Here is a 72,089-nt window from a genome sequence, read left to right on the forward strand (position 1 = left end):
AACATCAGTATTTCAACTAAACAGAAGGTTGATGACTCGGCTCAAGATTTAACTGATGCCATTATCAAAGCTGCTGATGAGCTAGCTCCCCCCTCCTTGAAATCTGCAGCTAGACAGAAGCCATCCGCCCCTTGGTTCTCTGCCGATCTGAGGTTGCTCAGACAAAAATGTAGACAGAAGGAACGTGGTTGGCGTAAATCTTGGGATTCAAAAGATAGAGAAGGTTACAAGAGTCTACTACGGGAGTATAGAAAGCGTATCATTAAGGAAAAACAGGACTATTTTTCCAATCTAACCTGTTCGTTAACATCCTCCAGAGAGCTTTTTAAAATTGTAGACTCCCTTTGCTCTCTTCAGGTTCCTGATCCAGTAGTTGCTTCCCAGGAGCTATGTGATGACATATCGAACTTTTTCTATAAAAAGATAGACGATATTTACATAGCCCTAAAGACGCAGAGGAATCTACTCAGTTTGGAGGATTCCGTACAAACCACACGTCTGGAGGCTTGGAATGTAGACTCCCCTCAGTCCCTTGAACACTTCCCGGCTCTTACGCTAGAAGATCTCAATAGCCTGCTGGATAAAACCAAATCTTCATCTCCCCTTGACTCATTGCCCCTCAAGGTACTTAAAAACTGCAGAGAGATCATTCTCCCCCCGATGCTTGAGGTAATGAATGGAGCCTTGGAACAGGGCATTTTTCCATCACTTTGGAAGAGAGCCATCGTAAAGCCGCTTCTGAAAAAGACCACCTTAGACCCGGGAGTGCTGAAAAATTTTAGACCCATCTCTCTGCTGCCGGCCCCTGCTAAGATGTTGGAGACCCACCTGAATTTCCATCTCTCGAACTTCCTCGACGCCTCCGGCTTCTTGGATGGGTCCCAACATGGCTTTAGAAAGCTACATAGCACGGAGTCTGCCTTGACAAAAGTCATGGATAACATCCGCAGAAAAGTAGATTTGGGTCTCTCCACCGTACTGGTGCTGCTTGATCTTTCTGCAGCTTTCGACACCCTGTCTCCCCTGACCTTAACATCTAGGTTAAGGGAGGCAGGGGTAGTCGGACCAGCGCTCAGTCTCCTGAACTCCTTTTTACAACATCGAGAGCAACGTGTCATGCTAGGTGAATACCTCTCCCCTGCCAAGTCTTTGCAATGTGGGGTGCCACAGGGGTCGGCATTGAGTCCGACCCTGTTCAACATCTACGTGGCCCCCCTTGCAAGACTTGTAAGATCTCAGGGGATGGAGGTAGTGTCGTATGCGGACGACACGCAGATCATGGTATCCCTGACCCACTCTGTCAGTGAAACTGCTTCTAACTTTAGGGCCTGCATGCAACTTGTTGCAGAGTGGATGGTCTCCAACTCCCTAAAGTTGAACGGGGACAAGACAGAGGTCCTGGTCTTTGGCAAGGACCAGGACATATGGTCAGATGACTGGTGGCCCCCTTCTTTAGGCAGCTGCCCTATACCTACCAAATCTGCTAGAAACCTAGGTGTCATCTTTGACACCCAGCTCTCCATGGAGCTACAGGTGAATAGAACGGTGGCGACCTGTTGGGGTGTCATCAAGACCCTGAAAAGGATTGTGCACTATTTGTCCCCACAGGCGCGGAAACAGGTGGTGATTGCCCTTGTTGGCTCAAGGCTCGATTACTGTAACTCAGTGTACGCCGGGGCCAACAAGGGCTTGCTCCAGCGTCTACAGGTCATACAGAACGCTGCAGCGCGGTTTGCTCTCGCTTTGCCCTGGTTGTCATCTATGACCCTAGCGAGGAAGAACCTCCACTGGCTCCCCATTCCGTCAAGGATCACTTTCAAACTTCTTTGCCTCACATATAAGGCTTTAACTGTAGGCTCGGCTGATGCCCTTGGTTCATTACTTACCAGATATGTTCCGAGCAGATGTTTACGATCCAGCGAGCAACACCAACTGGTAATCCCCAGAGCCAAGAAGGCCAGATGGGGGTCCAAAGCTTTTTCCATACTGGCACCTCTGATGTGGAATTCACTCCCCCTTGAAATCAAACGACTTCCCTCCCTTGATCTCTTTAGGAAGTCAGTGAAAACTTGGCTCTTTATTAAGGCATACCAGTAGGCTCTGTTTCTGTCTGCTAACAGCTTTACATTTTGGTGTAGGCGCCTTGACGCCCACTGGGCATAGCTGCGCGTTACAAATAAAATTTCATTCATTCATTCACAACATGGAGATACAGTTACAGCATTCTCATTAAGACTATTCAACACCACACCATCCTTGTGTAGACCACTGCCACCCAAACTGTTCCATTGCAACCTTTTGTCAGATTCCTGTGTACTTTGTCTACATAAAAGCTACCAACACAGACGTACCAGATACAACACCTCCGACGTTCCAGTAGGTTGCTACAATATTCTTGTCAGAAATCGTCAGATATAAATATGGTTACTGGTTACCAAACTATCACCATATTAGAATTAATCACAGAAAATCTCCACATAACGGGCCAGTATTTTGGTAAAAGATGTTTAGGTCACAATATTTATGTAAGAAATATTTTGCCATACAAACGAAGCTCCAACCTCTCCTTTACGTCATTTCTATTTTGTCCCAACTTCAACAAATGCGAAAAGAACAATTGGTGGACAGAATGCAGAACAATTTCCTATATTCACCCCAGTAAAGAGATCTGGGCCTATATCCATAATTTTTTTGCTCACAATGCGATTCCAGTTTAGACCCAGCCATAGGCAAATCAGTCTTGACCTTGCGCCCAATGGGAACAGTCCAGCCCGAACTGCCAGACCAGGTCATCCCTGGACTGGAAACAAGCATCCTAGGACCGGTTTCGGGCTTTTAGCCCTCATCAGCCAGGATAGCTTGACTCCAGTGGCATGGACAGCACGGGACCCACGTCTGTGCATACCCGTCCCATTCGGGGTGACAAATGCAAAAATAACAATTGATGGACAGATGTCATATATTCACCCCAGTACAGAGATCTGGGCCTAAATCCATCATTGTTTTTCTTACCATGCCATTCCAGTTTAGACCCAGGCCTCATCAGCCAGGATAGTGTCATGGTCAAGGGCTGCGGCTCCAAATAGCCGTTGGTTGTGGCAGACGCGCTTGTCACAAAGACTCTTCTACCCGCAAAGTCTGCAGTAAAATGCAGCATGTCATCCCTTCATCACGTTATTGGTGGGTTTGCCATAAAAGATGAACATCACGAAAAAGAAGCTTGTGTCACGTAAATTTGTCCCATGAAAATGACTTGTTGTGTTTTGAACTTATGTCCCTGAGAAAATACTTATGAACTATAGTTTCCGCCTTGGTGTTACTTGTCCATTTATGTATAGTTACTGCAATGTTTTAATCTCAGCAGCCGTTTTGTTCAAAGCTGCACTCAGACCACGCCCCCCCCTCCCCCCTCTCCCCCAGACGTTCTTTGCAGCTAATCTCTTAGCCTGGTCTGGTCCCTCCTATAAAAGGAAACCACAAACCAGATCCACGCGCTTGTTATTCTCCTGCCTTCCTGAACAGCGAAACCTGGTCTAGACTTCGTTCCGATGCAGAGACAAAACAGCTGACTGTTACGGATCAAGTCAAGAGAATAACGCGAGCAGCAGGGCCTCTTCCACTGAGACTCGGGTAAGAGCGCTCCAGTTCCTTCTTATCTTTTAAGATGAGAGCATCGGATAATTTTTGAACATATATCGTTCTGGGCCTGATTTTGAAACTTTGAATTTTGATGTGCATTGGACATCTTCTTGAACGTACACGATTTAGACACTTTGAGTTTTGATATTCATTGACATTTATCCTTAAGGAAAGTTCCTGAACTCTAATCGTTTTCAAGTTAATTGTGTGAAGGTTGCGAGGCTTTTCCCGCTTTCATCCCTATTCAACTAAATAAGAGAACAGCTTGAAATATGACGCTATAGTGGCAGAAACATAGGTAGGTCACAGTCCCCTTTCCTTTTCCTATGTAGATAAAACTTTTTTAGCCTATGTACAGAGTCTTACATGGTGTCAGGTCCTCTTTAACCCTGTGCATTTTCTTTGTGATTCTCTTTTGTAGTTCCAGCACTAACAACAAACCATCCAATTAAGTCATAGGGAAATACAGGTGAATATCTCAACTAAAGGCAGAATATGTTGTAGGAATGTCCAATTTGGTTATTTTGAATGCGCACCATGCCATTCTGGTTTAGACCCAGCCATATGCAAATCAGGCTTGACCCTGCGCCCAATGGGAACAGTCCAGCCCGAACTGCCAGGCCAGGTACTCCCTGGACTGTAAACAAGCATCCTAGGACCAGTTTCGGGCTTTCAGCCCTCATCAGCCAGGATAGCTTGACTCCAGTGGCATGGAGAGCACGGGACCCACGTCTGGGTATACCCGTCCCACTCGGGGTGACAAATGTAAAAAGAACAATTGATGGACAGAATGCAGAATAATGTCATACATTCACCCCAGTACAGAGATCTGGGCCTAAATCCATCATGTTTTTGCTCACCATGCTATTCCAGTTTAGACCCTGCTATATGCAAATCAGTCTTGACCTGTCCATCAATTGTTGTTTTTGCATTTGTCACCCCGAGTGGGACAGATATGCCCAAACGTGGGTACTGTGCTCTCTTTGACACTGGCGTCAAGCTATCCTGGCTGATGAGGGGTGAAACCCCGAAACCGTTTCTAGGATGCTTGTTTCCACTTCAGGGAGGACCTGGCCTAGCAGTTCGGCTGGACTATTCCCATTGGGCACAGGGTCAAGACTGATTTGCATATGGCTGGGTTCAAACTGGAATGGCATGGTGAGAAACAAAACGATGGATTTAGGACTAGATCTCTGTACTGGGGTGAATGTATGACATTCTCCATGCCACTGGAGTCAAACTATCCTGGCTGAAGAGGGGTGAAACTCCAAAACCGGTCCTAGTATGCTTGTTTCCAGTTCAGGGAGGACCTGGCCTGGCAGTTCGGGCTGGACTGTTCCCATTGGAAGCCAACAATGTACAGTGACACAGTCAGACAGCCCAAAGCCTGTTTACACGCAAGGACAGCCAACAATGTGTAGTGATATCCGGTCCAGCCAGCCCATAGCATGCTCACAGGCACTGACAGCCAACAATGTGCAGTAACACACAGTGTAGACAGGCCACAGCATACTTACATGCCCGGACAGCCAACAATGTGCTGTGACACACAGTCCAGATAGCCCACAGTGCACTCACATTCACAGACAGCCAACAATCTGTATTAACACACAGTATAGACAGCCCACAGTCTGCTCATGTGCACAGAGAGGCAAGAGTGTTTAGTTACACACAGGCCATAGAACTAGGAACCTTTTTTTAGGCTGAAGGGGTTGGGGAGGAAGATTGTGGGGTTATCCACATGTAAATAAGCTGTAAATTCTACTCAAGAATGGCCCTGTGTAGTGCAAGAGCTCAATGTTCTGCTGTCTGCGAGCTAACTCGCTGAGGTGCCGCTCTGACACACAGCCGCTTTTACGAGGGACGTGTTTCATTACGTGCCTCTAACATGTCAGGTCCTGAAAGGGCTAGTAGGCGCTATGGAATGAAGAGAGCTCTTCCCTGCATTAAACATTCCTGGATTTGCTGGTCTGTAGACTGAACGCTGCTCTACACCTTTTACCTAACTCTACTTTGAACATCAGGACAGTTCAATGCTTTTGAGAGCTAATTAGACACAAGGCCAACTTGATAATAAACACTAGCACTTTAAGTATGTGTGCAGAGCGATGAATCTCTAAAACAAGCATTTGCAATGCAATAGGACTCGTATTTACGAAATACCTATTGCATTGCAAATGGGAGTGTGGGTGGGCGGGGGCAGGGGGACGAGAAGACATAGACAGCGGGAGTGCAGGTGGGGGAGTGTGAGAAGGCAAGGACAACGGGAGTGCAGGGGAGGGGGAAGAAGGCACGGGCAACGGGGTGCGGGTGGGAGGGAGGTGAGAAGGCAAGGACAAGGGGATTGCGGGTGGAGGAGGGGGAAAATAGTGCTCTAAGTAACACAAACCGTACAGTGTGACACTCGTTGTAAAGGGGCCAATAGCCATGGGAGGGTACAAATGACGACATGGCCATAATAAGGGGGGATTAACAAGCCTCATAATCAATCAGAAGACAGAATTTACGAAGGACTAAGATAGAAGCCAATGAAAAATATGGGCGTAGAGTGAGGGCAGCTTGTCCCCATACTCTACTACTGCGTGCCTCGCAGAGCGAGCAGCCAGGGGTGCTGCCACTTAAGCTTGACCTAAAAAGGAGATGATATTGTGCCGGACCTTATTGAACCTTGCTTAGCTCCTGTCTTGTACTGGTTGTGTCTGAAACCGACTGAAGTGTTATGCAGATAAGACCAAAGTTCTCTTCTAAGGCCACAATTTACCTTCAGTTTGGCAGACATTTTAGCTTGAGCCCCGCCCCCTTTTTAGTCCTGCCATTGGGAGTGGGCAAGAGCATAGTGGTCAAGGTTGACAATATCGTGTCCTTCTAACATCAAGTCAATTCCATGGTAGGGTCCTGTTTTGGTCTCCTCCATACATTGAAAAAGTTTCTTTATTTTCTCTCTTCCAGCCAGGAAAACAGTTATTCACACTCATCACGCCCAGGCTGGAATATACAAGTGTTCCTTACGTTGGCCTGCATAACTACCTAATTAATAGACTTCAGGTGGTGCAAAACACAGCATCTCACCTCCTCCTCAATCTTCCTTTGAGAACTCAAATGTCCCCTCGTCTTCATTCTCTGCACTGGCTCCCGGTGAGGAAACGCATTTTGTTCAAAGCCCTCATGCCCACCCACAGAGCCCTTCTTTATAATGGTCCTAGTTACCTGGCATACTAAATTCGGTCATATCTTCGGGGCAGGAAACTTCCCTTCTCATGTGGGATTTTAGCTAAGTTACCCGAGAGATGCTGCTCCACAGCAGGCGGCTGCTCCTTCTCTTATGTGGGTCCCTCTGCCTGGAACAATCTCCCTCTTGACCTTTATTTAGTCGTATCTGAATCAATCTTCAAAAAGAGGTTACAAACATGGCTCTTCTCTCAAAGCTGAATGCTCTTACCTGTGAGTCTAGCGCTGGGACACTCTGAGGAGTAGCTGCACTCTAGAAATCCCGCTTCATCAACATCACATTTTCAATGGGTTTCAATGGATAAATTAAGCAGCATTACATTGAGAAATAGTAACAACTGGTGTTTAAAGCACTTAGAAACTGCGGAAATGTAATATGAAATACAATACAGAATAGTTCATTATTTTTATTATTATATATGTTGGTCCACTGGTTTGCACAAATGTATTAAAGCAATTCCAATGCAGCGGTGTTGTTTCAAACAGGAAGTTAAGAGTCTTTCTCTAATTGCGTTCATCCACTACTAGAACTGACGGTTGTGTGCCTTGTGAATTACTCCATGCATTTCCTTGATATTGACGACGAAAACAGAGGAAAATGAAGGCTCTGTTTTCAGCTCTCCATGGTGTCTGGGGAAATAGGCATGTATGTAAATCTTGGAATTGTTCTTTTCGGGTCATCAATCTATTATAAGAGTAAAAGACATAGGTATTTGTAACAAATAGCTATCCTACATAAACATCAATAAGTAGTGTACCAATTTGAATTAATTCTTGAATCGTTTCGGTACGTGCAGTTCATTGTGTTGTACAACTACATTTCCTGGGTTTGCGCAAATGATAAAAAAAACATATCTGTTCCTGTCACCCATTACCTTCAAGATGGCAGGCAGGGGGTTCCAATAGTTGAAGTCTTCACCTGTAATTGTCAGAATTTGGATGATGTGACCGGAATCCTGCCTAGTGGCAGGCCCACATTTGCAGCTTGGTGGAATCTATAGCCCTTTATGCAATCGGGCCAATTGTTTTATCAGTTGTGGTATTTCTTCATCTGCTGCCTCCAAAGACCTGTCAACTAATTGGTATCCTGGTGTGAAAGGATGATGGGCGGATGATGGGTAACTTGCAACATTTGCTGCCATCTTCGTGACCTTTCTGCATCAGCAAGGATGTGATTTAACATGCCTCCGGTGAAGTAGCAGATACTAATGCAAGAAGATAGTACAGCAAGTAGTACAGAGAATGCTAGACAAAAGATAAAATCTGTGGGTTGAGCTACTACTGCTTGCATCAGACTGTACAGTATGTATGCCACAATATAGTATTATACTATATTTTTCTCAAGAGCGGATATCTTGTGGCTGTTATAATGTGATGAATGGCAAATGATTGCTCTACTGAATATTGTATTGAAAAAGAGGTTAGCGCGTATACCAAACCTTGAAGTCTGAGTACTTTCTTTATTGTTTGATTATTTAAAATCTTACAATATTGCAAATACATAAAATATACTGTAGTGAATACAACCAATAAAATACCGTTACACCATAAAATTCATTAGATTTCATTAAACTACTTCATTTTAAAACTTAATCTCCTAATTTTGTTTTCACTATTAGTAGGAACCTTACAAAGGTAGCGTTCATACCTATATCATTCGATTGGAGACAACATTTCAGAGCATGCCTACATGTCCTTATGCCATGTACATTAAAAGCTAATTTAAGTAAAGATCTTCTTTCATTTTGGAGTCCAGGACAAACACATAAAAGGTGGACAATGTTCTCCCCTCCCTTTTTACAGAGTCTGCATAGTGTGCAACTTTCAGTATTTTTCCACGGAAGGAGGTGACAAAGTCCCGGGAGAATTCCAAACCTCGCTTTGAGAAGAACTTGTTTATTTTTTTCTGACCAGGGTGTTTCCAAGTATTCTTGTACCTTCTTTTTTTTGTATCCATGTATTATTGTCCAAGCATGTTTTCTTTTTGTCAGACTATCTTCGTCATTTACGAGGGATAGTTGGTTTGTAGTTCTCTTGATTATTTTTTTGAACGATGTGTTACTTATCGTGTTATTCTAGATTGTAATAACCGCAAACTCATCTATCGCTTCCTTAAGATAATTCCATGCAGTTGACTTTACATTATTATTTACTTCTTTCCATAATAACTGTGATATCTGATTATCATGATCATTTTTTATCCGATTCCAGGTTTTAATAAAAATGACGCTTTCTCGCATAGTATTGGTTGCTTAAACTGAACTCCAGTCTAATTTGTGCAGGCGAGGCATTAGTTGGGAGGTGGAATAATGATTTGTATGTTTTAGATAGAGCATTATTTAATATTTCAGTATCCTTTCCCATTAATGATTCACTGCCATATGTAATGGTTGGTAGCAGTCTTGCCCCTATAATCTTCAAAAGCGGCCCATATGTGAGGTTGCCAAGTGATTTCTGTAAGATTCTAAATGCTGCAATCAAGGTATTTGTCTTCATTTGAATATCCCTTTTTTGTGGCTGATAGTTACCCTTCTCATCAAAAAGTACACCCAAATACTTGTATACTGCAACTTGTTCCAGTTGGGTGTTCTCCATGTACCATTTATTTTTATGTCTTAGATTTATATTCTTGGTGACTACCATGATCTTGGTTTTAGTTTCACTTATCACCATCCCCTTTTCCTTTGCGTACATGAATGTTCGATTGATTAAACGCTGTAATCCAACTTTAGTGTGGCTTAAAAGGATGGCATCATCTGCATAGAGCAAATTAGAGATATGCTTACCAGCTAATTTCGGAGAGTGGGCGTTTAATTCATCCAGGTTCCCAGTTAAATCTGCCAAAAACAAATTGAAAAGGAGTGGGGCCAGTACACAAACTTGTTTTAGGCCTTCGGTTGCTGGGATTTCCTTCGATAGCGTTTGGCCATCCCCCATCCTCACCCTAACCCAGGTTTTACTATACAAGAGCTGAATCAGTTTCAGCAGGACCATTGGAATATTTTTTCTTGGAGATGTTTCCATAATAGGTTTCTTTGGACACAATCAAAGGCAGATTTAAAATCTACAAAACATAGATACAGGGGCTGTTTGACTCTGATTGACTTATCCATTAGAAGAGATAATGCCAAGATGTTTGTCGTTGTCCCCAGCCCTTTAATAAAGCCAGTTTGATTCAGTGACAGTATCTTATTTTCTATTGCCCATTCATTTAAATTAGTAAGCAAAATCCTAGCAAACAGCTTGGCATCTGTGTCTTGTAGGGTAATGAGCCTATAATTTCCAGAAGTGCCCAGTTTCCTTTTTTAAAGATTGCCATGATTTAGGACCCTCGCCATGACTCAGGGATAACGCCTTTCTGTATAATTTCTTTGAATAGCTTTTCTAAATATACTGCCCATAGATCTGGATTTTCTTTATAGAGAGTAAACGGGATACCATTCGGTCCTGGTGCCCCATCTTTCTGTTTTTTAATTAATTGTATTAGTTGATCTTTTGCTATTACAATAGGTACTTCCGTATCACAGTCATAACTGTCTGTAGGTTGTGTTTCAATTTTTGTCATTATTGTACCATTCTGGTTTAGACATTTTCTAAGAAATGTGACCCATTCTTGCTCAGTTAGTGAAGATGAAACCACCAATTTATTTGGTCGAACCAGTCCATTTATGATTTTCCAGAACTCTCTTGCATTTGTTTGTTTGCTTGCATGGAATACTTTTGCCCATAACAGTTGTTTTGCTTGATTTTTTTCATTCCATAATAATTTCTTCAAGTTTTGATTTAGAGATTTCAATTTGCCTAATATTTCCTCGTTAGCGGCGGATTTCTTGATTTGTTTTCTCATCATATTTCGAGCTCTTTTTAATTTCGTAATTGTATGTGGAAGGTTTATATATGTTTTCTTTTCCTTTCGTTTCTCATTTTCGTTCCTTCAATTCAATCGCATTTGAGGTTGGATTGGGGTTTAACCAGCTTCTTGGTAAAATATACCCACTGTTCTGTCTATCAAACCTTGAAGTCTGAAAGTGCTCATCTCAAAATATCTATATTCGATTTGCAAAAGCAATCATAAAAGTACAACAAGAACAGTAAAAAATAAAAAATCTATAAATTCATAAACCCAGCATTACAGTCTGCATCATAGATACTCCATAAAATACAATATCACAGAGGAGCATAATACACCCCTGCTACAAACCTAGATAAATAGCAATATACATTACTATTATCTACAAAATTACAAATATAATAAGGCTGGTCTTACTTTCTGAAAATTCAGAGGCAACTGTAGAGGTCAAATATACTAATGACACAGACCGGCCCAATCAGGACAAATTAGAGCAATATGTAAAGTGTCCAGTGTAGAGATCATGTCACATGTACAAACAGGGGGCGGTGGGGGCGTCTGATGGCTTATGCCTGTGAAGTCTGAAGGTGTTTATTTTGACCAAGGGATCTCTATGCACCCTGTGAGCATAAAGCTAAAAGCACACAAGCACAGAACACAAATGTATACATGTTTGTGACCCAGGCTTCGATGGAGATCAAGGGACCAAACCAAAGCAAAAGCCCATATAGGTCCAGAAACTGAAATTGTGGGATAGTACAACTTGTACTTCAAATTGAGGCAAGAATGTTAACTTTAATTGCTGAGTAAGTTATTGGAAAATTCTTTGCTCTGATAGTAGACATGGGAGTTGCGCTTTACAAGTAAAAATGAAGATAACTTGGTAGTATTGAATTGCGACAGAAAACAAAATAATTGTCTCCACTACTTTTGCTCAAATGTAATTCTAAATTCCACAATTCCACCCTTTTGCACTGTTCTCGTGTAATGTTCAAATCAATCATCAAAAGTTGGTTTACTTCTTGAGACACATCATCATCACTGGGGTATTTATGCAACTGATTTGCCATCTGCATCATCAACAATGTCTGGTAAAATAAGGGGGAAAGAAGGGGAAGCTATTTCCAGTAAAAAAGGATAATGGATTATGATGAAGGTACAGAACAGATAAATAAATGTAAAACTTCTCAAATTATCGCTAGCATCGTTCCTTCTAGTCCCCAAAACATGCCCTTTAACCGAGTCTGGATGCTCCATCCAACAAGACGAAAGACATCATTAATTTTGTGTAATTCCTTAGCAGTATCACAGATGTGATCTATCTTGTCATATGTACTCAGTGAGACATTTATAAAGGCGAATAGTATCGGACCCTACAATGGCATAAACTCCACCCATCACCTCCTGGGCAAAATCAAGAACCATGCCCTTCCCAGCCCTCCCAGCCCTCCCAGGGATGGCGGCCTGCTAAGCTAAGCATACGACCACGTCTGGGACTGCTTTTAAATAAAGCAGTTTAAAAAAAAATGCAGCCTGTTTTCCATGCATTTAAAAAAATAAGCAAATGAAACGTTTTTAGTTAATTTTTTAAGGGCACGCAGTGGTCCCATGGACCACTGCCTGCCCTTACAATTTTTTTTGCATGCATTTGCTAAAGGGAAGGGGTCCCCTGGGGACCTCTTCCCATTTGCGAATGCCTTACTATCTACTTGAAGTAGGTGGTAATTGCGAGTGTTTTGCGACCGCAATTGCAGTCGCAAAACATTTGTACATGGTTTTGAGACTTGCTATTTGGAAAGGAATGCCCCTTCAAAATAGCAAGTTGCAAAACCTATTTGGCGAGTCGCAAAAAAATTGTGACTCGCCACATAGGCTATGTACATGGCCCAATAGGTTTTTGCATATGCAAATGGGTTCACAAACCCTTTTGCGCATATAAAAAGGGGTTGTACATCTGGCCCTTGTTTTTTTATTTTGAAGGAATAGCCCCTCTGTCACATGTATTTCATTTGTTTTATAGCCTCTCTCATACCATTGTAGGATGTCAGAGCACTTTACATCACAAACATATGGAGACAATGAATGTAAATCAGTGTGTAGAAAATGTTACATAAGGTAAAGGGGACTACAAGGTGCAGTATTCACATGTCATTCATACTGGTAAGTATTTTTAAAGACTGCTTAGTCTGGGAAAGCACAAACTCCAGATTCAGAACATAACACAGTGGCTAGCACTGACTTTACATTAAAAATGTATTTCCACCCAAATAAATATTTTTAGCAGCATCAGGATAGTGAATGACTGGGAAAAACATAAGTTACTAACTGGCACCATGCAGTTTTCAAGCAGCTCTTTGATGACAGTTTATAGGCCCCTCTGCTAGATTATGATTGTCACTTATGAAGTGCACAGTAACAAAAGAATCTCTGTGACAAAAGCAGTAACCACGGACCTAAGCACATAAAATACTGCTTTTTAAAATGCATGTTATATGTTCTTTGCAGTAGGCACATTAACCCTCTGTGCTACATTAGTTAAGTCAAAGCGGCCACTGAACAAAACTCTCCTCTCTCCCCATCAGGTACATTAATCACTGGCATTATCTTGACACTTTTATTGTTGCTCAAAAGGTTGCTAATTATACTAGAAACTTTACTGAGCTTTTAAAACTGTGGCCTACAGACCCCCTGGGTATGTGTCACGGACCCCAGTTTGGGAAACACTGCTTTAGGACATATTGAGTCTACGTGGTATTGCTTGTAAAGGTGTAAAAAAATAGTTATCACTGTGCAAGGATCACCAATCATGAGGGTCAGCATCATGCAAGGTGCTGTTGACTTCGGGGTGCACATCAACCGGTCCCTCTAGACGGACCCACATGGTGCACTAGGCAACATGATTTGCTGGAAAGAAAGCCGGCCAGCCCCATGGAAGGAACAAGTGGCTGAGAGACTGCCACCTCCTTCACCAGAAGTGGCGTATGTTGGCAGGAGGAGAAGCTACATTTTGGTGATGGCAAGGCCAAAGAAAGTTGGAATCCTTAGTTCTTGCCTGCACTGATGAGGCATGGTTGTTTACTGGAGCAGGAGTTGGATTTGTAGGAGAACCAATGATCCCGGGTGGAGGCAGCTGCAGAGATGAAACCTGTCAGTAATTTGGTCCTCTTTCAGTGGCTGGTATGAATCCAGATTGGTATTCTTAGCAATTTACAGCAGTTTTATAGTAGGTGTGACTAGGAAGGACTGTGCTAAATTTGATTTGATTTTGATATTTAAATAGCGCAACTGTCACCCGAGGGCATCAAGGCACTAGAGAAAGACCGCAGGTAACACATCGACCAGAAGAGGCAAGGAAGAGCTTCAGCTCACGTGTGCCTGGAAACAGCCAGGTCTTAAGAGCTTTTCTAAACGGGCGCAGAAGAGGAATAGATCTAAGTGCCAGGGGCAGGGAATTCCAAAGCTTAGACGCTGCCACTGAAAAAGCCCTATCCCCCCACTTCCTCTTCTTGGTTTTAGGTACCCAAAGTTGCATTTGGTGAGAGGAGTGCAAAGTTCGTCCTGGGGAGTACCATTTGAACATGGTCTTGGGTCTCAGAGGATAGGGGGCATGCAGTGACTTGAGGACCATACAAAATGCTTTAAAACTGATGCGCTGTTCAATGGGAAGCCAGTGTAGGTGTTCTAGTCCCTTTTTGGCTGATTGTGTTTTGGGGATGTCCAAAATGAGTCATGAAGTCCATTCTGCATTACTTGGAGTTTATGTTGCAAGCCCTTACTGGTGGCCAGGTACAGAGCATTGCAATTGTCTAGTCTGGCCATTACCTGAGCCAGAGCTACCTGGATCCTGGCTGCACGCTGGATGAAAGGAAAGATTTTTTTTAACATTCCTATACGCCAGGAATATGTGGAGATGGTACGGTTCACTTGAGCCATAAAGCCAAGCTCTGTATCCATCCAGACTCCCAAATTCATGGCTTTTTCACTCGGGACAGGACAGCATCCCAAGGATTGAGGCCAGCAGTTACTATTCCATTTGGCCGTCCCTGATCCGAACATCATCACCTACATTTTATCCCCATTAAATTTAAGGAAATTAGCCGACATCCAGTTTGCCACTCCGAGCATGCAATCGTGGGCATTCTCTGACCATGAGCCCAGCCCCTTAAGGATGGTAACCAAAATTTGGGTATCATCTGCATATGACACCACCTCTAATCCAGAAGAGTGGATTACAGTAGCCAGGGGTACCACATACAGATTAAAGAGGGCGGGACTCAAGGAAGACCTCTGCAGGACTCCACACGGTAGTGAGTAGGATTCAGAGTGAAAAGAATTCAGTCTCACCCTTTGGGATCTCCCTGTCAGGAATGAGAACAGAAGGGCCAGGGCTTGATGGGATATACCAAGACGCCGGAGTCTGTCCAGCAGCAATATAGGAGAAATGGTATCAAATGCTGCTGTCAGATCCAGGAGAATTAGCGCCATTCCCTGCCCTTCCTCCACCTTACACCTGATATGATCCGAGGCTGAAACCAAGGCTGTTTCTGTACCGTGATGCCGTCTGATTCCAAACTGAGACTAATTATGGCTTGTTTTCAAGAATGAGGATAAATTCCAGATCGGATGATGATGTTCATTAATTTAGATGGGTTCTGCTATAGTGTCAGCCACTATATGTAAGATTGCCGGTGGGCATGCCTCCATAGGAGAGCTGGAATGCATTCTCCTCAGATACTGCACGAGAGTAGGGGGCGTCAGATCACAAAATATTGGAAAACCTCTGAATTTGCCATTAGACAACAATGGACCCTCTTTAGATGAGCTGTTTACTGTTGAATTTACAGTGGGCATATTGGAGTTAGCCTCCAACCCAGTATATATGTCCGTGACCTTATTCTGAAAAAAGGAAGCTAATTGATCACAAAAAATTTGTGATATATCCGGTTCTGCCAAAGATTGAGAGGAAGACAGCTGTTGTACCAGCTGAAACAATTCTTTGGTAGTTTTAGCATTGTCAATTACCTGTGTGCAATACAAAGATTTTTTTTTTGTAAGCGCAGCTTTATACTCCTTGACCCTGAATTTATAAATAGTTCTATCCTCATCCCTTTGGGTTCGTCTCCATGCCCGCTCAGCACGACGACAGCATTGTTTTGCATGCCTAAGTTTGTCATTGTACCAGGGACCTGAAGAGCGGCATTTTTTCTGAGTGTATATTTTACGAGGTGCCACTATATCCGCTGCTGATTTCAGCCATGCATCAAAGGCCTCGGCTCCTAGATTAGAGTCCTCATGAATAGTACAGGAAATTGTTTCTAAGGTGTTAATCAGAGTGGTAGCTGCCATACCTTTTCCAGTTTCTAAATGTGTTAGAACCTTGGGGGGATATCTGTTCTCTGCTTACTACTGGCGGCGAAAATTGAAATTGAACTGCACTGTGGTCTGACCAACAGATGGGTATTGTGTGTTGGAAGGTAATGCTTGAATCATTGGAAAAAATACCATCCAACTTGTGCCCTGCCTTATGAGTCGGAGCTGTTACTAATTGGGCAAAGCCCATACTCTCAAGTGTCTCTAGTAGAAATTGAAGTCTCCCAGGATAGTTTGTGCCTGGTCAGCTATGAGTGTCTCTAAGAGTTGCTTAATTTCTTGTAGAAAAGGCACCCGAGGACTGGGGGGTCTATAGATCAGTAACCCTCCGAACGTACAGGTGGGCGTAAGAATAAGTTTAAAATTAAGAGCCTCACAGGTGAGAGTCTTCTGCTCAGATTCGATTAGGCACTTATACTTGGATTTAAAAACAATAGCTAACCCCCACCTATGCTCCCTACCCTATCTAGCCTTTGAATACTGTAGTTATCCGGGATAGCGTTTGCCCAGGTTTCAGTTATAAACAGCAGCGGTGCGTCCATTGGGGCATAGGGGCGTAGCCCCACTAAGCCTGGTGGACGCACCTGCTGCGGACGGCACAACGAGCTCCATTTATTTGGGACTCCCAAATAAATATCAATATAAATGCTTTCAGCGGGGGTTCCGGCCGGGACACACCCGCTGGAATAGGGAGAGTGTGCAGGGGGTGGGGCCGGGTTGGCTGGCTGGCTGGCTGGCTGGCATTTAAACTTAAAGAAACGAGTTTCCGAGTCGGAGTTGCGCATTATGGGCAGAAACGTACCCGAGCATGCGCGTCAGCGTCATGTAGACGCTGAGACAGATGGAAGGGGCCGGGGGGGGGGGCGCGTTTAGCCGGCCCCGTCGTTTGGAAGGCGAGAGGGCGAGTGCTGTGTGTGCCCCCCTAGCCAATCCTGGCGCTTATGCAGCACCAGGATTGGCTGGTCATTCCGCGCCAAGGACAGGCAATCCATCATTGGATGCCGCGTGGGTGGCTCAGGCAGGCCGCTCATCACTGTATCCTGCTGGCCAATCACTGTGACTTCAGCATATGAAGCCATTCAGTGATTGGCCATGCGCGCCGTTAGTTTAAGTTGTTCTGGAATCATCCCTCCTCTGTGACTGTGAGACACGAGACGAGAGTCGCACTCGCCGTCTGAAGAAGAAGAGATCGTCGATTCCCTCTATTCGTGCCGGTGTTCGACGAATAATATTAAAGTAGGTACTGGTCAGGCAGCAACGGTGATTTTGTGCATTTAAAGTCAAGGTCGCAGTCTTTCAGGATCGCTATCGGTCGTCTTCCTCACAGCTATAGAGCTCCTATGGACCCGACCACAAGTGGGCCTGTCACCCCGTTTCGAGGGCAAACCTCTATTTAGACCGAAAAAGGTATTAGCATCCGGGTTGCACGTGCAGGCGAGTTTGCTTCTGTGGCAGGTAAAACCTAGAGCAAATCAAAGTAACAAATAACACTCGTGCTGTACGCTTGCATTTGTGTGTTGTTCTCCATTCCAAGGTGTATGTAATTGGGCGCAGAAGGCACAACTTCACATTTTCGAATCCTGCACAATTATAGATGAGTGGGCGCAGGGCCGGCTTTAGGTTAATTTGAACCAGTGATTTCCGGTGCTCAGGACGGACACTTAATCATCAACGCCCGGGGAGGCCGGGGGTGAGGTCCGTCTCGTGGCGGCAACAGCTCTCCCCCCTCCACCCCCCACCCCAATCCGTTTGCCGCAAAGACAATGAATGTATGTGTAAATCAATGTATAGAACATGGTACATGAAACAATGAGGGCCACAGGGTCTAGGAGTCATTCATCTGGAGAAAAGATGGGGTAGATTTACTAAATATCTCACAACACAGTGCAGTAACCAAAGATACCTTGCTGGGTTGTGTGACACGGAGAGAGCCAACAGCATCATATGTACTAAGATATGATGCTGTTGCTCTTTACCCTAGAGCTGGCTCATCTCAGGCTGCCTTGTGCAAACACACACACTTGCATTATAGTGCAAGAGTGTGAGCATGATGTCAAGCATAGGTTTTAAACTGAAAGGGTACCATTCAGGTTTCTATTGGAGGGTCTCCCTCCAGTATAAAATTCTATGTTTGACGAGGTTTACCAATTTGTATGTTTGCTGAACAGTTCTGCATGCTTCGGGGAGGTGTATAATTTTGATGCAAATCCCTTTCTATGATTCATAGTAGATAGGGTTTTCCATCAAAATCCATTGGTGTTTGCATGGAAATGTTTATGTACCATCCATGGCACGTCCCATTGACACAAATCAGTGCCAAGTAGAGTATAGTACTACTTCATGTTACTCTGGGGCTGCTTTCCTACAAAGGTCATGATTTGCACTGGAAGTAAATACCAAAAAGCACTTTGCACCAGGTTTGTGCCACTTTTGTGATGCAGATCTGTTGCAGAGTGTTAGTAAATCTGCCCAGAAACTCAGGATTTAAAACATAACTCAGCCCTTGGGGTTGTCAATAATAATAACAAATGTACTACTACTCGAATACTTTTTAGCAACCTTAAAATGATGAAAGATTGATAATAAAGATGAACAATTCTAAATCTATACCCTAAAGTTTGCATGCAGCACTTTTTATTACCAGATTGGAGCTCACAGTGCTATATTAGAAGGATGATAACGTATTAAGTGCAAGTACCAGAAGGATGTCTGTGACAAAAGCACAAAAAATAAAAAGTTGTGATATGCATGCTACAAGTTGTGCTTTGCAGTAGGAGTATTAACCCTCTATGCTGCTTTAGCATGAGTCAAAGCTATCACAGCACAAAACGTAGATCTCTCCATCCAGTGCATTATTCACCCCATTATGAATGCTATGAATATCCCCTGAAAAATGCCGCACATACAAAGATCTCAGCAGGTTTCTCCTATCTCTCCTTAGGCTGTTATTTAAATTATGCACCCTCAACCGTTTTGCCCGGTACAATGGCACTGATCTTAATGTCATAAAGCTGGCACTGAGTGGGCGCACCGCTTGTAGCCGATTTTAGCAGGCCAATCATGATCAAACTCAATGTGACTTGATAGCACCAATTATTTATAGAACTTCAAAGCTGCAAGGCCTAGGTAGTAAGAGAGAGCTTTGAATGTGATATTACATTATCTAGTTTATGTGCATTTATAAACGTTGGTGATTGGTGTGTTATCCCTGTTGATCCTTTGACGGTCATGGCTATCTACACTGTGTCTTTATTCCTACTTTTGACCAGAAATATTGAATGTACACAGTCTTTACTAACCAGATGACACGTGTGTATTGATTTAGACCACAGGTTTACATTTCCATATCTCTGTAACACATCTATCATGTCTGTGCATGTTTGTGTGTGATCATGTCTATGTGTATAGCTGTGTGTGATACACACAGCTTGAGTGAGTGTGTGTTTATGCACATGTGTGAGCATATCAATTATCAACGTCTCCCTGTGCATTAATGGTTAAAGTTATTAAAGAAGTTTTAAGTTTAAATCCCAATTGTTGAGTATAGGCTTTCTACCATTATCCCATGGAGAGAGTGCCCATTAGCTTTCCTAGTATGAAACCATACAATCTTTCATGACTGCACCCCAACTCTCAGCAAGGAGGAAATACATCTTCATTGTGCTCAACTTCCCTGAATGAAGCCAGATCCAGGAGGTTTGTCTGTTGCCTTAGAGTACAACACCTGAGCAAAGCACTATGGGGAAGGGCATGGCTGCCACTAGAGTCCTACACAAAGGAGATGTGCTTCCTGCACACCACCCATATCCTAATGTACTAAGCAAGCCAAAAAGTTATAGCTAGCAGCAGCTTCTGATTGCTAAAAGTGCTCTCCTCTCCAGTCTGCAAACCATGTGGTAATCATGGGATGCTTACTTTCCCCATGGTGCTCAGAGGAACAATGCACATTTAGTTGATGATTACATCTGAATTACTGCCATTATGTATTGCTATATAGAAGATGGTCATGTAGGTCTGCTCAGAGTTCACCTTCTGACTTTGAAAAATCTTAATTCATCTGTACAGAGAAAAGAAGTACAAGGCACACAATCAATTCAGTTCAATTCAATTCATTTCCTTTTATATATAATGCATAGCTACCAGCCCGGGCTCCGAGCACTAATTGCAACAACCTCTCTGAAATACCAGCATGAACATTTTGGCTAAAACCCACACTTCAGAAAATTTGGCTTTTATGACGTTTTCTGAATCAGACATCCGACTGCTGACTTCTGAGGGAGGTGGGAAGGGTGTTCCAAATCTTGGGAACAAGATACGCAAAGGAGCAGCCGCCGCTTCTCACTCTGTTGAACTAGGGCATTAACAAGAGCCCTTGACTGCTTGATCGAAGAGACCTTCCTGGAACATAGGAGGTCAGTAGGTTCCAGATGATGAGTGGGCCTTTCCCATGGATGACCCAATGTGTGATGCAGCGTGCCTTGAAAGGAATTCTCTTATGAACCAGAAACCCAGACTTTTTATTGCTTCTGCAGACTCAGGTAATTCTCCTAGTTGTTCTAGCCATGACAGTTCCAGCCATCTTGACCTGTTGTTCCTGACCACAAGTACCTCAGTTTTGTCGCTGTTGAGTTTCAGACTGCTTGCAGACATCCAGTCTGTGACCTACTTCAGGCATGAATTAAGTTGAGTGGAGGTTCAGCAGACATATGGTGCAAAAACCATGATGATTGGGTATCATCTGCGTAGGACAGTAAGGCAAGACCATGTGACTTTACAAAAACTACTAGGAGGAATATGTACAGATAGAAAAGTGTGGGGCTCAATGAGGAGCCCTGTGGTACTCCATGCTGTAGAGAATGGACAGTTGACTAGAGTGAACCTTCACACACCTGGAACTTCCGTTTCCCAGGAAGGCTTCCATCAACCGGATGTCATCTGTCAGATTGCAACCATCAATCTGATCGATCCGGGGCATTGGAGAGAAGACATTTCAACCACTCCCCTTTGTGTTCACCCCGCAGAATAAAGGAGAACTGCTCTCCCAAGGAAAATACCCAGGGAAAGGGGGAAGTGGTACAACCAACAATTAATGCAAACTATGGATACTGGATGGCCTCACTTGCTGTGTCTTCGGAAACCCTAGATCTAGGCCACTCCGCTAAGCTCGTGCTGCTGGATTTATCCACAGCATTCAACGCGGTTTCTCATCAGATCCTGCTGTAAAGACGTGAACATCTCAGAGTAACAGGAAATACATTGGGAAGGTTCTGCTAATTTTTAGAGGGCCGATCTCAGCAAGTATTTCTCCGTCTGTATGTCCCCACACCTAAGCCCCTTATCTATGGAGTCCTCCCGGGGGTTCAGCTCTGAGCCCAATTATTTTTAACGTATATCTGACACCCCTTGCAACAAGAGGACCCCGGCTACAACCCAGCAAACACCAGTGACCAGTGTTAAAGGTAAGGAAACTGATGCTATATATTGTTTTACATGGGAGTTAGGGCTATGTATCTGGTCACTCTCCAGGCCCTGAAGCAGTGTCTCTTTCAGTGCCTCCAGCAACCACTATCGCACAGAGAGGCAGGAGGCAGTACGGCTGTATTTTAGCAGTCATTTTGTGGGAAGGGGAGCTGTTGGAGATGTATTTGTATTTGTACTGAAATTTTATATTATTGCACTGCACCTTATACGTTGTACTTTGATTATTGACAGGTTTATCAGCAAACAACAAGAGGACCCCAACCTCCTCCTTTGCTGCTCTCTCACCCAACCCCGGCTACAACCCAGCAAACACCAGTGACCAGTGTTAAAGGTAAGGAAACTGATGCTATATATTTTTTTACATGGGAGTTAGGGCTATGTATCTGGTCACTCTCCAGGCCCTCAAGCAGTGTCTCTTTCAGTGCCTCCAGCAACCACTATGGCACAGAGAGGCAGGAGGCAGTACGGCTGTATTTTAGCAGTCATTTTGTGGGAAGGGGAGCTGTTGGAGATGTATTTGTATTTGTACTGAAATTTGATATTATTGCACTGCACCTTATACGTTGTACTTTGATTATTGACAGGTTTATCAGCAAACAAGAGGACCCCAACCTCCTTAGCTGCTCTTTCACCCCGGCTACAACCCAGCAAACACCAGTGTTAAAGGTAAGGAAACTGATGCTATATATTATTTTACATGGGAGTTAGGGCTATGTATCTGGTCACTCTCCAGGCCCTCAAGCAGTGTCTCTTTCAGTGCCTCCAGCAACCACTATGGCACAGAGAGGCAGGAGGCAGTACGGCTGTATTTTAGCAGTCATTTTGTGGGAAGGGGAGCTGTTGGAGATGTATTTGTATTGAAATTTCATATTATTGCACTGCACCTTATACGTTGTATTTTGATTATTGACAGGTTTCTTTAATATATATATTGGTAAGGCCAGCAACACCTCCCTCCCGACCCACCTCCGCCTGACCCAGGACCACCTCGCCTTCCGGAAGCAACTCAAGACCTGGCTGTTCGAGCAGTAGCGGACCCCCCCTCCCTAGCGCCTTGAGACCCTTTGGGTGAGTAGTGCGCTATATAAATGCTGTGATTGATTGATTGATGGAACACACCATCATGAATACAGTACAAGAGCTGATTGCAAGGTCATTCCAGTCACGGCCACTTGAACAAAAACTACAGATAAAGCAATTAGGACCTCATCAGCCTGAAATAAACCTACAGCAAACTACCCAGGACAGAGGAAAAATGTCAAAACGTACATTCTCAAATGCCTGGTACAAAAAAGCTGATTGGCTTACAGGGTGCCCTATAAAAAATTCTCTGTTCTGCTTCCCCTGCTTGCTGTTTGGTGGTGACTTTTCTTGGGCACGACAAGGACTAGTGGACTTGAAGCACATTTCTGAAAAAATAAAGAAGCATGCTCTCACAAGAAATCATCTGGAAAACCTGACAAGACTGGGAATGTTGGGGGAAGACGCACCAATTGAGCAGCAGATAAATGATGCATATCGCAAATCCATTCAAAAACACAATGAAGCTGTTGATAGGAACAGACAAAATCTATCCAGGATCATTGATTGCATTTGTTTCTGTGGTGCTTTCGAACTGGCATTGCGAGGCCATGACGAATCAGAAACTTCCTCAAAACCTGGGATCTTCCGAGGCCTAGTGGATTTAATGTCAACCATAGACAAGGATTTGGAAACACATTTAGCACGTGCTACAGTCTTTAAGGGCACCTCTAATACAATACAAAATGAACTCCTTGACTGTATGCTCGAAATTATAAAAAGCCATATTGTGCAAGAGTTGCGAAACACAGACTTTGTGGCTATTCAGGCTGATGACACCACTGATGTGGCCACTACAACAAAGTCCGTGTTAGTGTTTCGGTACCTTGACGGTGACAGAAACATTGTGGAGAGGTTCTATGGTTTCACACATTTAAGAGACTCTAGTGCAGCAACCATCACTGAAGCTATACTGTGTCAACTGGACTTAATTTTCCCGGACCTGCCTCAAAAACAAAAACTTATCGCACAAAGCTATGATGGTGCGTCCGTAATGAGTGGAAACCTTGGTGGAGTACAGAAACGAATTCGAGATGTGTACCCTAATGCTCATTTTGTGCACTGTTACGCCCACCAACTCAATCTTATTATGCAACAGGCGGTATCAAAGATCAGAGAGACACGAGTTTTCTTTCAGGATATCGGAGGCATAGTAGCATTCTTCACACGTTCCCCCAAAAGAACAGAAGCCCTTCTTGAGATTGTGGACAAAAGCGTACCAAGGGGATCCTCAACTCGTTGGAACTTTCACATTCGTACAGTCAACTTAATCTTTGAAGAGAGGGAGGGCCTTGAGAAATGTTTTATCGCCATACCATCCAGAGAAGACTTTGATCGCACAAGTCAGAATGAAGCCCATGGCTTTCTTAGAACACTACAAGACAAAGAGTTTCAGTTCTTACTGTTTTTATTCCATGACATAATGTCTCATGTTGATGGGTTATACGATCAGTTACAATGAAAAGACATAGATACTGTCTCTGTGAAAGCCGTTACATCTGCATTTGTACAAAAGATAATGGAAGTAAGAGATGGGGTTGACGATTTGGAGAGCAAACTGCCGGAGCATTCTATTTTTGCAAACCGCAGACAAAACATCACCTCTCTGGTTCGAATTGGAAAGGAGATATGCGACATTGTAATTGTGCAGGCAAAAGAACGTTTTTCATTCACAAAACATTTGGTGACTGCCACTTTATTGCAAAGTAAAGAGTTTGCACGATATGATGAATCCTTCCCTGAGAGTGCTCTGAATCAGGCTGCCGAAGCATATCCTATGCTCAAAAAAGAGCATTTGAGAACGGAGTTAACTGTACTCTACGGAATGCCTGTGTACCGGAAGGCCACAAGCGCCTTGAGTTTGCTGAGGTTAATTCATAAACTGCATATGGAAAACTCACTTACAGAGACAGTGACTTTACTCAAAATTGTGATTACGACTCTAATGACAACAGTAAAAGCTGAACGATGTTTTTCAGCCTTAAAGCATATAAAGACATTCCTCAGAAACACCATGCTAGAGGAAAGACTAAATGCTTTGGCGATGCTGTCTGTAGAGAGCAAGCTAGTCCAAAAGATACCGGACTTCAATATGAAAGTAATTGACAAGTTTGCTACACTGAAAGACAGACGTGCGGATTTCATTTACAAACAGTGAATGCTGCTACTTGTTGGTTGAATACAAAAAATTCTGATTGAGGTAAGAAATGCATTGTTATCTCTGTTTTTAAAAGTTTTGTAGTGTTTGTTCTATTTGGAGACTACACAGATTTGCTCACCTTTGTTCACTGGCCGGACCTGTCTCCCGCAGGGTGAACGATTCGTTGCTTGTGTTGCCTATCAAACCTTTCCCCTTGGCAAATTGCGAAAACCTTTATACCATTTGTGTTTGGGGTACTTGCGTGGACCTATGTGAAGTGTGTACAAAGCTCAGCTCAACCAGAATCACGGTAACAGCGCATTGCGCTGCCTCTTTTATATTCAGTATATTGTAAGACTGTTTTTCTTCCCCCGCCTTTCCTTGTTTTGTTTTCCTGTTTTCCCCTTGCTTGCCATTCGTTACTCTAGAGTCTAATATTCAGTATATTGTAAGACTGTTTTTCTTCCCCCGCCTTTCCTTGTTTTGTTTCCCTGTTTTCCCCTTGCGTGACATTCGTTACTCTAGAGTCTAATAGAGTCGGAAGGCCGTAGGGGAAGACTGTGGACTTTTCTTCAAGTTCCTGACGCTCCTGCGGAACGAACCTGGCAACCATTACACTGCTGTGCAACTTCTTCTACTCTTAGAGCTGAGATTTCCATGAAAGTCTTATAGTCTGAATTCAGCACCTGAGCATAATAGGACAGAATGTATGAAGCTCTGTGGTAATACTGAATAAGCAGCTACCTATGTTATGCCATCTATTAATGTAATAACTGCACTTTCACAATTGCTTTATTAACCTTCCTGCTTTCTCAAATTTGCTTGAAAATGCACGATTTTTTCTTCTTTTTTTTCAAACCCCCCCAAACCCCCCTTTTAGGGTTCGGCCTCGCTCGCTGCGCTCGCTCGCTACGGTGCTGTATGCTAATTAGTTTGCGCCCCACCACTTTAAAATCTCACCCACCGCCCCTGGTTATAAAGACCCTGTCAGGTTCCTGATCCTCAATGAAAATTGAGAACTCAGTTTTGTGCTTGATAAGGGATCGCGCTTTAATTAGCAATCCTTTGTAGCCTTTAATGTCCAGCGGTGTAGTCATCAGTGTAGTTGTCGATTTCCCCTCTCTGTGGTTATCTATATTATTTGCTTGGGAGTAGGTCGAAAAGCCGCATGTGGCGCAAGTTTGACTACGATATTCTAATACATTCTCTGTGGGAAATATTGTGTCTCTACAAATACCATGCCTTGCAGCATTCCTGCTTTCTAGTAGCACCTTTGCGAGTAGGTAATGTGCTTTAATCCACCTGGCTCCAATAGGGCAGCATGCCGGGCGCAGTCCGGACGCCCTACAGGCACAGACGGGCTTGCCTTTGGCGCGCCAGCGGCGTGCCCGCTGCGCGCGTCCGCTTCGCGTCCACGTGAGCATGCGCTTTTAAATGCAGCTCTGTCCCCAACACTAGAGCGCTGACTGCGCAGGAAGTGCTCCACGCACGGCACCCGGAAGTTGCCCAGTCCCCTGTCAATGTCTGCCTCCCTCCGCAACAATTGAGCAAGATACTCGTGGCAGATCGAGTAGGCAGACAGAAAGATTCCCCACACAGCACAAGTAAAAACAAGTAAAAAGAAATATATTCAATTGCCCAATTGTTTAAAATAACCTTAAAAAACAAGGCGCAGCTAATCTGAGCTGTTACAATCAGTCACAAAGTGTTCTAATACAGCGCTATCTCTCAAGGACATGGAGTTCAGATTTACACTGGTAGACTCGCATGTGAAACTAGTCTCCTGGGTGCAAGTTTTGACAGGCTTTGGTTGGAAAGAAAGGTAAAGCAGTACGAACCAGAGAATTAAAGCTGTAAAGACAGAGAATATGTGTTTGCAGTACTGGAGGTTAATATAATAATTTAGGTTTAAATCAAAGAATCCTGTGAACACAGTGGGATTAGACGGGAGAAGCATAGTTTGGGTCATCACAATCTTGTATGCATTTAGCTTAGTCTTTTGGCTTGGGATGGCTCTGAATGTCTGATTTACCAGAGGGCCACAGGGTGTTGGGCCACTTGAGATCTGTTTTAGCACAAATCTTAGATATTTTGTTGTTCAAAGCACATCAGAGTTCAGTTGAAGTTGTCTACTTTTCCTAAAGACCAGGTGTGGTGAGTGTAGGGAATATTTAGCATGATCACTTAAGCCAGCATAAGTCCTTTGCAACAATAGACGCAAAGTGAGCGCCCTTGTCACTCCTTCCCTGAAGCAGGGCCCACATCTATGAATGAAATCTAAAATCTGCCTTTTTGTGACATTAATCGTATCAGCAAGGGTAGGCTTCAGTCTAACCTGAAAGCATACAGACTGATACACAAAATGTACTGAGAGTAAAACGTATTCACGCATTGGGTTCTTGCAGAATGGATCATGATCTCTCTGCTGATGTAAGTAATATTGTTGTACAGGTAGGCATTGTAAGTGAGAAGAAGAAAGTTCAGAACAAAGACTCTCATTGTTCTGGCCTCCACGCTCCATCCGAAGTCCCTTTTACAGTTCTGTTTCTTTAAAGCCTGCAATTCTGATACATTTTCAGAGAAGGCATAAAAGATGCCACAATTTCTGAGACATATAGAGGGACTTTTAAACTAGGTGATAAAGATGTATAGTGGTATTGGAGTGTGTAGTGAGGGTTTGGTAAATTTGCTGGATTTTGTGGGCCCCTAGGTCTCCCATCAGCAACTGACCCTCCAGTGGGTGGAACTCTGGCAGTGACATAAGATGTCTGCCAGAGGGGAGTGGCAGAGGTCAACATACCCCACCACCCTATGGACCGAACCACCTGCCTCCATATCTGGATAACTGTCCGGCAGGCCGGGGGAAACACCTCTAAGGGCGAGCAACTGTATAGTAGATGAAGCAGCAGAGTATCCACCATAAAGAGCCTCTCCACTGCATAAGACGGATCTGCCTGAGAACCATACCACCATTCGTTAATTACCAGGAGGTGTGAAGCCCAATAGTACGCCCGGATGTCGGCAGCCGCAATACCACCGCAGTACGTGGGTTGGATGCACATCACCAACGCCACCCACATCGCACCCCCTTGCCAGAGGCACCTATTCAGGAGGGCAGTTATTTAGAGAAACCACTTCGGAGGAATAGGATATGGATAGTTCTGCAGCCTATAGAGCAAGGGCGGCAGCGAGACCATTTTGAAAATTGCGGATCTGCCGTATAGCGAAAGGGGTAGGTTACACTAGATCACCGTCTCGTCTCGGACGACGGGGAGCAGGGGAGCTATATTATGCATCCACACTGCGTGGGGGCACCGTGTGATGTTTACCCCGAGGTATTTGAAGCCCTCTTCGGCAACAATCAATTGCGATGCCCAAGCTTGATTCCTTTGTGCGCCACAGATGGGGAACAGGATAGATTTGGTAGGTTTAGCACATAGCCCCGAAGTTTCCCCAAATATACGCAGGATCTGGAACACACAGGGTCCGGAGGCCCACGGGTCAGACATGAAGAACCGGGCATCATCTGCGCATAGTGCAATCCTGTCCGAGCACTCCGGCGACCAGTCCTGCCCACAGAGAACCGAGTCCCTGTGCACCCATGCGACTAGCGGCTCAATCACTAATGCAAATAAGAGAGGGGAAAAGAGGCAGCCCTACCTCGTGCCCTGCGTATAGGGAAGGGAGCAGAGCAGCACCCGGTCGTGCGGACCGAAGCGGTGAGATCCGTATATAAGAGTTCCACATAGGCCCAGGTTGACCGCCTCTAAGAGCTTAAAAAGGTAAGTCCAAGTCAGCGAGTCAACCGCCTTGTCGATGTCTGCCAAAAAGACTGCCGCGGGGTGATCCAGACGATGGGCCTCCACAAAGGCATGTGGGCCCGTCTGATATTGTGTCTGGTGGAGCGCTGTGGCATGAAACCGGATTGATCCGGATGTACCAGATCCTGGAGATATGCATGGAGGCGGTCAGCCAAGACCATCCGCAAAAGTTTGGCCTCAAAATTCAGCAAGGAGATGGGCCGATATGATCCCTGATCCTCAGGAGGGCGGCCAGGCTTGAGGAAGACTACAATTTCGGCATGTCGCCAACCCGGAGGCAGAATGTCCTGCTCCGAGGCCTCATGCAGCGTCTCAACCATATGAGGACCAAGGGTCCCCATATTTGGGTGCAGGAAATCGCATGGGAACCTGTTTGGGCCCGGGGCACTGCCCGGGTGGGTGTTGGATAGCGCCATACTGTGTTAATCTAAAGAGTTGGGCTTGTCTAGGGTGTCGCGTTGATCATCTGACAATGAGGGATATCTGTGAAGAAGTCATCTATAAGGGATTCGGCAATGACCTTGCGCTCCTCATACAGTGTCGCATAGTAGGTGGCAAAGGCCTGAACCACAGCCTTGGGGTGGGAACACATGTCACCATCTGGGGACCTCAGAAGGGGAACCTACCTCGGGAAGGATCAGGCCTGGCATAGACTATGGAGCATCTGGCTGGACTTGTCGCCCTATTAGTAAATCCTGTATTGGGTTGCCAACCAGGCCTCCATTAGCGCTATCCGTAAGTAGCTGGTGGAGCTGTTGCTGAACATGCAGCAGATTCTGACGGGTGCTGGAGTCTGAGTCTGAGCCCTCCACCATTTGGGACTGCAGTTGAACCTGATGATCCTCCAACTCCCTCACCTGCGCCAAGCACCGTTGTTTCTCCCCAGAGCTGTAGCTGATGTCTGCGCCTCTGATCGTGGGCTTGAAGGCCTCCCAGAGGATGGTAGAGGACAGGGAGGTTCTGGCATTGAAACTGGGGTAGTCAGCGATTGCCCGCTGTAGCATCTCCTGGTAGTCAGCATCTCTAAGCAGCCATTAGGACATGAACCATCAATAGGGGGCTCTACGAGTCTAAAGACGCAACTTAAGTTGGACCGGCGAGTGATCGGAAAGACCCCGGGGCATAATTGATGTGTGTGTTACTCGGTGAATGTAGCTGTGTCGATGGAACAAATAATCCAAACGTGGAAGGGTGGGGTGGACTGACGATGCATAGGTAAACCCTGCTTCCAAGGGGTGAAAGGCCCACCATGAGTCAGCCCAGCCCAGTGTATGTGCCAGTACATTCAGTTTAGATCTAGGAGGGGGTATATCTGGCAGCCTAGCCCGCCACTGATCATTTGGAGTCATGAAGTCGTTCCAGTCACCGCCCAGTATCGTCAGGCCACCCGGAAAATCACCCCAAAGCTGTGCTATTTTGTCTATAAATATCTGGCCTAACGGTGGAGGGGCGTAGATACTCCCAAGTGTGACCTGTGCCGCAGCAATGTTGCCCGCCGATAAAGGTGGTGGCATAGTGCTATTGCCACGAGACAAATATGAAGCAGAGGTATCAAGACAACTATCAGAAGAAAGATACTACCGCAAGAAAAATGAAGGCTGGAACAAAAAGATAGGAACAAAATTGACGACCTGACAACTTATGGAGAAAAGGAGGGATGGTTATCAAAAAAGGAAGCAGCGTACCTCATAAATGAGCACCCCAGGACTCCAATTATGTACGTCCTTCCTAAGATACACAAAGACCTGAGTAATCCACCGGGAAGACCAATAATATCTGGAGTTAATTCAATATTGGAACGACCAGCCAAATATGTTGAGGTTTTCCTGAAACCATTAATATGGGATACTACAAGCTACATAAGAGATTAAGCGTGGGCGTAAAATCCGTTTCGTTCGCGGAATTTGCGGATTTTTGACAAATTCGCAGTCCGCGAATCATGCGAATTTGCCCACAAATCCGCGAATTCACAAGCTGCGGATTTTTTTGCTTGGTTGCGCTTGAAAAATACAATATCGCGCGCGCGGCTTTGACTTACCGTGATTCTGAGTCCGCCGAGTTGTTTTTCTCCCGGTTTGCGTGTGCTGCGCCATTTTGGATCTTGCTGCGTGATCGCGCGAGAGTTTTTCGAACACAATTACGTCATCGCGGCTCGCCGTCTTGCACAGCGAGAGTTTGACAACGCGAGTACGTCATAAGGGCCCGCGATTACGCATTGCGGGAGCAAACAATGCCGAACACGTAGATGCGGCGTGCAGCTGACTTCCGGCGGGAGATTTGAACAGCTCGCTTTACCGAAATTGCAAAAATTGCAATTCTGCACAAGAAATCCACCGCAGGCAGCATAAACCTTCTGAAAATGATGATTTTGATCAGAATAACTCAGATTGACATTTGGCTGCACTTTTTGGTGCAAGGAGTCCATTTTGGGGTGGGGTGGGAGGAAGGAAGTGCCCCAGAGTCTCCAACTTCCTGTTCCTGTCCAGCAGGCTCCTCCCAGTGCTTTGTCCATGTCCTGGTCACTTTTGATTTGGATCTGGAGCTGGAAGGATTACTTTTTGTGGCTGCTGCTGTATATTTGTATTTGAGGACTTTTTGGACTTTGGAGTTTGGATCACGTTTGGACTTGAGATGTTACAAGTAAGTTGGTGTTGTTTGTTTGGGGCATTGCAGTTGCTGCAACTACAGTTTTAAAAGTTTTTTCACAAGTTTAAAACAATATATATTGTGGGTAGCCACAGTATCCAGTAGGCCCAGGGTTAGTCATGGGTGCATGATACAACTGTTTCTGTGATTTGTTTTTTAACTTAATGCTCATTTATGTCATGGAATTTTAGCTCACTGTTATATGTTGATTTTTATTTTTTATTTTGGGGTGCCCGTAAAGCCTCACTAGCCAGTAGGCCAATGGGTAGTGAGTGGTGCATGTACCAAGTCTTTCTGTGGGGTGTCTTGAATTTAAACATCATTGAGGGCATGGATGGCATTGGATTGTGGTGAATTTTGTGTGTTTTCGACTTTTTGGGGTGTTGTTGGGGCCTGGCCATGTGGGTGGGGGCCATTTTGAGGCCTGGTACAGGCAGGGCCTGGCCATGTGGTGGGGGTCAAGGGGCCATTTTGAAGCCAGGTAGTGTGCTCCGGCCTGCACCCAGTTTGCCTTGCTTTCAACCATTATGCCCAGGGGTAGTCAGTGGTGCATGGACCTAGTGTTTCTGTGGGGTGTCTTGAATTTAAACATCATTGAGGGCATGGATGGCATTGGATTGTGGTGATTTGTGTGTGGTTTTCGACTTTTTGGGTGCTGTTGAGGCCTGGCCATGTGGGTGGAGGCCATTTTGAGGCCTGGGCCAGGCAGGGCCCGGCCATGTGGCTGGGGGTCAAGGGGCCATTTTGAAGTAAGGCAGTGTGCGCAGGCCTACACCCAGTTTGCCTTGCTTTCTTCCATTAGGCCCAGGGGTAGTGAGTGGTGCATGGACCAAGTCTTTCTGTGGGGTGTCTTGAATTTAAACATCATTGAGGGCATGGATGGCATTGGATTGTGGTGATTTTTGTGTGTTTTTTGACTTTTTGGGGTGTTTAACTGATGTTCCTCTGGCTTCCATTGCTTTTAGGTGCACAAGAGAACCACCAGTGCTAGGAAGAAGTCCTGCAGTGGTGTGTGCAGCACAACGTCACGTGACGTCACGCGTGGCCACAGGCAAGACAACTCTGCAACTCGTGCAACTGCGGCCTGCTGTTCTGACATCTGAAGAAGATGGGCCCAAAGAAAGGTGGCCGTAGCGCCTCAGCGAAAAAAGTTGCCAGGGCCACTGCCAGTAAGAGGGAGCAGAAGAAGCAAGTGGCACCACCTACCAAGGAGACTGGTGTGCCCACCGATACATTTTTTGGGGATAAGAAACTACCCCTGCAGCAGCAGCGGTGTCCGCCGGGGACCATGCTGGAAGCAGCACCTCCGCTTCATTGTGCTCAGTACCACCACGCCAAATTAGGTCCAAGACCATGAGTGCTGCTGCGGCAGCCACTTTTGTTGTTCAATCACCATCGACCAGTGATGTTGGCTCATCACAAGAAAGTACCATCCAATCAACGCCGCGTGTAACTCAGCTGACGAGTGTTCAACAACCACAGCTGCTCCGACAACCACAGGTGCAACTAGTACAAGCGCAAGTACATGGGCAAGGAGAGGCGCAAGGAGAGGCGCAAGGAGAAGCGCATGGAGAGGTGATTGGAGAGGTGCAACTAGAGGTTCATGGAGCGGCACAACTGCCTACAACGCTTGTTCATCTAGAAGTAGGGGCACATCAGGAAATTGATATTCAAGTGGAGGTATCATCCGAGGAAGCCACTCCTCCTGAGGATGATACATTGTCTTCCAGATCCCCAGCAAGAAAAAGGTCAAGGAGGGCTACTACTACTACTACTACTACTACAAGTTCTACTTTAAGCCCCCTTCATTCTGATGACCTTGTTCCAGATTGGAACCCACAAATGCAGTCTGAGAGTGAGGCACGCCATGAGCCGACAAAGGTAGCTAAGCCTAAAAGGAAGGTTCCCGCAAGGGCTTCAACTTATGGGTGATGACGACGAACAAGAAGTGGTGTCTTCTGCTGCTGATGAACAGTCTGACGACGACCCAGTCATCACAGACGTCACTCTAGCCCCAGTGGGCATGCAGCAGACAGACATTTTCACCCTATCCCGAATGGCTGCTGAGCGGGATGTGGGCGGCGTGGCACTGGTACCACCACCAACGCAGTTAACTACAACACCAACACGACCTACAGCTTCCATATTTTTTAGTCAGAAGGGCCGGCAGAGACCTCCATCCAGCTCGACCTCCATTACCTCAAGTAGTGGTGCTGTAAGTGAACAACAGAAACGAATTCAGCCATGCCCATCCTCCACTTCATCTGGCATTAAAATTCAAAGTAGCACCTCCACCACCAGCAGAGATCTCCAGTCCCCAGTTTGGGACTTCTTTACTGTTAGCGAAAAGGCGGAAAACATGGTTGTTTGTTCGATTTGTAAAGTATTAGTTAGTCGGGGTAAGCTTGGTACCAACTATGGTACCGGAGGCCAGAGAGGCCATCTCCAAAAACACCACACTATCCGGTGGGAGGCGCACCTAAGGAAGATCCGGGAACACCAAAGTAGAACTGATCCAAATGTATCCATTCACATTGCATCTGATGCTGACGAGGGGCTGATTGTGCAGGGGGGAAGTCAAGAACCGACCAACATTTTTTCTGGTACACCCAGTACCCCTGGCAGCAGCACTGCAGTGGTAGCGCCCACACCCTCAACCCCTGCAACATGTATGAGGCACACTAAGAGTCTGGGACAGACACCAATGCAAAAAAGTATATCAATGAGCCTAACTGGTTTGAAGTCTGCATCATCATCATCACGTAAAATGGTCCAGCCCACCATTAGCAGCATGTTTTGGTCGGATGCGCCATTTGAACGCAACCACCCAACGGTAGGTCTGTATATCGCAAAGATGGCTAAAATGTTAGCGCTGGACCTTCTCCCTTTTTCTTTCGTGGAAGGGGTGGGTTTTCTAGAATTTGTGGCAACAGTCTGCCCTAAATGGAAGGTTCCTAGCCGGTCCTATTAGTTGCGGTTCCAGCACTACATCAAGATGTGCTGGAGGTGATTGGGGCAGCTTTGCGGAAGAGTGCTGTTCACACTATCCACTTGACAACAGACATGTGGACCAGTTGCCAAGCCCTTGATTACATGTGCATCACTGCACACTGGGTCTCTTTTGCAGGGGTTAGAGACAAGACAAGTGCAGGTGTTGACCCGGACAAAGTTTTTCAAGCTACTCGGAAACAAGCAACATTAGCCATGTTTGCCATGGAGAAAACTCATACTGCACCCAACCTTTTGGACGAGTTTGATAGGAAGGTCTCTGAATGGCTGCTTCCAAGAAACCGCATAGTTGGTTATGTTTCCACGGATAATGGCAGTAATATAGTTAAGGCCATGCAGGATGGTGGCTTTTTCAGAGTGCCGTGTTTGGTGCACAGTATTAACATCGTGGTGCAAGATGTCTTGAAAAACGAAAACACAGTCATCAAGTTACTGACCACCTGCCGAAGAATCTGCACACATTTCAGCCATTCTTTAAAGGCCCGGAAGCAGCTGAGGAGCATTCAACATGGACGTAGACTGCCAGTCAAAGGACTCATCCAGGAGGTGGCAACTCGTTGAAACTCAACCTTTTACATGCTTGAGCGTCTGTCTGAGCAGTGGGGAGTAATAAATGATTATGTCTATAAACTGGGTTCTACTATGAAAGACATGAGGCTAGAGTTGGAGGAATGGAAGCAAGTTGTAAGCCTGACAGTCATGCTTCGTCCTTTTGAGGTCTTCACGCGTGAAGTCAGCAGGGAGGACTGTTCTTTGGGCAAAGCTATCCCATTGTTGGTCATGCTAGAGCACCAACTGAAGGCGGTGTCTTCAACGTTCCACGATGATGCTGACAAGCAAGATGCATATCATTTGGCGGAGAGGTTATTAAGCCGCCTAGTTGACAATCAAAGGCTTAAAAACATACATACAGAACAACATTACATTTGTGCCATTATTCTGGATCCATGGTATAAAAAGGCAGTGGCCAGCAAAGCATTCATTCCTTTTGATGAAGCAGATGTTTCAAAGTACAAACATTGGCTAGCTGTGTCAGCCAGTCGGTTCGAGAAAGAGCGGCAGAAAATTCAAGGAGCCGGCAGAAGTACAACTGAATCAGCTGGCCATCCGGCGTCAAGTTCCACTTCTGAATCTGTGGCAGTCACTTTCCCCCACAGCCGTTAACGACACCAGCAGCAACTGTATCATCACCCTCACCTGCACCAGGACGAGCCATAAAATTGTCGGAAGAGGATTGGCTAACTCATCAAGGGTTTGCTCGTTACAGTGCTGCAAAGGCCACAGATTGTACGCAAAGTGGAGCAACCGTGGAGAACCTTGAGTCGATGGTGCAGGCCTATCTGGACGACCCAACAGAGGTCTTTGTTAATAAGAACCCATTGCTGTATTGGTACAGGAAAATGCCTCAATGGCCACTGATCACCAACCTTACTCTACATTATTTGTCTTGCCCACTCGCAAGCGTGGCTTCTGAACGTGTTTTCAGTGCTGCTGGTGCCATTGTAACTTCAAAAAGGACCCGCCTCTCACCCAAAAATGTGGGGAGGTTAACACTGATCAAGATGAATCAGCACTTCATACCACCAGATTACCAAATTACAGATTACAAAATACGTGAATGCACGCAGGAAGAAGAGGACACCGATTCAGGTGACGGAAGTTCTTCTCTGTTAGCTGACCTACTCCCGTCTCAATTCATAGAGTTTGAGGACGAGCTCTACTTCCCTGACACCGAGGCCTGAAAATGACTTCCTTTTTTCCGTCCTTATTCACTTTTATTCCTGTGTGTCTTTCTTTGTTTTGCAACTTTTACCACAACAAAACTCTAATCACCTAATCACAACAAGTCCATCAGCAGCACTGTCTTCATCTTATTTTCCTTATTGATTTGAAGGTGCCGCAGTCTGCATTCCTGAGGTTCACCAGTTCACAACTCATCCATGCTCCTCTATCCTCCTCCTCCAGACTCCCCCTATCCATTTCACTCAAGGCAGATGGATGGATTACGAACAATAAAGAAACTTTGTCTTCGTAGACGAGTCCCCTCAAGAGGGACTGAAATTACTGACTGACTACATGCTTGCTGATTGCTGACAGGGTTACTTCTGATATTGACAGGAGAGGCTGCCCTGTGTGCCCTCACTTTCCGAAGAAGATGCGGACAAAAAGTAGAACAGGTAATGAATAATTGAGAAGATGGCATGCAGTGGACAGCAATGGCTGTCTGGCTCTGATGAAACCAATTGCTGTTTGTTTTTTGTGCATGAAATGATGAATCATATGTCTTGTCTTAGTTATTATTTAATCTTTTACACAGTAATTGTAACTCATGTCAACTACTCTGTTTCTTTTTACCTTGTTTAATTCAAATTGTACTTCAAATTCAGGGGCCACTATGTTGCACTTTACAATATGCAAAATGTCCTTGGAATGGACTCACTTGCCAATATACCATGATGATTGATTAAATAATATATATTTTTTCTTTACAGTCACTCACTGGGATGGATGGATCATCAGCGTCGGTGTACGGAAGAACTATGGCGAATTCATGAGTGGCAAACAGGTAAACCAGTCTACAACATGCTTGCGGCAGGGCCATGCAGACGGTCAAGGCAGGCACCACTGAGGGAAGCATCCTCCAGATGTAGCATACCTAGGCTCTTTGACACAGACAGACAAAGCATATCTAGGGTTTAGGGTTCAGTGCGATTGACTAGGGTTTTTGTGTTTAAGTTGGTAGGGTTCCCGCTGAGTCTAGGGCTCAGGGCCCGATGCAGGCTCGTTCATAATGATGTTGGCAAGGTTTTAGGGGGATTTGGTGTTCTTTGGTCCAGAATTGGCAGAATTTGGCCTTTTTTGGTGTTTTGCGGGCGCGTGTGTGTGGGTGAAAATGAAGTGAAAACTAGTCGTAGACCTTCTTCTTCTTCTTCTTCTTCTTCTTCTTCTTCTTCTTCTTCAAAGAGCGCAGTGGTTCGATTTTGTTCTGCCTTGCTGAGATTCTTGGGAATCGCTGGAACAAGTGTCCTGGTAAGTTTCAAGAGGATCGAAGTAGTGGAAGTGCTGAAAACAGCAATTTTTTCTGAACAGCTCAATTTGCCATGTTTTGAATAAACCAGTATTGCATGTTTTTGGGGGGCTGTTTGGGGGTGTTCTAGATTTGTGGGGGTAGGTCGGGGGGTCTGGGAGCACTGCTGGGATAGTATAATTTTGATTGCGAGTGGTTTGAAGAAAATCCATGGTGGAAAGGGGGGGTTTGGGCCTAGTTGCAGACAGCGTTTTGGCACAATTTAAACTGAGGCCTAGCAGTATTGCATGTTTTTGGGGGGCTGTTTGGGGGTGTTCTAGATTTGTGGGGGGGTCTGGGGGTCTGGGAGCACTGCTGGGATAGTCTAATTTCGATTGTGAGTGGTTTGAAGAAAATCCATGGTGGAAAAGGGGGGTTTGGGCCTAGTTGCAGACAGCGTTTTGGCACAATTTAAACTGAGGCCTAGCAGTATTGCGTGTTTTTGGGGGGCTGTTTGAGGGTGTTCTAGATTTGTGGGGTGGGGCGGTCTGGGGGTCTGGGAGCACTGCTGGCACAGTCTAATTTTGATTGCATTTGTTTTTAAGAAAATCCATGGTGGAAAAGGGGAGTTAGGGCCTAGCTGCAGAGCGCGTTTGAACTGAATTGAAGGTAGGCTGAACATTTTCTGTGTCACATTTTTTATTTTTGCTTTTTGCCTGTTTGGGGGTGTTCTACAAGTGATTTGGAGAAAATCCATGGTGGGAAAGAGGAGTTAGGACCTAGCTGCAGAGCGCGTTTGGACCGATGTTGACTGGTTGGCTGAAAATTTTCTACGTGTGAGTTTTTGCATTTTTGCTTTTTGCCTGTTTGGGGGTGATCTATTTTTTTGCGGGTGGGTTGACGGGTCTAGGGGCATTGCTGGGAAGGTCTAATATCAGGCGCAAGTGGTTTGGATAAAATCCATGGTGGAAAAGTTTTTCCATTTTTGCTCACTTGCCTGTTTTGGGGGGCTGTTTGGGGGGCTTCTAGGTTTTTGGGGGTGGGTCTGGGGGTCTGGGAGCACTGCTGGCACAGTCTAATTTTGATTGCAAGTGGTTTGAAAAAAATCCATGGTGGGAAAGGGGAGTTAGGACCTAGCTGCAGAGTGCGTTTTGGCACGATTTGAAGTTAAGGTTCAACCTGCTAGCAGTATTGCATGTTTTTAGGGAGCTACTTGGGGGTGTTCTAGTTTTCTGTGAATGGGTTCAGGGGTCTGGGAGCACTACTGGTAATGTCTAATTTTGAATGCAAGTGTTTTTAAGAAAATCCATGGTGGAAAAGGGGGGTTTGGGCCTAGTTGCAGAGTGCATTTTGGCACGATTTGGAGTTAGGGTTAGCACTTTCGCATTTTTTCTTGGGGCTATCTTGGGGTTGTTCTACATTTTTGCGACTGGGTTCAGTGGTCTGGGAACACTCCTGGGAATGTGTAATTGTGATTGCAAGTGGTTTGAAGAAAATCCGAGGTGAATTTTTTTTTTACCAAAATTGCTTTTCTGCGGAGGGCTACTTGGCGGGGTTCTAGATTTTTGCGACTGGGTTTAGGGGTCTCGGAGCACTCCGGGGAATGTCTAATAATCATTGCAAGTATTTTGAAGAAAATCCATGGTGGAAAAGGGGTCTTTTGGGCCTAATTTCAAAGTTCGCTTTCTGCTTGATTTTCAACTAGGCCTCATCCCCGTCGCAGTATTGCATATTTTTGGGGGGCTACGTGGGGGGCGTTCTACAGTTTTGCGCCTGGGTTATGGGGTCTAGGGGCACTCCTGGGAATGTCGGATTTTGATTGCAAGTGTTTTGAAGAAAATCTACGGTGGAAAAGGGGGGTTTGGGCCTACTTGCAGAGTGCGTTTTGGCACGTTTTTAAGTTAGGGTTCAACCTGGTAGCAGTATCGCATGTTTTTAGGGGGCTACTTGGGGGTGTTCTACATTTTGCCGACTGGGTTCAGGGGTCTGGGAGCACTCCTGGGAATGTCATATTTTGTTTGCAATTTTCTTTAAGGAAATCCATGGTGGATCAGCAGAATTCAACCATAGTTATTATTACTATCCTTGTAAAGGAGAACCAGGTTACGCACTTTTGAAGTGATGATTGTATATAATAATAATGTCAGCTCTGAAAACTGAAAGTGTTATTTTTGCACTACACAGCGTACCTTAGATTTTTTTAACTGGTTCACTTCTTGTTTTATCCCATCAAAAATTACAGGTCGGCTTTTACCATGTGCCATGGAACAAACGCTGAACTCAGACGCAATTCGCAATTACTCATCAGGCAGCCAGTGGACAGTGTGTCTGGTCACCAATATTGATCCACTGAGCGTAAGATGGAATGGAGGAGTATATCGCGAATAAGAGGAATGGCTGGATGCATGCAACTTCACTAATTCAACAGGACAACTACAACATAAAGTTACAGTATTCTCTCTTAACTTCTCCTTATCTTTTAAATGTTATTGTTGTAAAAAACCTGAACTTCTACGAATGTGACTAGGTGCGTTTCTTTGTTCTCTGCTTCTAAGTCATCTCTCTAGCTATTTCATATGTGTCTTTGCTATTTTTATAACTACCTTAATGTACTAATAATAAGTGTTTATTCTCTATGAGGGCAGAAAGGCAAGTGAAATTGCGTAATTAATGCAGCCCTGTACTAGTGTCAATGTCAAATTGTTTCCTCATACTTACTAATAAGATGTAGTTAGTACAACTTTTCAGTAACCTAACCTTCCGTTTAGCAAACAACGTCATGCATGCAGTAGTGCACTACCTTTATGTCCCTTAAAAGATTTAAGAATATCTTTGAATCCAAAAATGTGTTTCTCTTCATTTGTTGCCCATGCAGTGTTTTTTTTTTCTTCTCTCCACAAAACTTTTCCCAAAAAAACCCATTCCCATCCAATCTTCAAAAACCCTAACCCTCTTCCCCTGGGCTGTGTGGTTTTTTCATTGAGGTATGACTATGACAACAAGAAATTCCACACACTTGCAGGGGAGGATAAGGTCTAAGCACCAGAAAAATATTGGAAAATGGAATTTCATGTGCAACATCGTGAATTGAGCATCAAACATCATGCTCGTACACATGACAAATCAAATGGTTAATTCTTATGTTTAAGTATCCTTTGCCTTCATAATATTTCTTATAGTATCCATAGTCCACGAAACTAGTACTTATATTTAGAATACTTTAGCACTGCTTAGGCTACAATTTATGGCACTGTTCTGTAGCGTACTATCTATCGTACTGTTTCTAATGCTACGCTCAGGCCACTCAATGTTTCATTTCCTTTTTTTTCATATGCTGCTACTGCCAGTGTGTACCACTACTACTACCAGCACAACAATGATATTTCATCCGTCGAGGATTCATGTCAACAACCAACCATTTGCCATGCAGGCAGCCCTGTGGCTACCCCTATTCTCAAACACGAATCACAGGTAAGATAAGCATTTTGGAGAGGTAGAATAATGGGCTAGGACTGGGAGGAGAGCAGAGACTGCCAGTAAAGGACTAGTAGGGCTACTGAATTCACTAACTCGGTTACTGGCACTTTGGTAAATTTCAGGACTAGATGTTTCATTCATGCTGGTAAGTTGGAAGAAACCAAACGTCCAGTAACCACCGCCCAGCCCCACACAAAATAATATGAACGCGTGTACTATGTTTTGGTATGAAAAATAATTATTAAGAAATATATTCATGTAGTCCAAAAATAAAATAAATTAACCCAACTCACCCCCCTACCTAACCCCAACCAATGTCCAAAAGTCCAAAATTCCCCCTTTCCAAAAACCCAATTCCCACCCCCCGACAGTCTTTAAAAAAGGGGCAAGGGACAGTCACTTCCTCTGGTGGCGTAGAGTGGACAGCTGTTGCTGCACGTCCCGCAGCTCTTTGCGGAGGTCCTGGAGCTGGCGCTGATGTTTTTCGGCCAACCGCTCCAGGTACTCCACTCTTTTACGGAGGCGGCGCTGACGTACCATCCAGGCTCTGGGGGGGCAGCTGATTGTGTTGCTGCTGTGCAGCAGCGGCGGGAGGCTGTCGGGCCACAGCTCAGTTTGTCTGGAGGCTTCTGGCTGGTGGACACAGGGGCACTGGAGGAGGATGCAGTGGTTGCTGTCTCCTCCTCCTGCTCCCGAGCCCACAGCCGCCGATACTCGGCACAAATAGCCTCCAGCTTACGGGCCCTGGCCCGGACAGCCATCTCCTTTCGGGTGAGCTTTTTCGGAGTAGCATCTATATGAAGAAAGAAAGAAAAATACTGTAGCCAATATTCTTTAACATAAAGTCAAAATAATTCAACAGAAAGTTGACTCTCAGTAACACCAGCAAGTAGTAAACACAGTATAACATTTTGGCATGTATCTTTCCGCCGTCTTTGTAGGCCTGTGACATTACTGGGCGTTTCAGGAATTCCACTAGCAGGACTAGGGATGGACTCACTAATAGTATTAGTCAGAGAGTACTAAAAAAGGCTTCTGTATTTTTCTCTTGTTTTGCAAAAGAAGTTACTGGTACGTGAACTTGTGGTAGCCGGCATGGCAGCTCACTCAGCTTGCACCCAAGAAAAACAGACACAAGCCATGATGACGCAGACTCGCAGTACTTTAAGCAGTACATGCAGGTGGGGATAGGAAGCTCTTACTTTTCTATAGGGGTGGCTCTGCCACTGGCCAAACTCGGTTACATCAAGGGCTACTGCTCAATGTAATGATATCTTTCGCACTGCCCCCCCGGGCCTTTACTACAACAAAAGAACAATGAAGATTATTCAATTCTGATCATGTATCATTATCCTGCCGATCACATGATCTTTGGTTATATGATGGATGCCTTTAGGTGCTTTGTTTTGATAGATTGAGTGCACTACAGCGATAGTCCACCCATGACACAGCTGAAATAAAATTATTAACATAGGGAGTGAGTGTGGTACCCATAATTGGCGGAGGAAGGGACTTGACTTGATTTTATGTTGTCAACTATACAATGCATACACAATAGAAGCTGTGCTTACAAAGTAAAGTACTGTACTTTTAGTCAGGCAGGGAGTATTTGTGAACAATCACAAATTCTAGTATTTGGATTTCCTCAGCTTTGCTACTCTGGCACGGACATGCTGTTCAAAGTAACAATCTTTATCCACTCAGCGTCTGCTCTACTACATCATACACCTCTGCTATTGATGAGGAAAAAGAAGATAACATCCAGGCTTCCAAAGTACGTCTATCATTCTTCTTAATGTCTCAAATGTACCAAGTTTTCTTTTTCTCAACAACCAACTAACACCCTTTTCATTATATTTTGGAAACCACCGTCTTCTTCTCTTGACTTGCATTCCAAAACACCATTCTTTACAGTCATAAATGTTAAGACTCGCTCGTCCTTCGTTTCACCCTTCTTTCACTTTTCGTTCTTCACATCCCTAAAGTACATCTGATATGACTTGGCTTCATGATAAAAGTTTGCCAGCTGAGTTGAAGTCAAATAGAGGGGGCCATTGCTTACTCGAGAAGTACAGCCGCTAATGCTATTACAAGTCAAGGTTGACTTCTCCGTGATAGCCAAAAAAGTAGTTCTAAATTAGTAACTGGTCTTAACAGTACAGTGTACTTGTACTAGTGTACTGTACAGTACATCATACACTCCTTTGGGAGCCTACTAAAAAATGTCAATAAGTAAGGAGTACAATAACTTACCACCGCCTGCCGCCGTTGAGCCTTCCCCCCCATCTCCTCCTGGTGGCGCTGCCGCATGCGCCCCTAGAGTGGAGCCCTCCGCACTGCTGGCACTGGTGGTCCTCTGTGCTGCATCAGATGTTGTCTTGTCTAGAAAAACCATGTCATATTTTCAGATGCCATACACCACCCCCTATTTGTTACATAGCACATTTTTTATTACTGGTATTGAAAAAAAGTGACTGTTTTGGGGAGGGTGTTAACTTTTTATATGCTTATTCCATTAAATGCTACACTTCTTAGGACAACTGATGAATGCTTGCTTAACGTGCACCATTTTTCTAATTACAGAAATTGCCCTTCTGCCAACAGGACGATTCACCAACTACTAGTAAGTCATCACCAGCAGTACTTTAAGTGCTTTAAAGATGGTGGTGGCTCCCGCACAGTTATTAGAATATTTTCATGTGTCTGTTAACTATTACGTTAAAGTAGTTTGATTCATGGGAATGTTGTTTAAACTTTAACGTCATCTATCAGCAGGGCTCGCTCCGAATACTATGCTATTAAAAATAAAAAATAAAAATGTTCATTTCTTAATTGAAAATAAAACTTTAAAACCAACAAACACTGTGTGGTTTTTGTTCACGAGTGAGTGAGCGGAAGTGTTTGAACTACTGCCTTGGCAGTCATGTTTCTGTGACTCAGATAGGCCGGGACTCGGCGGTAGTCTTCTTCTGGGTCGTAAAATCATTGGTCAGACACACTAGATAGTCGGTCAGGGGATTGGGGGTTCAACTTCTGTTCGGACTGAGGTATGTGGAAAGTCGAGCTGCACCTATCATCAATAATCTCCTATTTCTCTTGTCCATACTTCTTTATGTGCAGAATAGTCCCTGAAACACTAGCAGTATGGTATGTGCTCCTAGCAAATCAAAAAGGCAACTGCTACCTTTTTCTTGGTGTAAACATTGAAATTTTGTTGTTGGAAATTGTCAAAGCACTTACATTAAGAAGACTGGAATAGACAGCAAGGGCAACCCAGATGACTGCACTCGGTGCCTAGAGCTATTGCTGGATCAGAGTTTTGTTTAACACCGTTTGCCGACTGGGCAAGCTTAGCTACCTACACAGAACAACTCATAATCGTAAATAGTAGTAGCACAGAGAGTGATGGTAGAGGCAGGATAAGAATGTAGAAAGTAGTCTAGATTAGAAGAAGATCAAAGACTTTTTTGTAAAAAATAGAATTAGGAAACAGTTTGTAATGAATAGGAACTGTAAAAGGTAGGGAAGTATAAGTATTAATATAACAATAGAACTACTTACTGGGGCCAGCAGAAGAGCCTGCAAGGGACCGATCCTGTGACTGTCCACCTTCTTCCACCGGAGTCTCAATGGTGCTGCTAGTCGCCTTGCCCCTGGGAGGTGGTGATGATCATGAAATAAAGAAACACAACATGGATGATTGTTTTTTTGAAATTTTTGATTTCTTTGACCACAATCTAAAATTTACTCGAGGAAACAAATTAGTAACAATTGCACTACAGGTATTGACCTATCTGATCTGGTCAACTAGGTGGATACTGCTAGTACAGTATTGCTGGATTCGCAGACCATGTACTTGGAAAGTTATGTAAATCACTAACTAAACCAACAACAAAATGGTTCTACTACACCTGCCAGCACTCCGCAGCACGCGATGTGACAGACACAGTAATAACAAGTCATAATATACTCAACCTATCAATCCATCACTATCTCTTCTTCTTAGTGGCAGCAGGAGTACAAAGGAAGGACTAGACTTGAGTCTCTAGTCTCTCTAGCATTACGCAGTTCTGTAAAGTACTACACTCATACATATTCTCAGGCCAAATGAGCACAAAGTTGCAAACAAGTAAGCATAGTAGCAACGCCACTGAGGAGGCGAGCACCTGCAATCACACAAGCTATTTAAACACTATTTTACCTGCAATGTAATCGAATAGGCAGCATTCTTGCTCTTCGGGAAAAACATATATTAGCAATATAACACAGAGCAGAAGAATACAAAGTAGTTATTAAATAGCTACTCACCAAGGCCAGGGATCTCCACACCTAGCAGGTGGAGCAGGTCCTGCTCCCGGTCGAGGACGTCGGCCCACCGGTGCATCGCTTTGTCGTAGGTGCGCCGGACCCCGACTCCCTCCGCATGGCCCGGCACACCTCATCCCACCATTGGCGATGCTCCCGGAGGCCATACCCTTGACCGGGCCTGCACCCTGCTGCCACGGTCTTAGGGAGGTGGCGCTGAACAAAAAATATCAGGACGGCCACCTCCACCGTGGTAAAAACCTCCCTGGCCACTACATCAACTCCCCTCAATCGCCCACATGGGAGCCGGCTACGGGGTGCAGGACCCTTCCCCTTTGATTTGACGGGTCCCTTTGCCATGGTCCTGGCCGAAAGAAGAAAAGAATAGGGGGAAGAAAAAAAAAATGAAAGAGAGAGCTAAACCAAAAAAGTAGTTATTAAAGTAACAAAAAGTTGAAAAAAAAACAAAATATAGACAAATAGAGAGATAGATAATGAGCAAAAAAGAGCAAAAAAAAGTTCAAAGAAACAAAGGATTGCAAAGATTAAAAGAGGATAGAAAAGCCAGGCCCAGAACCATAGCAATGAATGAAAAACAAGATGGCTGCGCCCATTGAGGACCGCGTGGGTAAGTTTGTGCGATATTTCCCCCACGAGCATGCAAAAACACGCAAGAACTCGTAATAGCGCGCCGCACACAACGCGAGATTGCCAATAGCGCCCGGAAACGGAAATACGCAACGGTAACAAGATGGCCGCGCCCATGTACGACTGCATGGGCAACTTCACGGTCGGTGCGCTGCAAGCGGTCGGTGAATACGCAAAAAACCCAGCGAACACGCAAAAAAAACCCTGCAAATTCACACGAATTCGCGAATTATGCGGATCGCGAATTCCCTTTTGCACGAATTTGCAGACCGCGAATTCGCAAATTTCGCCCATACTTATAAGAGATACCATGGAAGCGATCATCCTCCTGGAGGATAAACCTTTTGATGAAGATAATGAAATCCTAGTGACACTGGACATCGTCAGCCTATATTCAAATATACAACAAGAGGCTGGCCTTGAGGCAATTGAAGTCTTCTTAGAAAAACGAGAGAGACAACACAATGTACCAACGGAGTTTCTGCTACAACTAGCAGAGTTATGTTTAAAGTACAACTTCTTTACCTTCAACGAGTCCCAATTTTTGCAAACAATGGGTACAGCGATGGGTTGTCCTGTTGCACCAGAAATGGCCATAATGTTCATGGCGCTCTAAGAGAACAAATGGATATATAACAACAATCCATTTGAAGGACACATTAAAATATGCAGTCGATATATCGATGATATTTTTCTGCTTTGGAGAGGACAAGAGGAACAACTAAATGAATTTGTCATCTGGTTGAATAACAGGAACCCAGATATACAGTTCACATTAAATACAAGCAAAACGGAAATTAATTTTTTAGATCTCCTCATAAAACATAAAGAAGGCCACCTCTACACCACCCTGTACAGAAAAAAACTGACCGCAACTCCTTTTTACAATTCTCAAGTTTTCATCAGCAGGATCTCCGAGAAAATTTGCCGCTAAGTCAGTTCCTTAGAATAAGGAGAAATTGTACTAAGAAGGAGGCCTATTTTGAGAACGCTACGGAACTAACAAAAAAACTGGTGGAGAGGAATTATCCAAAGAAACTACTCAAATGGGCCATGACGAGGGCGTGGTATACCCCCGTGATTCTCTGTTAAGCCCAAGAACAAAGAATTAAGATGTGCCCCTCGTGTGTATAGGAATAACCAATGAAGGACAAAAAATCATTAGAAGAAATGGGAACACGGTGAAAGGCCTACAACCCTTTGAAAAAGTTCCCGTCTTTGCACTAAAAAAGAACAATAGCATAAGAGTCAAACTAGTAAGGGCAAACACCACAATCATAAAACAGGAAACGTCCATAAGAACTATGCTGGCTCTGCCACCTATAAAAGGACACAAGAGATGTGGCAATTGTGTGTTTTGCGACAGTACATTGGAAGGTACAATCTTCACATATGGCAAAAATACCTGAAACACGAAGACTTCATGAACTGTAACACCCATAATGTCATTTATTGCATTATTTGCCCTTGCCAAAAAGCATACATTGGAAAAACAAGTCAACAAGTAAAAAAAGAATTTCACAACACCGCTCCCGTATTAAATGCAAAACACCTAATGCACCGTTGGTGGCACACTACATAGAAAAAGGACACAGTCATGATGAAATTAAATGGACCGTGCTACGCCACATAACAGGCAACAACATTGACAAAGTACTTTCCAAAATAGAGGCAAGGACCATCATGTTTTTGGGGACAATGGAAAATGGTCTGAATGAACTGTCTGAACTAACGAATTGCAGTTAACGCATACATGGAAATCATGCCGATGAACTACCAACATTGAGGCACCAGAAAAGCTGGCTGAGACAGGCAATGTACGTGTAGAATGACCCCACAAAAAGCAATGGGGGAATGAAAGATGCCATCTGATACAATGAAAGCCCCCGCTCTCACACCTGAGAATTTTGAAAAACAACAATAAAAAATGGCAAAAAATGTACATGCCATATACAACTTTAAAGTTCAATTTTTCACTCCCCAATGACATACCAACTAACCACAGCAGTAGCATAAGATGGAGTAAAAATCGAAAGTTTTGTGGAGATACCTTCATGACAAACTCCAAAGAGAAATTTGCAATAAAGTTTACTTCAATGTTGCCAAAAAAACCTGGACACGTTAGCTCTAGGTTTAAGAGATAAGGTATCGTCATCCTTGAAATAATTTCAATATTACACATAAAGAAAAGACGTCACCATCGCTGCAGATTTTAGTAAATGTTAACGTTGCTATTTTAACAAGCAAAAGAAGAAACCAAGATACTTTGAAATACATCTATTGAAACTACGCTAGCACCCAATGAGTCAAAGCGACGTCTTATACGGAGTAAGCACCAAGACAACAAGTAAACAAAGTCCGTGAACACCAGAGTAACAAGGGAAGCTATATAAATGTTCAACAAACATGAAATTTAAATAAAGACAAAAAGCAAATACAAGGCACGTCGCCTCGCGTCCTGTCTCCACGGCAACCCATAATTAAACAACAAAGCGGAGAATGGCATTTTACGTCATTTCCGGTGTTCCTGAAGGACGAGGAGGACGCCAAAGAACCGAGGCAGCCTCATTAGGAAAGGAGAGAGCCTCCAACTTTACGGAAAGAAAACACGGTATGAGCGCAAGCTTTCCCTTGTTCTCCTGGCACACGAAAACTGTACATGCATGCCGTATAAAACACGTATGGAATGCAGGAGAAGTAATTCATAGAAACTTAGCTAGAGAGAGGAGCGCGAGTCCCTATCAGCAACATTTCAGCTAAACAGATTTGACAATAACGCGCTGCGTGAGCATGAGGGTGTCCGTTTCAGATAAAAATAACACCACGCTATGGAACTATTAAAACAACAAAAACTTTATTGATCAGAACAATAACAAAGTGGTTTATTCTTAAGAATAACTATATCATGGTTACTCCCCAACAGGAAGTATAAGCACCAACAACAGCACGAATATTGGAAGGACAGATTCCATAGGTCCTCTGCCTACCAAAAAAACCCTTCAGAACAGAATAATTGGAAAAACAGAACTCCTAAAGTCTCGTAGGTTCTTTGAACTTTAAACTACCTTCTGAACAGCTTTGTACGATACAATATCATTGAAAATTATTCTAACCTTTAACCTAAAACAGGCAGGAAGAGTAGAGTGGGTGCACCACAGTGTCAACTGGGTACGTGAGTACATTACACTATAAATATAAATGCATAGTTATGCCAATAGAAAACACACACACTAAACAAACATTCTGTCACCTTTACAGGTAAAAAAGATGTCCTACCAGAAATAAGATACAGCCCTGAAGAAGACCTTTATGATAAGAAGCGTCTGGTCCCATCCACATAAGGTCGAAACGCGTTGGCATCGAATAGATAGTGTCTCAGAGCAAGCTAGGATAAAGAGACTTTGACCCCGTTTGGGCAGTCAAGTGGAAACATTTATGTTCCCTTACAACATCTTGTGCAAATTACCTCCGACCCTATATAGGACCTTGAAATTAGGACATGCTGAGGACCTAGGCATATGTGGTCCCAGTATATATTGTTTTCAAAATAGCATAGGACTATAAATGTGATTTGACAAATTAGTTTGTGCAACAATAACATGTGAGTGAAACATAATTGTTTAGTAAGTCTTGTCAAGTATTGTGCAAAATATTTTGTCTAATTATTTTTGAGTTTGTCGAAATGTTATATTTATGTATATGCTTTACATACAAGTGTTTTTGTATATGAATGTTTTCATGTGTCAATAAGATAAAAGGAGATGTTTAAATAGATTTGATGTAGGAAACGCCAAACACCACTAAAAAACGTTTGAAGTAAACAACAAAAATAATTTATTGCCCAAAGTCATTAAAAAGGACATTTGGAGCAAAAAAGAAACAGTGTGATCGATGGAATTTAGAGGTATCTATGTTTATAAATCTATTAGTACAGGATTCCAGCCTCTAATTTCCTAAATTGATTCACCCCTTTGTGATATTCCGATATAAGTGTGAAGCGCCCACCCGGATCTAGCCAATGCTGTGTGACTTGAAGCGGCACCCGGCGGTGGATGAGAATCGCCGTGCTGTACGCAGCCCTCAAGTAGCCGGAGTACACAGTGGCAAACGCATATCAAGAGAGGCAAGGGGCTTTAGTGCCTAGGAGATGTGCATCCTGCAATAGCAGGATGTCCGCCGAATAGCGCTTCGCTAGGTGGAGCACCGCCCCCGGTTTGACCTTGTTCAGCAAACCCCGAACATTCCAGGCTAGAATATTGAGTTCCCCCTGCTGAGAGTTACCTGAGATGTGGGTCATTTCTAAGCTCCAATGTATGTAAGGACAGACAATGTGATAATGACAGAAAATGGAATTGTGTGCATGGTGTGCATAACATAGGACCAACTAAATACAACCCAACATGATCCACCCCGCTCCCCCACACTCATACGTCCAAAAACTCAGAGTATCTGTCGAGGTGGAATCCCGTCCCATGCCCCCAACGTGATGACCTAAGTGGTTCCTCCAATGGATCCCCCCACCCAACATCACCCAACATTACCCAAAACGTTCAGGGCGTACATTGTCCGACACCTTCCAGGCCACGGGTGCTCCCCAGGTGGCAGCTTCCTGGTCAGAGCAGGGTGGGCCCTCTCGACACAGCATGGAGACATGGCCTCCGGTGGCAGCAGTGCCTTCAGCCAGCTGATAGGAAGTCATCCAACGATGACCCCTCGCAGCCCTCCGGAAAGCTCACCAGGCGGATGTTGTTGCGGTGAGCCCTACCTTCCGCGTCTTCAACACGCAGCACCAGCTCCCAATGACCATGGTGAGCCTGTCCGCTTTCTTCTGAAGGGTGGATACCGTATCCCCCACTGTGGAGACCCTAGTCACAGCCTCCGTGATTTGGTCCACTGCCTTCCGAAGATCCTGACGAAGGAATGACACCTCGGAGCCGACTGCCCCGAACAGGGCTTCAAGAGCCGTCCGCGACTGGTTGATCACCGCGAGCAATGTTGCCCTGTCCAAGGATAGGCCCTCAGCAGCCTCCTTCCCAGCGGGCCGGTAGTGTAGTGATCCTTGGTGTTCTGCTTGGGGGCCGCCGCACCATGTTTGTCCTTGCCCATGACGACTGGAGGAGCAGACCGAAGGGGCCCTGCATGGGTTCGGCTACCGCATAGAGCAGCGGCGTAGGGGGCGGTGGTTAGAGGATGGGGGATAGTCTGGAGAGGTGACAGCCACTCAGCCCCGGTTCCAGGCCCAGGATGTCTCCTCGGCGTCACCAGCATTCGCCCCCATTGGAGCTCTGGGTGGCACTCAGGAAAAGCCCTTCAAGGCCCAGGTGATCCGAGCGGGGCTGCCGCCAGAGCCCTGGTGCAGCAGAATGGAGTTTCACCTGGAGAGAGGGGCGGCAGCTGACAGCGCAGTCCGGACACACACAGCCCCAAGGCTGCGCACCACCTACAAGGCCACCCCAAGTCCGCAGGACACGCATTGCACCACCCCCACCTGGGAAGCGGGCGCAGGGGGCAGCAACCAGGCACCACACAGCAAAGTCCAGACGCAGGGCAGGCCTCTCACTGGCCAGGCTCCAAAATCACCTGCGGCACCAGCACCCCAGCAGGGGGATGGCTACTCAGCAATGTCTATAGAGGCAGGGCACAGATGATCACCACCAGGGACCCAGGTCCCCAGTTGCACCCCCACGTGGTCTCACTCAAGGGCTGAAGATCTGTAGTTCTATGTCAGGATGTTCAGTCTCTGGAGGTGCGCGGGATAATCCCAGCGATGCAGGAAACTTCAGTCGCCGGGCTCGACTGGAGCCAAAACTGGCCCAGTGCCTCCTCGACGTAGGGGCTGGCGCCTGAAGAGGCAGGGGATGGGCCACACGATGGCACCCAGGCAGCGTTGCGGGCCGTCCACCCGATCTGCACACTCGCAGCTGTGCCGCAGGGTCCGGTTGGCACTGCACGGGGTGGCACAGGGCAGAACAACCGCCTCTGATGTCATTTCCACCTGTGGCCACAGCCAGAAGCAGGCTCACCGAGCTCGCAGCCCAGCACGCTACCTTCAGCGATCGGGCGCAGCTCCGGGTCCTCTCAGCTCTTCCCCACCGCCAAACTCAGCCGGAAGGGTCTTGGCATGCTCTGCAGTAAGTGACCCACGGTGGAGGCAACAGGGGTCAGGATACAGAAGGATAATGGCCCTGAGAAGGGGCAAACCGGTGGAGCTCTAAAGAGACGTGTCCGCCATGTTCTGCTCCTAAGCCACGCCCCCCAATATAAATACAATTTTAATTGAAGCTCCAATTTATGTGAGGAAATCCTATTGCATCCAGAGGATCTCAATATCATAGGGGAATTCCAAAGGCATATTTCGAATCAGTGAATATAGTAACAGCAGCAAGAGTACAAGCAAGGGTATCCTTAACCAATACAGCGCCCACAGTCATTTTTGGGACATGATCCATCAACATAATACACAAGATCCCAACTGGCTATCGTTGCATCAGACAGATTAAAACCAGGCCTAGTCTGATGGAGGCTTACCATGATCTAGTCATGTGTCTCACTGTCCTGGGTAGTGGGCGGCAAGGAGGTATCGGAGACCTTGCTTCAGACTAAGATACAATGGAAAATGGGCAGGAAAAATATTTCGGACCAGGATAGTCTTGCCATGGTCAAATGCTGGGTGTTAGTGGTGAGCAACAGGGCAGGTTAGGCATGTGGTGCATTGACTATGAGGGGGAATTCCAGGACAATGATTTCAGTGCCTTCTACAAGATTGACAACAGATGCCACAGCTCAAAAACAGAGTGGATGTCCTGCCACCACTGCATTGAGTGTTACCAAAAAGGGTTTACCCAATAATGTCCCTGGGACCTGTGTGGAAAGTAGTACACAAATAAGGGGTCCCAGTACAGAACTGTTTAGAAAGAAAGAAAATGAAAGAAAAAAGTTGTTGAAGAAAAGTACATAGAGCTTTGATTCAGTTATTTAATCACAATGAACCTGAACATGGAATTTACACACATTTATTTGATCATAAATTATTTGTTCAAAACGACAAAAAGAAGTAGTGCCCCAGGGTGGGTGGAGAGGGGAAGGTGGGGTCAGTGCAAGGTGGGTGTATGGGTTACTGGGAATTTGAAGGAAGGTGACGGTCAGAGTGACCTAATTCTCTAAATATATACAAATGTGTTGGTTTGAAAGTACAGCCACACTCATAACAAATGTTTATACAATTTCATCACAAGCCATCATAAAAACAACCATTGTGAATAAATCAACACTGTGGTCAATGCTGGCACATGAGATGAACCCTGACGTTTCAACCCAAAAGATCTAGGTAGCAATATGACCTTGATAGGGGGTCTTCTTTAGGACATAGGGGATGAGGAGGGGGGCCGGGAACCTGGGAAACAGATGGCATAAAATCAATACACGCAATGGCTCACTAAATTGGCAATGAATGGTGAGGAATGTGAATTCATTACTGTGACTGTCAGTTTCACTGTGAAAGACTACATGGTATCAGTGGGCACATGGGCTCCAAACGCGAGAAGAGACGACTCACTTGAGTCTCTGGAAGAAGAAAAAGAAACCAGGAATCAAATTCTAGGTATGTATTTACAAACCATACAATATCAGTGGAAGGAAAAGAGTAATTACTCACTGAACTCCCGAGCGTAACAATCGCAATTTGTGTGGGATGCGGGTGCCGCCAGGAACAGGTCGGCAAACTACGTGATCTAAAATTAAAAGGTCCAACATTTAGATCACAAAACTGCTCGCGGTTAAAAAAAAAACGCAAAATCCGCACAGTACAATGGGGTGGGGGCCTCAGAGTGGTCGCTCAACTGAAATTCTTGATCCGTACCGGTGTCAATCTCCTCAACGAATGAGGTGCGGACTGAAGAGATTGAAGATAAAACCGGCCGGTGCCAGGCTCAGCGTGTGCACGCCACGCCGCGCCACGCCACGCTGGATGCATGAAACCAACGGAGCTCGCGGCTGGGGAAGTGGTTGCATGTCGATCCAGATGATGATCTGGTCGATGCTGATACCATGGTAGGTCTGTCAACAAAGGTGTGCAGACCAGGGCCATGGTGAAAGCGGGAGGATAATGGAAACCCGAGGCGAACATGTTATCAGACTGAGTAGTGGATGTATATCAACGGGACAGAGCCTAACTATGAAAAGAGGGAGAAAAGTATGTGGCTATTACGGAGGACTAAGTCTAAAACGTGAAAATGGCACGTGTGGGCAAAACACTTAAAGAAGTAGTATGAGCAATTGTGTGAGTTTCTACAGATAGGTCACAGGGGAAACCGTATGGTCATAGGTGCCCCTCTCTCATACGAGGGTGAAGACCTAAGACGGATATTTAGAAACATGAAAGGTGCGTACCTCTCGTCACAGGAGGGTAAAGCATCTGATTGACAGGAACGCAAACATATTCAGTGACGGTCTTTGAGAGTATTGCATGACGTCACAGGCAAAGGAAAAGACATTGTTCAGTCATACAGAAAAATTAAAGGCGCGTTCCTCTCGTCGCAGGAGGGTAAGGCATCTGTCCGGACTGAAAGCCACATTCAAAAGCAAACTTAAAGAACATAGCATGGCATCACTGGATAGAGAAAGGCAGAGTTGCAGAAGGATTCAGAAAAGGTAGATTTATGGGCTTAGTGTCGCCAGTTGGGCATGGCTGCTGTCCATTTCAATGAGCCCGTTCTTAATCGAGTCAAAAAGGGACATCCATTTCGATTCCCTAGTGTTCAGTATAAGTTGGCTGTCACCACCCCTGGGTCCCAGGGTGGCCTTTTCAAGCACAAGCCAGCGGACGGATTTGGGGGTGTTGCAGCGCATCTCCGGAAATCATTTTAAAAACTAACATTACCTTTCCCTGAAATAGCCAATCATACACTTATTCACCAGCGGGGCCCATAACACTGCAAATCACTCATACACGCTTTCTTCTATTTCATAGATCGGTATGAATCAAAGGAGAGTTGCTGCATTAGCGGAGTGTCTAAATTTTATTAACTATTTATAATATATACATCTGCAGTTTAATTTATTTACCATGGTTTATTATCAACGAGGAAATTATTTAAACACACCACCATTATTGGAGATAGATCTGCTAGTAAAAAATGAGGCTAACGATGAACAAGACCAGCTTAATTCTTCATTTATCTAATTTTTATTTAAAGAAAATTCTCCTAGCATAATCAATATTTATTTACTTAAAATTTATTTTATTGTAATCAGTGAAAAAGGAAGAAATGAAATTTTACTCATACATTTATTTTCATTTAATTCTAATTTTAAGGAAAATCAATACAGAATTTGATATTCATAAGACATAAGTATTAAAAGTCAAATATTTCTTACGCGCCAAGGAAATTCAGCATTCCGGCAGCATGTCAGGATACACGAAAAGAGAGCTCTCTTCTAAACTCCGGACCTATTCTTTTATACAGTTTTCTCCTGGCTAAACAATCTAATTTTTGAAACATTTGGGGTGTTCGATGATTTCTATTGGCTGTTCCAAGGGGTGGTTGAGCATAACCTCATCATCTTGTTACTTTACTTCCGTCGAGTCAGCTAAATTAATTTGACTATTGTCTTTTGGTCAACTGGTTCCTACATGTCCTTTAAATTGTTAGTTTGGGATTCTTTCCCAGGAATCACAATGATGAAGTCCATTCTGTTGGCAGTCATTCAGGATTTTAGGGCATCTCGTCCTTGACCCATCCCATTCAGCACAGTCAGCTTGTATGCGTCTGCGGCTCCACTCAGCGAGCGCATGCGTGGTTCACATTAATCTCGGAGTCTTAAAATCTTCCATCTTTTACTAGGCCTCACAAGCCATAACGTAACTATTATAGAAACAAACACAGTTTAACGTTAATTGGTGAATTATAGCCCTTCTGTTTACCTCCCTACTTACTAAGGTATCCCTGTTAGTGATTACCTAGCAAATAAAGCCACATATATGAGTGATTTTCTCACCTGTCTTCCTGTTTCTACCACAAATAGACAAACAGTAAGCACATTCATGCCGCTTTTGGTTATATTATTGCTCTGGCATTAGTTTCAGACATCACATTGTCACGCAGTTAGTCGATGATGTTTGCAACACGAGCAATTTTAGTATCCCACGTGTATTTGTGTGTGCATTTTACTCTATGTTGGTTAATTTTATCCAAACCACACAATTAGTTCATGTTACCGTTATGAGAAAGTGAGTTCACGAGGGGTATACAACATTTTGTTTCTCACCTCGCACCATCAACTCCCTCCTTTGGTGATTTATCACCAAATACCTCCTAAAATTTAGAACTTTTTTCCCATCTTAACATGTTTCAAATTCTTTTTGATTAGTATGAAATCTATACTCTACTTTCTTCTATCTTTCTTGTATCTTCGTATGCCTTTTCTTGAAACTCTTCCATTTCAATATCTGTCATCTCTCGTTTTCTATCTTTTTCCTCCTGAACTGCTTTCCTTATTGATCTCTTAACATTCCTTCTCTTTCTAATCCTGCAACATAGTCTTAATATTAAAATTATTATTGCTATTACTATCACTTTAAAAATTATTTTACCTATAATAGAACTACCTAATTCGTGGAACCAATGTTTAACTGCTGAAAAACGTCTACCTATTCGCTCCAGAACACCATCAACCTCTAGTGGTTCAATTTCTTTGTGAAACTCTGTAATGTTTTCAATATATTTCTCAATGTTTTGACTTTTATCTGGAATGTATGTATAACAGTGTTGTACATGTAAGGTTCCACAAACTCCTCCTTCTTTTGCCAAGATTATATCAAGGTCAAGACGATTTTGCATCACCATAGCCCTCATAGCAACTAATTCAGAATTTACCATTAAAAATCCACCTGCTGTGTTTGTTGATAAACAATCTACTATCGTTGACAATTTCCAAATCTTATTTGCATTAAAGGATATTCCCACCATTGGTATCAGTGCTCCAAAAATGTCACCTATTATTTCCGCTACACTTTTTCTTTTTCTACGACTTAATGTTTTACCTATCACATGCATTCCATTAGTACCCCTATCTACATGTAAAATTTTAAGAAAGACCAAGCCCACATAGCAGGTACCATACCAGTGGTCTGGTAATTTGTAATAAGCCTTGTTCCCGCAGATTAAATATATCCCAGGAAAAATTGAATCTCTTCCACCTTTAAATCCCCATCCCTCTAATATACGATAAGTGTCTTCACATTAACTTGCTCCAACAAAATAATTGTCATACACAGTGTTATCTCTACGAATACAAAATTTTCCTAAAGATGAAGTGTTAATAATTATGGCTACATTAACATTTCTGCCATTCAAATTCTCATCTTCAAATTCTCAAAATCTTGATTTAGTAGGTTTCAATTTTTCATTTCTCTTATACACAACCCTTCTTTCCTCGACCATATTCAAAAAGGCTATTTCTTCACTTCTCATTTTACAAGTCAAATTGTGTCGGAAGGCATATTCATGCGTCAACTCTTACATTACTAAGAAAAATTCTCCCACAACCTTTGCTGGTTTGACTTTGTTAAGGACATTCACAACTTTCAATTTTGCAAATATATCATCAGAATCTGAATAATAATATTCCAATTTCCCTGTATTATAAAACAAACTTGATATAACACTACAAGTTACCCCATAGGTAAATGGAAGGTGGTGATAAGTCACCCCCTCTGACACTGAAGCTGGTTACTTCACACACACATAGCAATCTTGGGCATCCGGTGTTCTAACATACTCAGATAATAATCTTGAAAAGGTGTTTCACGAGTAATCACTAATCGACTTATCGTGATGAATTTCTGGCCAATATACATGTGGTTTATCATAGTCACATTAGGTTTCATTTTCTCAAACTTTTCTCTAAAAGGAATGATAATAGCTAAAATTAGCCATACTAATATTAATAATCCAGTACATATGAACACATTTTGCAACATTTTCTAAATATATAACATTTCGTATTGACATTAGTAGTAGTAGCCATTTTTTTTTCACAGCAACATGTTTTACAATTTTCTCTACTCAGATTTCTGTCTCAAATCGGTTTCAGTCAAATTTTATGATAGTTGTCACATATCAGTACTTCAAGTCTTTTACCTTTTACCTGGTAATATCAGATCAAATGTCTCTTCTCTTTATGTTTCAGAAAATTATTCACTTTCTTGTTTCTTGACATATAGAGTTCAGGTCCTCTTGGCTGCTGTTTACTTCCTCAATAGGAGGTAAAAACATATATGTCCATTCAGGTGATTTGTACTTTTGGTTTGGTCTCCTTACTCCTTTTGGCCTTTGAACAACTTCTATTTTCTTTCCGAACTGCTCCTTCTGACTTGTGATTTCATTAACTTGATCCTCTTGTTTACTTGCTTTGTTGACCAACTTAAATCTCAGTCCATCATTCTCTTTAGGCCAATTATCTCCTTTTCGAGCTCTTTTTGTTTGAGGTTCTGCAGTATTATGTTCCACTCTCCAAGGTCTTTTTCTTGGAATCTTTCTCAATTGAGTTTCATCTTCACTGTCATCAGTTTCACTTTCATTTATGATGAACTTTATAATGTATGTATCCTTTTCAGAAGCAGGATTTTCTTTGCCTAGCAGTTTCACTCTGTTAGAAACATCCCCATAACTGGCACTTGGAATCTCATCCTTGTTGTGACTTATTTCCTCTTTTCCAGTGTCCTGGTTTTGGTTCCTGCTTCCAGAGTTTTCTGACTGCTCTTCAGTATTCTCCTGATTACCAGTTTTATCTGCACTTCGCTCAATGTCTTTACTGGTCTCAGTTCTTACCAAGTCTCGGCATTCAGGTTGATCTTCAAAACTTGGCACATTCACAGTTTTACCTCCTGTTTCAGATGCAGAGCTGGCATCCGAAACTTCCAGATGTCGACGTTCCTGTCGAGCTTCAATATCTGGATTTCTCTCTGGTTCTCCTTCAGAATCAGAATCAGTTGTGCTTTCACCTTCTTGTGGATCTTCTGGTTCAGGTACACGGATGGTGTGGCTGGCGTGCACCCCTCTCTTTATTCCAGCACATTTAACAGCAGTTGTACTGACCAAAATAACCTGTCTTGGGCGTTGCCACCGAGGTACTAAGCAATATCTTCTTCGGTGTACCTTTATTTGAACCCAGCCTCCAAGTACTAAATCATGAGCTGGATGTTTCTCTTTCGTGTTTGCTTCAGTTCCCACCTGATGGAACACAGAAGTTACCATGTCAGACAGATTTTTGCAGTAATCCAGTATGATGTCATCATTAATAGTTAACAGTTTATCAACTGGTACAAACACTTGTCTCATTACCCTGGCCATCAAAATCTCATGTGGACTTAATCCAGTCTTTCTGTCAGGTGTACTCCTTAGGGTCATCAAAACAAGTGGCAATGCGTCCGGCCACTTTTATCCTGTTGCCAAACACATTTTTGCAATTCTGTTTTTTATTGTCCCATTCACTTGTTCAACTACCCCTGGTGCCTCTGGTCTGTAAGCACAGTGTAGTTTTTGACGTGTATCCAATGCTTCACAAATCATATGTATCAGTTTATTCTGAAAATGAGTGCCACGATCTGTTTCAATCGTTACTAGAAACACGTATCTTTGCATGATCTCATTTAAAAGCAGTTTTGCAACAGTTACTCCATTATTCCTTTGGGTCGGAAAGGCTTCGACGCACCGAGAAAACAAACAAATAATCACCAGTACGTATCTAAGTCTATTGCAAGGAGGCATTTCTATGAAATCTAACTGCATTCGTGTAAATGGACCTCCCTCCCGGCTTATGGTTCCCAGACTCACAGTTGTTTTTCTCCCCGGATTAAATTGCTGGCACACCAGACATCTCTGGCACAAACTCTCAGCAATCATCCTAAACTTGGGATTATACCATGTCTGTCTAAACAGTCTGATCATGGCGTCTCTCCCAACATGAGCTTGACCATGGTAAATTCGGTCCATACTGGAAATCATGCTATCAGGCATTACTGGTCTCTCGTCTTTGTAAGCGCAAATTTCATCCTCTTCTCTTTGTCCACATCCTGGCTTTAGGCAAATGTTTTTCTCTTCTTCACTAGCTTCTTCTTGCATCTGTCTTACCTCTTGCCATGTTTCAACTATCGTGGTTAGCATCAAAGGACTTGAAACATGTTCTTTTTCCCTGTCCCGATTTAGGGATGCAAGATTTTTGGCACAGTATTTTGCAATCGAATCAACATACCTGTTACCTCTGGTTAAGTAATCGTCTCCCCTCTTGTGGGCAGGCCATTTAACCACTGCAATTTTATCAGGTAATTGGATGGCATAAATCAACATTTTTACAAATTCAGCATTTCTGATTGGTGATTCTGCAGAAGTTAGATAACCTCTTTGGGACCACAGTTGCCCGTAATCATGGACAATGCTTAAACCATACTGACAATCAGTCCCTATGGTAACTCTGATTTCTTTTCCTAGCTCACTTGCTCGTATCAAAGCAATCAATTCCGCTATTTGAGCAGAATGAATTCCTTTCAGACAAGATGCTTCTAGAACATCTGCAACCGTGCAAACCGCGTATGCAGCACTCAAAGCACCCTCCTCTGTTCTCAGGCATGTACGATCAACAAACATTACATAGTCTGACTCAGGAAATGGCTCATCTCTAATGTCAGGTCTTGGTTTCATACAATACTCAAGAACATCCAAACATTTGTGATCGATTTCATTTCTCACTTCAACTTCCATAGTATCAGGTAACAATGTAGATTGATTTACATTTACACAACGTGATATAGTCACATTGTCTGCACCTAAGATCGTCTTTTCATATCTGGTCATCCTGTTGTTTGTAAGATACTGCGGTTTTGATCTAGTGAGGAGAATCTCCACAGAATGAGGCACATATGCCCTCACAGGAAATCCCATCACTATTCCTTCACTCTGTTCCAGACTCACACTTGTGGCTGCTACTGCTTTCAAACAACCTGGTAAGGCTCTTGCAACTGGTTCTAAAACAGCTGAGAAATATGCAATTGGCTTTCTTAGCTTTCCATGTCTCTGAATGAATACTGACAATGCACATCCTTCTCGTTCACTGCAATATAACTTAAATTCTTTTTCATATTCAGGCATTACTAAAGCTGGAGCTTCACATAGACTTGTTTTTAATTGTTCAAATGCTTCCATCTCAGGTTTATTCAACACAATGGGGTCTCTGATGTCTGCTTTAGTTAATCTCTGCAAGGGTTTTGCTATCAGTGAAAATCCACTAATCCACTGTCTGCAATAACTAACCATTCCTAAAAACATTCTGACTTGTCTTTGTGTTTTTGGTGGCTGCTTTCCTTGTATCATTTCGATTCTTTCTGCATTAACTTGTCTAACTCCTTTAGTAATCTTATGACCTAAGTATTGCACTTCCTTCTGACAGAATTGTAATTTCAATGAAGACACTTTATGTCCCTCTTATGCTAAATGGTTCAACAATGCAACAGTATCGGAAATGCATTCATCTATTGTCTTTGATGCCACTAGCAGGTCGTCAATATATTGAACCAATACTGACTTTCCAGGCATGTTTAAACCTTCTAATGTTTTCTTTAGTAGCTGATTGAAAATAGATGGACTTTCAGAGTACCCCTGAGGAATTCGGCACCATGCCAAAATACGTTCTCCGAACCGGAACGCAAATATTGGCTGGCTTTCTGGGTGCAATGGAACCTTAAAGAATGCATTGCACAGGTCAATAACAGTATACCATTCTGCATTATGTGGAATCTGATATAGAATTACTGCTGGATTTGGTACAATCGGGCAGCATGGAACAACAATTTTATTAATCTTTCTCAGGTCTTGTAACATCCTAATTGTTCCGTTTGGCTTTTTCAATCCCATTATCGGTGAGTTACAAGGACTACTCTCTATTTCTCTTAGAATGCCTTGTTCAATCATTTTGTTTATTACTGGTGGTATTCCTTCAATCACTTCTGCTGTCATTTTATACTGGGGAATGTTTGGATAGCTAACTCTTTCTTTTATGGATACTTTCACAGGATCTACGCCTTTCATTAATCCAATATCTTCTCCTGTAAAATCCCACACTTGCTCTTTCACTGTTTCCTTTAGTCCTGCTGGTATCTTTTCTCGATCAAACACAGGAAATAATTCACTCCTTTCTGACTCTAACATAGACATGGTCAATTTGTACAAGCTATCTTCATCTGGGGTTTGGAGCTCTATGCCATCTGATGAACAATATGGCACAGTTCATTTTGCATAAAATATATTTGCCTAATAGATTTACAGGACTACCATCACACACCACAAATCAGTCCAAGTCTTTGAAATTTCCAATTTCTACTTCAACTGGTTTGGTTAAGGAAATTTTAATTTGCCTATTCGCTACACCCACAACCTGGATGTGTTCACCCGAGAGCGGAAGATTTTGAATTTCCACTGATCTAACAGTAGAACGTTTAGCACCAGTGTCCACTAGGAAGGTTACTTTTACATCATTCACCTTTCCATTCACAAACGGACCAGTCTGATCTACCTCAAGAGTGGCTCCAAGCACACACTCTTCTTCCTCTCTCAGGCACCGTCAGAAACTATCATCCGACTCACTCCCACATTCATTTTGCAGCCAGTACTGTGGACTAACATTCACTCTGGGCGATAAGTTTACCTGCTCGCCTCCGCTGAATCCTGTCTCTGCACTGTATCTCTGTAGATTTACACTGTGTGGACGTGGCGGTTGTGGCACCTGACTTTGCTGGTTAACTACCTGCTGTTATTACGGTTGCTGTGGAATCACCTCATTCTGGACCTGTGGATTCAATTATGTATTTTCAGGAATAACTCTTGGTGGATATTTACACTCTTTCTTCCAATGCCCTATCCTGCCGCAATTATGCCAAGGGTATTTCTTCTTAAGCTCATCCATATTCCCAACCAATTTATTTTTAATAAAATTTCCTTTTGATTCTCCCTGACTTCCATCAATAATTTTATTTTCTAATTGTGCCGCTTGATGTTCTGCCACCTTCACTTGTGCCCACATTGCTTTCCCTTTGAGCTTTTTCTGTTTGGCTTCAATCTCATCACTACAGTATTTGGCATGTCTCAGTACTTCATCAACTGAGGATGATTGCCATCCCATTAAACTGTGTCTAATCATGTCTCCTATTTCCGATCTCAATCCAAACACGAATCAATAAACAAAATGACTCATATCCTTTTCAGTTAATTCTTCATAACCACTGCACTGCTTGAATACTAACAACAATCTCTCATAAAATGAATGTACAGTTTCTTTTGGTTCTTGCAAAGTCCCGTCGATCTTTACCCAATCTGTCTCTCTTGGAGGAATCTTATTTTTCAACCACACTCTTACTTGGTCATATTTACGCATCACTTCAGGTGAAGGAGCACCTGTCACTCTATCTCGAGGATATTCAGTTCTCGGCCAATCCACTGTCACTTTACATTCAGTCCATAGATCTGCTGGTACTACTATATCAAACAATCCATCTAAATCTACCCAGAGTACTTTTGAAACTTTTACAAATCGATCCACTTGTCGATACCATTCTACTGGCTTTTCTCTCAATCTAGGGAAATCATTTGTAAATGATAATATATCGTGTCTAGTCCAAGGAACATGTACATACCCTCCTCCTGGTATTTCTCTCATTTGGAATTCCTTTACCGCTGTCTCTTTTTCTCCCATTGGGAATTCCAATGTGGATTTATCACTAGATTCTTCCTTTTTCTTTGACCATTTCACTCTCCACTTATTCACATCTCCCCATCTTCTCAGTAAAACAATTATTTCTTTTATCTGGGTCAATCTTCCTGCTGTGTTCATATTTGCAATGTCTTTTTCTGAAAAATATACTCTGTAAGATTTCTGTAATGATTTATGCTTCGAAAAATCTACATCTAATTCATTAGCTAATCCTTCCAATTGGTCATATACAGATTTGGTTTTCCAAGTAATACTTTTGCACAAAAACATTAACTCATCGTCTTGATATAACTTTAATCTATCAGTTCCGATTGTTCCAATAATTAATTCTTCCATATAAACTTTCAATCTAGCCACATCTAATACTTTAGGTTCATTGGGCCAGATGTAGGTAAATCTATTTTACCACTTCTTAAATACCGAATCATACCGATTCGGTATTTAAGAAGTGGTAAAATAGAGGGAGGGGGGATGTAGGTAATACAGACTCCGTAAATACCGAATCGTTAAGATTCGGTATTTAACGATTCTGTAAATACCGATTCGGTAATGCCCATTGATTCCTATGGGCATTGAAGCCCATAGGAATCAATGGGCATTGCCGAATCGGTATTTACAGATTCGGTAAATACCGATTTCAGCAAGGGTGCAGGGGGTGTCACTTTGTCACCCTCTAGCACCCCAAATACAGGCATGTGTGCCATGTGGCACACAGACATGCCCTAAGGGCATGTCTGTCTGTCACATGGCATAGGTGTGCATGCACACATGTGCATGCACACCTGGATTCGGTATTTTACCACCCAATTGGATTGGGTGGTAAAATACCGATTCTGACAGGCTTTTGGGACTCAGAAGAGTCCCACCTACATCTGGAAATTACCAAATCGGTAAAAGTACCGATTCGGTATTTTACAGATTCGGTAAATTTACCGATTCGGTAAATTTACCGAATCTGTAAAATGATGCCCCTACATCTCAATCACCAAATACCGGTCGGTAACGGCCGAATTCAGCCATTACCGACCGGTATTTGGGCTCCTACATCTGGCCCATTGTCTTTTACTTTTAAGGTTTTAAGCCAATCACTTAGGGCCCGATGTAGGTAATTTCGATTTACCTACTCTCAAATACCGAATCATACCGATTCGGTATTTAAGAGTAGGTAAATATGAAGTGGGCAGATGTAGGTACATTTTCTTTTTAAATTACCGAATCTGTATGATTCGGTATTTACCGATTCGGTAAATACCGAATCAGTATTTGCCATTGATTCCTATGGGCCTTGAAGCCCATAGGAATCAATGGCAAATACCGATTCGGTAATTACCGAATCGGTAAATACCGAATCCTGCCAGGGGGAACGGGGTGTCACTTTGACACCCTGTAGCACCCCAATGTCAGGCTTGTGTGCCATGTGGCACACAGACATGCCCTAAGGGCATGTCTGTGTGTCACATGGCATAGGTGTACATGCACAGATGTGCATGTACACCTGACTTCGTTATTTACCATGCAATAGTATTACATGGTAAATAAAGAATTCTGAGGGGCCTGTGGCACTGTTTAAAGCGCCACCTACATCTGCATTTACAGATTCGGTATTTTTACAGAGTCTGTATTTACCAATTCGGTTATTTTTACCGATTCGTTAAATACAGATTCGGTAAAAATACCGAATATGTAAATATGTAAATACATGCCCCCTACATTGGAAAAGGCATTTACCCGTCGGTAACGGTAAATGCCTACCTACATCGGGCCCTTAATTCCTGTTCTGATGGTCCAATTGGAGTTTTTGTTAAATCTATTTTTTCTACAATCATTTCAGGAGTCACAGAATCAGATTCTGCTCCGGTTCGAAACTTATATGGTAAGCTTTGATTAAAGGTCAATTCAGGTGGTTTCACATTACTTACTTACAAATTTCAGACAAATCTGGATAAATCTTTTCGTTTACTTTATGCAAATTCTGATTCAAAGGGATTGTTAAAGTCGGTTCTTTTATTTTCAAATTTTTAAATACTGGAATTACAGGGCCTATTGTTACTGCAACAGTCACAGCTTCTATATTTTTCGTAAGTTCCTGTATCTTTTCTGTTAATTCATTTGTGGAACGTATATATTCAGAAGTACTTGCTTGTTCTTCGGTTTGTGTCTCTACTCGGGCTACACTCCTTTGCATTTCCTTATCTTGTTTAGGAGTACTGGTAAGTCTAGTTTCCACTAATGGGATGTTAGAATCATATCTAATTTCTGTTCTTTATGGAAGATCCCTAAAATTTGAAATGCTTTTTCGGTCTTCTGATTGTGGAGCGTTTGGAGTGATCCACATAGAACCTGGTTGATATGGTGGTGGTCGCCTATTTAATATCTCCCCCAGCACCATATCCTCTGATTCATTGTCACCATAATCTTTTCTCGCTACCTCCACATTATTCATTTTCTCTGTGCATTTTTGCCTTTCTATTTCATCTATTAATCTGACTAGATACATCCCATCACACATATCTGCATTTCTCCATCTACGCATTCTAGTTTCATGTGTTTCTCCCCACAATCCACGTAATCTACCTCTAGTTCCTCTATGATTTGCCATCCTTTCTCGCTCTAACTCATGCCTCTCGTCTTCACACTCAGTTAGTGCTTCAAATTGAGTCGGTCTAGGTCACGGTTCAAGTCTCATAATTTTTTCTCTCAAATTTCGTAAAACTACCAGATTAAAAGATCCTACTTCTGGGAATGCTAATGCACCATATTGTTTGGTATATCTAGCCCAATTCTCTAACCATAATCATGTGTGATAGCCAAATTTTGTCATCATATAAGAAGCAGGCGTTTTCAGCTGAGGTAATAATTTTTCCTCCCTTGTTACTATCGCTTTGTCGGTTTTAAATGCATTTTTCAATTTCTGAAACCATGAAGGCTTCCTCCTTTCCTCTCCGTAATAGAAATCCATTTTTGTGAATGTTTCCTGTCTTTCAAAAGATTGCGCAATCTTCTGTGTACTGCTTCGTAACACCAGCCTATCGCAGCGCGGTTCACACTATCGTACCAATTAGAACAAGATACTTTTCACTAGTGTTTAACCAATTACTTTGCTGATTTCGCTGATGCCTTAATCAGCTCTTACTCCGTTTTGGTCACAAGGACCAATCCCTGTGCGACACTTTTGACGTCAGCAGTGCTCCGGCTTCTGCAGCACCGACTGATTCCTCCTTTACAAGGAATATCGAGAAGCCGAATTTACACTTTTATACAACTGAATCGGTTAGTAACTTACACAAAACAACTCCATTTGTCTGTTTCGCTAAACCAAAGTGATAGTTTTCTCAATCGTACAAGTATTCTGTATTTCCAGTAGACAGCGCTTACCTCTTCTCTACCACAGAATTTTACACTCGCCAATAAAGCAGCACTTACCTCTACCTTTACCCTTCTCACAAGCTCGGGTTAGGCTCTATTACTCTCTCAGCAGTAAGTTTTAAATCAGGATACGCAATGATCCCTTTACTTGAAGGCTAAGATTTTATAGACTGTCCTCGCTCTACATTTATCCTTTCACACGTAGGTTCCCTATACTTGTGATGTACGATGACACCACTTGTGATACGACGATACCACTACTTTGAAACAGACTATGCGATGTGCGACTTCACTTGCCACACTTCCTCTGCCTGCAGACAGAGACACCAGCTTCTCGCAATACTTGGAAGCCTTTTCCAGACTACATATACCGTAATACGAACTCAACAAATGTTAGTCATAAATCTGTAAACCAAATCTCTGATACATTGACCTATACATTATCCTAGCTAATTTCATAGCAACCTATGCTCTTCTACCAAGCAATTAACTGTTGTAGTGCATCTCCGGAAATAATTTTCAAAACTAACATTACCTTTCCCTGAAATAGCCAATCATACTCTTATTCACCAGTGGGGCCCATAACACTGCAAATTACTCGTACACGCTTTCTTCTATTTTATAGATTGGTATGATTCAAAGGAGAGTTGCTGCATTAGCGGAGTGTCTACATTTTACTAACTATTTATAATATAGACATCTGCAGTTTAATTCATTTACCATGGTTTATTATCAACGAGGAAATTATTTACACACACCAGCTTTATTGTAGATAGATCTGCTAGTAAAAAATTAGGCTAAGGATGAACAAGACCAGCTTAATTCTTCATTTATCTAATTTTTATTTAAAGAAAATTCAATATTTATTCACTTTAAATTCATTTTATTGTAATCAGTGAAAAAGGAAGAAATGAAATTTAACTCATACATTTATTTTAATTTAATTCTAATTTTAAGGAAAATCCATACAGAATTTGATATTCATAAGGCATAAGAATTAAAAGTCAAATAGTTCTCAAAGTCCATTTCTTCATCCTCTCTAGCTATTTTCCCTCATCTAAAGACTCCGTACTCACTCAAACAAAGTTTAAAGTAAAAAAATCAGAGTTCTTACGCTCCAAGGAAATTCAGCATTCCGGCAGCCTGTCAGGATACACAGATAGAAATCGAAAAGAGAGCTGTCTTCTAAACTCCGGACCTATTCTTTTATACCCATTTCTCCTTGCTAAACTAACTAATTTTTGAAACATTTGGGGTGTCCGATGATTTCTATTGGCTGTTCCAAGGGGTGGATGAACATAACCTCATCATCTTATTACTTTACTTCCGTCGAGTCAGCTAAATGAATTTGACTATTGTCTTTTGGTCAACTGGTTCCTACATGTCATTTAAATTGTTAGTTTGGGATTCTTTCCCAGGGTTCACAATGATGAAGTCCATTTTGTTGGCAGTCATTCAGGGTTTTAGGGCATCTCGTCCTTGACCCATCCCATCCCATTCAGCACAGTCAGCTTGTACGCGTCTGTGGCTCCACTCAGTGAGCGCATGCGTGGATCACATTAATCTTGGAGTCTTAAAATCTTCCATCTTTTACCAGGCCTCACAAGCCATAACGAGAACTATTATAGAAACAAACACAGTTTAACGTTAATTGGTGAATTATAGCCCTTCTGTTACCTCCCCCTTACTAAGGTATCACTGTTAGTGATTCCCTAGCAAATAAAGCCACATATATGTGTGACTTTCTCACCTGTCTTCCTGTTTCTGCCACAAATAGACAAACAGTAAGCACATGCATGCCGCTTTAGTTTCAGACAACACATTGTCACTCACTTAGTCGATTATGTTTGCAACACGAGCAATTTTAGTATCCCACGTGTATTTGTGTGTGCATTTTACTCTAAGTTGATTAGTTTTATCCAAACCACACAATTAGTTCATGTTACCGTTATGAGAAAGTGACTTCACGAGGGGTATACAAAATGTTATATCTCACCTCGCTACATCAGGGGCATGTCCCATCATTCTGAAATGTTCAACAAGGGGTGCTCCCACAACCTCACAACGAATCCTGCTGCATGCTGTAATATCCTCGCCTTGATATTCTGCTGACTTTGGTGTATACGAGACTGCAAGGACACATGATCCCATGAATTACATTTTATGTGTTACAGTTCGTGAAATTCTTCAGGGTTATCTTTAGTTGTCTGTACTCAAAGTCTTTAGTTTGTATGGTCATTGCGCATGCTTTGCAGTCTCCACAGCTGTGGTGGCCAAGGATGGGGGGAAGGTTCCACATTGATTGAATCGTTGGAGATTCCGGAGTATCCAGAAAGGATCGAATGATGTGATCACGAATGCTTTTCGCCTTCCTATAGGAGTGCATAGGTGGGCCTGTTGGTCTATGTCGTCCGACACAAGATTCCAATGTTTGTTTATAACTTTTCTTATGGGGTTGCTAAGTGTTGAAAAGGTCATGACACAGGTCATTCTTTGATTGTTGTGGTTGTCTCGTTCTTTTGGTTGTAACAGAGTTTCCCGGACTGAACCATGCACGTTTCCTTGCCTTCTTGACCAATCTCATAGGATAGCCACGTTCAAACAAACGATTCATGAGGTCCTCAGATTCTGTCATGAAGTTGGATTTGTTGGAACAATTTCTCCGAATTCAAAGAAATTGCCCAAAGGGGAGATTGTCCATGAAACCACAGGGGTGGTGGCTGGTATATTGAAGAAGCGAATTCCGTTCCGCAGGTTTTCGATAGAGTGTGGTGCACAGCACATCATTCTCTGCATAAACGGTAATATCCAAGAAGTCAATGTTGTGAGGGTCAGACTGTATAGTGAATTGTATGTCAGGGGTTCGTTGGTTGAGCCACACGTGGAATGTTTCAATTTCAGCGGTACTGCCAGACCAAATGATCAGGATGTCATCTATGTAGCGCCTCCATAAATCCAGGTTGGAATTGAATGGGTTAACGTCCTTCAGCACATAATTCCGCTCAAAATGGTCCATATAAATGATGGCTAGATCTGGGGCGAAGGTAGCCCCCATACCCACTCCTTTTGGTCTGTAAGTAGAAGGCGCCTTGAAAAATGAAGAAGTTGCGCATCATGGCAATTCTCAAAAGGGCGATGATGAAGTGCGTAGGTACCGCACATGGGGCAGGTCTGTGATTGAGAGCTGTTTCTGTCACATCCAAAGTAGATTGTTGTGTGATGCTAGTGTATAAAGAAACGATATCGCATGTGGCTAGCAATTGTTTAGTGGTGTCAAAAGGTCGGCCGTCCAGCAAGATGTTAGTTTGCATTGTGTCACGGAGGTATGTCTGGGTACTTTCTGCAATAGGCTTCAGGAAATAGTCAATGTATTTGTACAGAGGTTCCAAGATGGAACCACAGCCAGACAACGATTGCACATCACGGGGGATTGATCATGTCTTTGTGTATCTTCGGCAATGTGTAAACCGTAGGCAATCTCGGATGTTTCTGATTCAAGTATTCATACTCGAGATCACTCAAAAAGCCTTGTTCCAAACCTGATCGAGTGTCCAACATGATTTCAAGGGCTAAATCCTTTGACGGATCAGAATTGAGTTTCTTGTAACTGACCCCATCCTGAAGTTGTCTCAGTATTTCTTCTTGGTACTTGGTTCTATCCTCTACCACAATGGCTCCCCCCTTGTCGGCGGGGTTGATGATGACACACTTGTTGTTTTTCAAGGATGTGATAGCTGTATTCTCAATCCTGCTAATGTTGAACCTTGTGTGTTTGGGTTCCTCAAGGAGTTTACTCACATCTCTCAGTACTACACTCTCTGATGCCAAGATCATATTGGTCATTGTATATCAAGGTGGGACAAACGTGGATGGAATCCTCTGTCCAGTATGAGAGACCTTTGGTTGGGAAACAGAATTCCTGTAGAAATAGTGGAGACGTATTTTTCGGAAGAACCTGTGTAGTTCAGTTTTGATGGTGAATTTATTTGGAATTGCCGTGGGCACAAAGGACAAACCTTTTCTCAGGTGTTGTAGTTCCTCGTTCTTCAGTCTGTATGTTGAGATGTTAACCACTGGGTTGGGTGCAGGATTCACCAACGGTACACTTTCCTGCGGGTTGAGATCTCCCCATGCTCTTCTGGTTGAAACCGGACTTGTTGCGGGGCTCGTCCTCGTCCCCCATCCCAGTTCATGTTGGATGACTGCTGTCCGCGCTGATGGCCGCGCGACCAATTTTTCCCTCATACTCTTGGTGGCCTCCATCCGCCTGATCCTGAAAAAGAACCCAGTTGAGGGAAGCCGTACTCTTGATGCCCGTCCCCAGTACTGGGGCCAGCCGGGTCAGTCTCGCCTTCAGAGCTGTATGAAGAATCAGAAAAAGTTGTGTCATTTCTTCATCCTCGATAGTTTCCTCTGCCATGGTTTGTGAAGCGGCCTTGATTATCTTGCTTGTAATAGTCCTCCGATAGGTATGGGTACGTATTCTTTTTTTCGTACACTCGGACGTCACGTGCAAGTTTCTCAAGCTTCCTTGTCTGCGTAGTTGTCTCAAAATCTTTCAGAGTAGCCTCCAAACGCTGGAGTGCGTCTTTAGCATTAGTCAGAGTGGTATCTCCTGCTATCTCCGCTTTCACGGATGCTATGTCTCTTGTCAATATCTGTACCTGCTCGGCAGCTGTTTCTACCCCCAGCACCAACCAGTGCCAGGAGCAGTTGTTGGCGACAAAGCTGAATCCCTCTCGGAATTTGGATACATCTACAAAGATGGTTGGTTCAATCCGAATTTGAAGGCCCACAGGTATTATGTTAGACTGAAGATATTGTGTCAGTAGATGGCCATGCATTCTGGTGCGTATCAGCTTTTTCTGAAGTCGTTTCAGCCGTGCTACTTTGTCGTTGAGAGTAAAGTCTTTGTTGGGGGTACTGGTGGATAAAAAAGTGTTGGTTTGGTCCCGTAGGAGTTGATTAATATATTCCTTCATGTAGGAAAGTAGCTCGCTTTCTACCATGATGCAATGTTTGTATCAAAACGAGATACCTCGCAGGTGTGCACCTGCTCATATAGTGTTACTAAAAAGGGTATACCCAATAATGTCACTGGGTCCTGGGTGGAAAATAGTACACAAATAAGGGGTCCCAGTACAGAACCGTTTGGAAAGAAAGACAATTAAAGAAAAAAGTTGTTGAAGAAAAGTACATAGAGCTTTGATTCACTGTTATTTAATCACAATGAATCTGAACATGGAATTTACACACATTTAT

This window comes from Lissotriton helveticus, chromosome 11, assembly GCF_964261635.1.
Source record: "Lissotriton helveticus chromosome 11, aLisHel1.1, whole genome shotgun sequence".
Lineage (NCBI taxonomy): Eukaryota > Metazoa > Chordata > Amphibia > Caudata > Salamandridae > Lissotriton > Lissotriton helveticus.